This window comes from Bufo bufo, chromosome 3 (genome assembly GCF_905171765.1).
Source record: "Bufo bufo chromosome 3, aBufBuf1.1, whole genome shotgun sequence".
NCBI lineage: Eukaryota > Metazoa > Chordata > Amphibia > Anura > Bufonidae > Bufo > Bufo bufo.
Window position 1 is genome coordinate 250,710,321 of NC_053391.1, and position 72,089 is coordinate 250,782,409.

The 72,089-nt window shown below is 44.0% G+C and overlaps 1 protein-coding gene across 1 annotated transcript; it reads left to right on the forward strand.

Annotated features, from left to right (window-relative positions):
• Positions 1-5,167: 5,167 nt before the first annotated feature.
• Positions 5,168-54,615, forward strand: SLC6A17 (solute carrier family 6 member 17). Its single transcript, XM_040422197.1, has 11 exons — positions 5,168-5,447; positions 26,374-26,531; positions 36,103-36,229; positions 37,458-37,639; positions 39,689-39,799; positions 39,889-40,130; positions 43,201-43,393; positions 43,681-43,873; positions 47,594-47,753; positions 49,579-49,741; positions 54,247-54,615. The coding sequence occupies exons 1-11, from the start codon at positions 5,168-5,170 to the stop codon at positions 54,613-54,615; spliced, it is 2,178 nt and encodes a 725-aa protein (XP_040278131.1).
• Positions 54,616-72,089: the final 17,474 nt, after the last annotated feature.

Genomic DNA, 72,089 nt, shown 5'->3' on the forward strand with positions numbered 1-72,089 from the left:
CATGTGTGTGATGTATGTAGTGCAGCGTGTGATTGATGTATACATGTGTGTGATGTATGTAGTGCAGCGTGTGATTGATGTATACATGTGTGTGATGTATGTAGTGCAGCGTGTGATGATCACACACTGTACTACATACATCACACACATTGTTACGTTACACGCTGCTGTCACCCTGTTCTGAGTCTATCTTCATGTTCGGGCCCAGTCTTTTGCTTCACCGCCACCAGGGTACTTGTGAAGCGCGCCCGGCACTCCATATTCAAACATTCCCCAGGAGCAGGCCCCTCCTCCTTCCAGTGCCCGCCGTCTTCCCCTGATGCAGAACCTGTATCGCTCCTGCGCCTGCCTAAACTAACCAATAGAAAAGCTCCTTGCTGTCCGGAGCTTTGCTATTGGTTACTGCGGGCATAGGCAGCATGGCTGTGCTGCCTGTGCCGTTCACAGCCGCCATACGCTGATGAAAAGCAGTGAAAAGTCTAAGGCGTATTGGTAAGCCTTAGACTTTTTCCAGGGAGTAAAATGGCCTGAACAATCGTCTATGACGCTTTTACAGGCGTTATTGCGACCTCTGCTCCCTTTAGGGTAACTTCAATGGCAAGTCTGTGTCGTGGTTTTGCTGTGCAGTTTTTAGCTTCTCAGCTTCTACAGGTGAAAAAAGTTCTTCCGAATGCAATTTGTCACGTGTGAAATTACTCTAAGATCACTGTAGTGTTGCTGAAATTAATATCTCATTAGTGGAGTCTGTTAATAAGATAATCTCTAAGGAGTCTTCTTTCCAAGATGAACATGTCCAGTGACAGCACAAGTATTTGTATGTACTAGGCTCCAGAAAGTATATATCTCCTCCAGGAGAAGCTTGATGAGATATAAGAAACTCAGTAAAGCTGAGTATCCCTAGCAAAGAGTAATTTGCTAAGGAGTTTTGTAAGTCCTCTTTTGGGCCTTGATTTTTATGGAATGATGGGCAGGTCGGTAGTGGGACCTATATGAAAATGCAATGAAAGCTACAGGCAGCATGTTATAGAGCAGGAGTTGATTGATATATACTTTTTTGGCAAAAGATACAGCACAACTTGTATTTAATTTACTTAAATCCCTGCTCATTCTGGGCTTTGAAGTCAAGGAGGCGGTCCTATCAGTGATTGACAGCTATCTCTGTATACACAGCCAGAGAGGGAAGACTGTCAATCACTGATAGGACCGCCTCCTTGACTTCAAAGCCCAGAACAAGCAGAAATTAAATGAATGAAATACTAGTTATGCTGAATCTTTTCCCATAAATCTACATATCAGTCTGCTCAGCTCCTCCTGCTGAATAACATGCTGACTGAAGCTCAAATATCATATTTAATTAGACAGGTTCCCTTTAAGATGTGGCTTTAGAAGTCATTTATGGAAGCAGGAGTGTAGCTAAAAGCTCAAATGCCCTGGCCCCTGTTGCATAAGTACAGCTTAGCCCCCTCCCTCCAGGTACCCTTGACAATTTCTCTTCATAGAAACTGGCTGTAACTTTCAGCTGCATTGCTTTTTTTTTTTGAGCCTCTGTGTCCTTGGTGGACTAAGGCAGTGGAGGGGTTAATATTAGAATCACTAATGGTCTAGGGAAGTGAAGGGTTCAATGTCAGTGTACTTGGAGGGAATTAATTCAATGCTGCTCTTGGGCAGTAAAGGGGTTAATGTTGCCTACTTGGGTTCCAGCGGGTACTGGCTGTAACTTCCTCTTTCCTCCCAGCATTGACCATAGAAGTCAGTGCAGGGCAGGCATTCAGAGGACAGTGCAGCTGTACAGTTCTGTCTATGATGTGGTGCGGGAGGCCTGTGGGCTCCCCTCTACTTGGGGCAAGGATGAATTGCAATTGCAGTCCGTGTGACCTTTATACCTATGCCACTGTATTGGGGTGCTTTACCATATTTGAGTCACTGATTTTTCTCCTGTATACACCCTATTATACTTACTTTAGCAGCCGCTCCTTGGCATTTTTTACAGTCTACCAGTATCCCCGAGTTTCCCTCCCTCTTATCTCTAGTCGCATTCCATTTAATGTATAAGCAACCATTTCTGGGACCTAATCATGTAACTATTTAGCAACATTTTAAAAGGCATCTGTCAGCAGGTTTGTAGCTATAAAACTGGCTGACCTGTTACATGTGCACTTGGCAGCTGAAGGCATCTGTGTTGGTCCCATGTTTATCTGTGCCGCGTTGCTGAGAAAAATGATGTTTTCATATATGAAAATGAGCCTCTAAGAGAAATAGGGGCATTGCCGTTACTCCTAGAAACTCTGCTCTCTCTGCAACTGCCGCACCCTCTCCACTTTGATCGGCCAGGCAGTGAAAACATCATTAATGCCTGGCCCTGTCAAAGTGCAGAGGGCGTAGAAGTTGCAGAGAGAGCAGAGCCTCTAGCTGTAACAGCAACACCCCCATTGCTCCTAGAGGCATATAGTAACGATATTACAGTGTCTTTCTTTGTTACCAAGTATTTGGGGTAGGAATTTAGAGGGCCATAAGTGGGTTAGGCTACTTTCACACCAGCGTTTTCAATTCCACTATTGATATCCGTCATAGGATCTCAATAGCGGATGAAAACGCTTCAGTTTTGTCCCCATTCATTGTCAATGGGGACAAAACTGAACTGAACGAAATGGAATTCACCAGAATGCCTTTCTGCCCACAGGTTACAGGCTGCCCTCTACAGCAATCTGTAAATCATACATTTGTCTGCAGCAGGGTGGACTTGATTTAAATCAAAATGATTTAAATCATAGTTTTCTACATAAAGACTAACTCTTGCTGGTATAACTTATAATATGCAAGTAGATGAAGATTTTTAGAATAACAACTTTTCATATTAGTTTGATTAGGTTGATTCTGCATTCATAGGTTTGTAGAAGTTAGGATTAAGGTATTTTTCTCAACTCTGTTCATGTTATAACATTTTTGCTGTGAAGAAGAGGCATGTGATCTCTGCTGAGTCAAATTCAGTTTTGAGAACTGCAAAAGTAAAACAAGCATCTATGATAATATCTTGTAGGCAGAGAAACTGCCCAATAATCTTAAAAAAACCTCTGGAAGAGCATGACATTGTGAATGGATTAATGGAATTTATTTACCCAAAAAATTACACATATAGAAACATAGAAACATAGAATGTGTCGGCAGATAAGAACCATTTGGCCCATCTAGTCTGCCCAATATACTAAATACTATGAATAGCCCCTGGCCCTATCTTATATGAAGGATGGCCTTATGCCTATCCCATGCATGCTTAAACTCCTTCACTGTATTTGCAGCTACCACTTCTGCAGGAAGGCTATTCCATGCATCCACTACTCTCTCAGTAAAGTAATACTTCCTGATATTACTTTTAAACCTTTGCCCCTCTAATTTAAAACTGTCCTCTTGTAGCAGTTTTTCTTCTTTTAAATATTCTCTCCTCTTTTACCTTGTTGATTCCCTTTATGTATTTAAAAGTTTCTATCATATCCCCTCTGTCTCGTCTTTCTTCCAAGCTATACATGTTAAGGTCCTTTAATCTTTCCTGGTAAGTTTTATCCTGCAATCCATGTACCAGTTTAGTAGTTCTTCTCTGAACTCTCTCCAAAGTATCAATATCCTTCTGGAGATATGGCCTCCAGTACTGAGCACAATACTCCAAATGAGGTCTCACTAGTGCTCTGTAGAGCGGCATGAGCACCTCCCTCTTTCTACTGGTAATTCCTCTCCCTATACACCCAAGCATTCTGCTAGCATTTCCTGCTGCTCTATGACATTGTCTGCCTACCTTTAAGTCTTCTGAAATAATGACCCCTAAATCCCTTTTCTCAGATACTGAGGTTAGGACTGTATCACTGATTTTATATTCTGCTCTTGGGCTTTTACGCCCAAGGTGCATTATTTTGCACTTATCCACATTAAATTTTAGTTGCCAGATTTTTGACCATTCCTCTAGTTTTCCTAAATCCTTTTCCATTTGGTGTATCCCTCCAGGAACATCAACCCTGTTACAAATCTTTGTGTCATCAGCAAAAAGACACACCTTACCATCGAGGCCTTCTGCAATTTCGCTGATAATGATATTAAACAATATGGGTCCCAGAACAGATCCCTGAGGTACCCCACTGGTAACAAGACCTTGGTCTGAATATACTCCATTGACTACAACCCTCTGTTGTCTGTCCGTCAGCCACTGCCTAATCCATTCAACAATATGGGAGTCCACGTACAGCCTTATTGTACATAATTAAAAAACATCTATATTTCATGATGGAATAACCTTTGGATGGTAATATATTTTCCTCAAAAAGCATTTTATATAAAAAAAATCTGATTTAAATAAAAAAAATCCAATATTTTTTTTTAAAAAAATCATAGATTTTTATCCACCCTGGTCTGCAGCCTTTCCGATGGATCGTTTAGGAAGGCAAGAAGAGCTGCAGTAATGTAATTTCCCTTCTACAACTCTTGAGATTTAGCACAAGAATAAACTTCTGTAGGTTTTGATAATTGACGTTTTAAGCATGGTACACAGCATTCTGGGTAACTATTAGATTATCACTTATTTGGACACTGACAGGCATTTATTAATGTGTTTACACCATTATTGTGACTGTAAAAAGTTGCAAATTATGGCACATATTTGCACCATAATTTGGGACTTTTTGAGCTTCTGGCCACTTTTCTAAATTGGTGTGAAAAGGGGAAGTGCTTAGTGGGAGAGGCGGCAGGATTTACTATTATTTATGCTGGAAACTGGTGTTCGTTGTAGCTCAAGTCTACGCCATCCCCTGGCTCGCAAAACTTTGAGTTTTTGGCACACTGAGTGCCCGAAATGCGTCTAATTTATTAAGAGGCATCTTCCTCTTAATAAATTAGATGCATCTTTGTCCAGTGCATCGGGGATCAAGACTGGCGTACGTATGGGAAAGACTGCCTTGATTAATGCCCCCCTGTTTGTTTTAAGGTCAAAGAACTCATTAGTTATGTCAGACAGTATCATAGCTTTTTCCACAAAGTTTATTATCTACAGAATTTGTAAAGCCATTAATTGTGTCTTTATTTCAGGTCAATATTGCATGGAAACCAGTATTAAATAACTCCTTGGGCTGGATTACGTTCGTGCTCCAGCATCTCCCTTGGTCTTCTGGAACCTACATTTTTCCAAATGCCTAAAAGCAGTAAAGTGTCTCAGCGAGAGCATGGCAACCAACCTGTCACAGAATCTGTTGCTGACTTATTGGCCCATGAGGAACCAATTGATCACAAGGCGAGCGCTCTTAATGTTTCTGGTGAGGAGAGTAGAGCAAAAGAGCTGGAAGATACAGAATTAGAAGACAGACCAGCATGGAACAACAAGCTACAATACATATTAGCACAAATTGGATACTCTGTGGGTCTGGGGAACGTTTGGCGATTTCCATATCTGTGCCAGAAAAATGGTGGAGGTAGGTGCAGAGATTAAAAGCCAGTATGGTGCATTTACATTTAGAAGAATATATTAGACAATATGCAGTGTGTGTCAATTTACTGTTGTTGTAACACACACAAAGAAGAAAAAAGAAAAATAAATAATATATATATATATATATATATATATATATAATTAGGCAGGTGTGGAAAAAAGTAAGAATGCTTTTAAAACTAGAAATGTTAATTTGTTTTGTTTTTTTATCAATGAAATGCAAAGTGAATAAACAAAAGAGAAATCCAAATCAAATCAATATTTGGCATGATCATCCTTTGCCTTCAACAATTCTAGGTACACGTGTGCAGTTTTTGAAGGAACTCTGCAGAGAAGGTTTCCATACCTCTTGGAGAACTAACAACAGATCTTATGTGGATGTAGGCTTGCTCAAAAACTTCTGTCTTTCCAGGTAATCCCAGATAGACCCAATAATGTTGAGATCAGGGCTTTATGAGGACCATATCATGACTTCCAGGACTCCTTCTTCTTCTTCTTTACGCTGAAGATAGTTCTTAATCAGTGGCGTAACTACCGGAGAAGCAGGGGAAGCGGCTGCCAAGGGGCCCGGCAGCGTGTGTGACAGTTTATTTTCAAGTTAGTTAAATAGTTAATTATGATCGATTCTTGTCTTAATGTTCAGGGCCCCTTCACAGCAGCAGCGGCGGACCGGGCACCCCGATCCCCCCCCCCCCCTTACGTCCAATCCTCGCTGATGTGATCTAATCTTACTGTCTCCTGAAGTCTGTATTAGGCCCGCCCACATACTGATGATTCAGAGCAGGGAGCGGCAGGAGTACGTGACAGGAGGCGGGACAAAACAACCAGGAGGACAGGAGGAGCTGCAGGCAGGCGGCAGCACGTCAGGTCCAGCACCAGCGGTCCAGCGCCCAGTCCAGCGCAGAGTGTGGTACTGATAGCTAGTAACTACTTTGTGAGGTACTAATGGAAAATGTCTACTCTGTGGGGCAATAAAGGGGCATAACTAGTGTGTGGAGTGTGGACACTAATGGGGAATAATAACAGCATTTTACTGTGTGGGGGCAATAAGGGAGCATAACTACTGTGAAGGGGAAATAATGGAGCATAACTACTGTTTGGGGGCACTAAGGGGCATACCTACTGAGTGAGTGGGACGTCCAACGTTGTGTGGTGAGTGTAGGCGTCTTACAAGCCGCTGCTGAGGGAGGAGGGAGGGGTTGTGGGGAAGTTGCCTGGGCATTCATAAATTTGCTCTGGCTGAGGCCCATACATTTCTAGCCACTGTCTGCGCCTCCCTGGCCACTGTCTGTACCCCTGGGCCCTGGCCCTTATCTGTGCCCCCCTGCCTTTGTCTGCGCCCCTGGCCCCTGTGTGCACCTCCCTGGCCCTTATCTGCGCCCCTCTGTCCCGTGCCCCCGGCCCTTGTCTGTACCAAAGGAGTGGGGTTTACACAGGAGGAGGGAGGTGCGAAGCGCGCTGGGGGGCCCTTACAAAAATTTGCTGTGGGGCCCAGTCACTTCTAGTTACGCCCCTGTTCTTAATGACATTGGCTATATGTTTTGAGTTCTTGTTCTTCTCCAAAATAAATCAGACGCCTCCGTGATGGGTAAGTATCTGCCTGTACTTCTCAGCATTGAGGACACCATTAATCTTGACCAAATCCCCAACTCCATTTGCTGGTTACAAAAACACTGTGATGGTGCTGTAATCAAGATCAGAATTCGGATGGTGCATTAAATCTTTTTATTTATATTTTATTATCCAATAAAATATATATAAATAAAAAAGTAAAAGCAATGGACTGTGCATTTCAGTGCCTCAACCACCTCAGTTCCATTTAGGTCAGTATCTATGTATACTTCTAGTTGGACCCAGACCTGGGTGATGTCATACATGACAGGATCGGATATTCTTTTGAGTCTGCTGTGGATCATGTGCCCTGCTGCACAACATTATAAGCTGTGCAATGGCAATCCAACTGTATGCATAACCCCCTTCCCCCACACACACCTTTTTTTAATCTTCTTTTTGTATTTTCTGCTGCTTGGCAACTCCATTTGCTGAAACGCAGCCCCGAACTTGAAAGATACCATCAGCCCAGAACCGGCAGAAACCAGTGGGACCCAGGTATACCCATCTATTTTCAGAATAATACGGCGACAAGTGGTTTTCCTGGAGGATTTGCAGCCAAAAGGCTATAACTTTGATGTGAAAACAAGGCCAAGCAGCTCAACTGCGCATGAAAACATAGGAACTGGGGTGCAGAAAAATGGCAGCAGGTTCTCTGGACTGATGAGTCACAATTTTTTTAATATTTTTCTGCAACAGAAGGCAGTTTGTTAACAGAAGGGCTGGAGAGCTGTACAATATAAGGTGTCTGCGGGCAACAGTGAAGCATGATGGAGGTTCCTTGCAAGTTTGGGGCTGCATTTTAGCAAATGGAGTTGGGTATTTGGTCAGGATTAATGATGTCCTGAATGCTGAGAAATACAGGCAGATACTTACCCATAATACAGAACCATCATGGACAACCTCGTTTATTCTGCACAGGACTAACCCCCAAACATACAGCCAATGTCACTGAGAATTATCTTCAGTGTTAGGCCTCATGCACACGACTGTTTTTTTTTGCGGTCCGCAAAACGGATTTCCGTTGTTACGTGATCCGTGACCGTTTTTTCTTCCGTGGGTCTTCCTTGATTTTTGGAGGATCCACGGACATGAAGGAAAAAGTCATTTTGGTGTCCGCCTGGCCGTGCGGAGCCAAACGGATCCGTCCTGACTTACAATGCAAGTCAATGGGGACGGATCCGTTTGACGTTGACACAATATGGTGCAATTGCAAACGGATCCGTCCCCCATTGACTTTCAATGTAAAGTCAGGAGTCCCTATTATACCATCGGATCGGAGTTTTCTCCAATCCGATGGTATATTTTAACTTGAAGCGTCCCCATCACCATGGGAACGCCTCTATGTTAGAATATACCATCGGATTTGAGTTAGATTGTGAAACTCAGATCCGACAGTATATTCTAACACAGAGGCGTTCCCATGGTGATAGGGACGCTTCAAGTTAGAATATACAAAGAACTGTAGACATAACAGCCCCCTGCTGCCTGGCAGCACCCGATCTCTTACAGGGGGCTGTGATCTGCACAATTAACCCCTCAGGTGACGGACCTGAGGGGTTAATTGTGCGTATCATAGCCCCCTGTAAGAGATCAGGTGCTACCAGGCAGGAGGGGGCAGACCCCCTCCCTCCCCAGTTTTAAATTTTTTTGGTGGCCAGTGCGGCCCCCCCTCACTCCCCTGTATTTAACTCATTGGTGGCCAGTGCGGCTCCCCCTCCCTCCCCTGTATTTAACTCATTGGTGGCCAGTGCGGCCCCCCTCCCTCCCCAGTATTTAACTCATTGGTGGCCAGTGCGGCCTCCCCTCTTCCCCCCCCCCCTAATTAAAATCACCTTCCCCCATCATTGGTGGCCAGTGCGGCCTCTCCTCTCCCCCCCCCCTAATTAAAATCACCTTCCCCCATCATTGGTGGCAGCGGAGAATTCTGATCGGAGTCCCAGTTTAATCGCTGGGGCTCCGATCGGTTACCATGGCAGCCAAGACGCTACTGCAGTCCTGGCTGCCATGGTTACTTAGCAATAGAAGCATTATACTTACCTGCGATGTCTGTGACCGGCCGGGCGCTCCTCCTACTGGTAAGTGACACATCTGTGCGGCGCATTGCTTATAGCACAGACCTGTCACTTACCAGTAGGAGGAGCGCCCGGCCGGTCACAGACATCGCAGGTAAGTATAATGCTTCTATTGCTAAGTAACCATGGCAGCCAGGACTGCAGTAGCGTCTTGGCTGCCATGGTAACCGATCAGAGCCCCAGCGATTAAACTGGGACTCCGATCAGAACTCTCCGCTGCCACCAATGATGGGGGAAGGTGATTTTAATTAGGGGGGGGGGGAGAGGGGAGGCCGCACTGGCCACCAATGATGGGGGAAGGTGATTTTAATTAGGGGGGGGGAGGGGAGGCCGCACTGGCCACCAATGATGGGGGAAGGTGATTTTAATTGGGGGGGGAGAGGGGAGGCCGCATTGGCCACCAATGAATATAATACTGGGGAGGGAGAGAGGGGGGCCGCACTGGCCACCAATGAATTTAAAACTGGGGAGGGAGTGGGTCTGCCCCCTCCTGCCTGGCAGTACCTGATCTCTTACAGGGGGCTATGATATGCACAATTAACCCCTCAGGTGCGGCACCTGAGGGGTTAATTGTGCGGATCACAGCCCCCTGTAAGAGATCGGGTGCTGCCAGGCAGCAGGGGGCAGTCATGCACACAGTTCGTAGTATATTCTAACTTGAAGCGTCCCCATCACTATGGGAACGCCTCTGTGTTAGAATATACTGTCGGATCTGAGTTTTCACGAAGTGAAAACTCAGATCTAAAAAGCTTTTATGCAGACGGATCAGCGGATCCGTCTGTGTGAAAGTAGCCTACGGACACGGATGACGGACGCGGATGACAATCTTGTGTGCATCCGTGTTTTTTCACGGACCCATTGACTTGAATGGGTCCGTGAACCGTTGTCAGTCCAAAAAATAGGACAGGTCATATTTTTTTGACGGACAGGAAACACGGATCACGGACGCGGATGTACAACGGTGCATTTTCAGAGTTTTCAACGGACCCATTGAAAGTCAATGGGTCCGTAGAAAATCACGGAAAACGGAACAACGGACACGGATGCACACAACGGTCGTGTGCATGAGGCCTAAAGAAGAACAAGGAGTCCTGGAAGTAATGATATGGCCCCACAGAGCATTCATCTCAACATTGTCAAGTCTGCCTGGGATTACATGAAGAGACAGAAGGACTTTAGAAAGCCTACATCCATAGAAGATCTGTGTTTAGTTCTCCAAGATGTTTGGAAAATCCTCACTGCAAAAACTGTTCTACGAGAATAATAAATGCTGTTTTGCAAAGTGGTCACACCAAATATTGATTGGATTTAAATTTTGCTTTTGTTCATTCACTTTGCATTTTGTTAAATAAAAAAAATAATATATTAACGCTTCTATTTTTGAAAGCATTTTTACTATGCAGCCTTTTTTTACACTTAGTTACACTGGGAATTACATATATGCCAGGTTTGTCGGTACACGTCTGTGGACCCCATGTAAGCCAAAAGAGTTTTTTTATTTTTTTTTATTGTCAAGTATAGTCAGTTATATGTTGTTTTAACATATGTAATGTATGTATATATTATAGCATACACTTGTGTTTATTAGGCTTATACATCTAGCCTATATATTTTTACCATATGCTCTGAACATATACTGTACTAGAAGGTGGCATAAACAAAGTTTAACATGAAATATAGTGGCAAAGTAGTGGATTCTAAGGCTGAGTTCACACGGGCGTTGCGGGAAAAGGTGCGGGTGCGTTGCGGGAACACGCGCGATTTTTCCGCGCGAGTGCAAAACATTGTAATGCGTTTTGCACGCGCGTGAGAAAAATCGTGCATGTTTGGTACCCAAACCCGAACTTCTTCACAGAAGTTCGGGCTTGGGATCGGTGTTCTGTAGATTGTATTATTTTCCCTTATAACGTGGTTATAAGGGAAAATAATAGCATTCTGAATACAGAATGCATAGTAAAACAGCGCTGGAGGGGTTAAAAAAATAATAATAATAATTTAACTCACCTTAATCCACTTGATCGCGCAGCCGGCATCTCCTTCTGTCTTCATCTTAGCTGTGTGGAGGAACGTCCTGTGGTGACGTCACTTTGGTCATCACATGGTCCATCACCATGGTAAAAGATCATGTGATGACCGGAGTGACGTCACCACAGGTTCTGTTCCTCCACACAGCTAAGATGAAGACAGAAGGAGATGCCGGCTGCGCGATCAAGTGGATTAAGGTGAGTTAAATTATTTTTTAACCCCTCCAGCACTATTTTACTATGCATTCTGTATTCAGAATGCTATTATTTTTTCCTTATAACCATGTTATAAGGGAAAATAATAATGATCGGGTCTCCATCCCAATCGTCTCCTAGCAACCGTGCGTGAAAATCGCACCACATCCGCACTTGCTTGCCGATGCTTGCGATTTTCACGCAACCCCATTCACTTCTGTGGGGCCTGCGTTGCGTGAAAAACGCAGAATATAGAGCATGCTGCGATTTTTTACGCAATGCACAAGTGATGCGTGAAAATCACCGCTCATGTGAACAGCCCCATAGAAATGAATGGGTCGTGATTCAGTGGGGGTGCAATGTGTTCAACTCGCGCATCGCATCCTCGTGGAATACTCGCCCGTGTTAAACTCAGCCTAAGGGTCCATTCACACGTCCGTTGTTTCTTTCCTGATCTGTTCCGTTTTTTGCTGAACCGATCTGGACCAGATCTGGACCCATTCATTTTCAATGGGTCCTGAAAAAAAATCTGACATTGAGCTGTCCGTTTTTTTTCAGGACCCATTGAAAATGACTGGGTCCAGAGGGTCCATTCACACGTCCGTTGTTTCTTTCCTGATCTGTTCCGTTTTTTGCGGAACAGATCTGGACCAGATCTGGACCCATTCATTTTCAATGGGTCCTGAAAAAAAATCAGACATTGAGCTGTCCGTTTTTTTTCAGGACCCATTGAAAATGAATGGGTCCAGATCTGTTCCGCAAAAAACGGAACAGATCAGGAAAGAAACAACGGACGTGTGAATGGACCCTAAAGGTTTTTCTGAGATATTTGACCCAGGATATATCAGATCAGCGGGGGTCCGACACCTGTCAATACCGCTGAGAAGCTGGTTGAAGAGAAGGTCACGCGCCATGCCAGTGCAGCCTTCCCTTATTGTTTACCTGCTCACTGTCGATATTGTAATGGTTAGCAGGTGTAATTACAAGAAGCCGGCAATGAGCAGGGAGGCAGGGGGAAGCTCCTCTACTGTACCTAGGGACAGTAATAGCATTGCCTGTAGTGAGAGCTTACCGCTCACACAAGCATCACTCCCGGCGGCTGGTTAATCACACAGCAGACCGGGAGTACAGGAGAAGAGCTCACTGACAGCGATGGCCAGGTTGGTCAGGGAGCAGGAAGGAAGAATGTATATTTATATATATATATCTAATACTAGCTGAAGGACCCGGCTTCGCTCGGGTATATTTAATCTATTTCATTTAATGTTTGTGTGTCTCGTTAAAAGATATCAGTACTATCCATTATAACATCGACAGCACCCCGCTCCCAAAACAGTGACCCCCCCACAGTGCCCCGTCCCTTAAAATTGGACCTCCACAGCAGCCCACCCCCTTAACTTTGACCTTTACAGCATTACAGCAGCCTTCCCCTTTAACAGTGACTTTCACAGCATACCACTCCCTTGACAGTGACCTCCACAGGGGCACACCCTCCTTTACTGGATCGGGGGCGTGTCCTTTTGAACAGCTCACTCTAAGATCGCAGCACTGGAGAAAGTCACCCTCCCTCCCACCTCTGCAGCTGACAGAAGTTGATTTTTACCTTCATTTTTTCAATCCCTGTTGTCTGAGGAGTGGTAGGGGCGTGGCCTAACCAGTTCTGGGCGTGGCTTAGCGGGACCTAGGAGTTGATTCTTAAAGGGGTTATCCCATCATAATGATCACTGTTAAATCTGTTAATGATTTGACAGTGATCATTTTTGTAAATATATTTGATTAACCCATTCCCACCGTTTACGAGAAAATTCATCCCCACTTACCTCATTGTTGTCATTCGGTCTCCCCTGGTTATGGCCACCGCTCTTCTCCGAAATCCCGGTGGCTGCGCTTGCGCAGAAGACTCCTTCTTTTCTCCCGGCCGGGCCGCTCGCTGTCCTGAACGCGCACACCACCGCACATGCGCGATGGTGACTTCTTCCTGGCCAGAATAGTACAGAGCGTTCAGTCCAACGCGCGGCCCGGCCGGGAGAAGACTTCAATCAAGATGAAGCCCGCCCCCAGCCAGAATCCAGGAAGTGAACGGCACGCAGGCAGCAGGTAAGTATGAAAATGCAAAGTGGGATAACCCCTTTAACTTCATTTTTTCAATCTGTCGGCTGAGGAGTGGGAGGGGGCGTGGCCTAACCGAATTAGGGGCATGTCCTTTTGAACATCTCACTCTAAGACAGCAGCACTGTACTGTCTGAGTGTAATCTGCAGAGAGAGTCACCCTCCAGCCACCCCTGCAGCTGACAGAAGTTGGTTTTTACCTTCATTTTTTCAATCCGCGTCGGCTCAGGAGTGGGAGGGTGCGTGGCCTAACTGGATCAGGGGCGTGGCTTACCAAGACTTGGGGCGGGGTTTTAAGTCTTTTAAAGGTGGACACATTGTGGCAGGGTGGCGTGTCTGGGCTCCTTCCAGCAAGAGTGACGCCCCTCTGGGCACCTTACTGGCTCATTTGCATACCAAATAAACTGGATTTTCAGAGGATAAAAGCATCTATTGCTGGAACAAAGGCATACTTTAAAATAAGGTACTAAGTGCTTTTAGGCCATGGATTTACTTCAATAGCGATTATCCTGTGACAGATTTCCTTTAAAGCTCTTCTACAGCAGTGAAGATAAATGGCTGGGTTGTTATGGAAACCTGGAGTAAAACTGTGTATGTGGAGATTGGAGCACCTGCGAGCTTCTATTGGCTGATAAGGGTCATGTGACCAAGCTTCTATTGGCTAATGCATTTTTGGGGAATATCTTGGGAATGGTATGTCCTAGAGAGCTGAGAAACCTTCCCGGACACCTGATGTACCTGTGTGCCAAATTTTGTGATTGTAAATGCAACGGTGCAGATTCCTTTAGCAGACATACATACATACACATATATATATATATATATATATATATATATACATACCGTCAGCTTTATATATTAGATACACATTCCACACACATGAACATAGTTATTCACCTATTTATACACAGACACTTCCTGTGACAAATGTGATCTGCACCAGATCGATCTCAGAAGTGAAAAACAGGTCGCAATTGTTAACATTAAGGGCCTTCACAAACTTAGGCCTCGTTTACGTATTTTGCGTTCCGTATACGGGCCGTTTTCTGCGTTCCGTATACGGAACCATTCATTTCAATCGCTCTGTGTGCTGTCCGCATCCGTTGCTCCGTTCCGTGCCCCCGCAAAAATTATGAGGCATGTCCTATTCTTGTCCGTTTTGCAGACAAGAATAGCCACTTCTATAATGACCTCCTGTTCCGTTTCGCAAATTGCGGAAGGCACACGGGCGGCATCCATTTTTTGCGGATCCGCAATTTGCGGACCGCAAAAAAAAGGCACGGTCGAGTGAACGAGCCCTTACTGAAATCGTCCTTGGTGCCATTCCAAAATATGATCACATCATCTATATATCCAAGCCACAATATGATGAAAGGGGACCACACCGCAAACTCATCCCCAACCACCACCGTTCTCTCCCACCAGCCCATGTACAGATTGGTGTAAGACGGAGCACATGGACTCCCCATGGCAACGCCCCTGAGCTGGTGGTAAAAACGGCGATCAAATAGGAAAACATTATGGTGCAAAATGAATTCTAGGAGATGAAGAACAAAACGGTTGTGGTCATCAAATGCATTGCCTCGTTCTTTTAAAAAGAAATAGACAGCCTCAAACACTTCACTATGGGGAATGGAACTATAGAGGGCCTCCACGTCAAGACTGGCCAGCAAGGTATTTTCGTCTACGTAGAGGCTATCCAACTTGTTCTCCATAGAGTCCATAACGTAGGAGGGGAGGGACAGGACAAAAGGTCTGAGGATGATATCTACATAATTGCTGATCTGCTGGGTGAGACTATTGGTGCCGGACACAATCGGCCTACCCTTTAAGGGATGCAGCCCCTTATGGACTTTGAGCAGGCTATAAAAGCAAGCCAGCTGGGGGTGAGTGGGTAACAGCACCTGGAACTCAGTTTTATTAATTAGATTTGAGGACAATGCTGATGATAAAATGTCCCTCAATTCCTTAAGATATTCCCCCTTAGGATTAGCTGGCAGAATGCCATAACAATCCTGATCTTTCAGAATATCCAGGCACATCCTGAGGTACTGATCACACCCCAGGACCACTATATTGCCCCCTTTGTCGGCTGCCTTTATAACAATAGACGTGTCCTTCTCAAGTGACAGCAGACCATTTAGCTCATCCCTCGTGAGATTATTATTCCTGTATCACCTACCCTCCAACGATTTTAGTTAATCTACAACCACTTTTAAAAAGACGTCCATGGGTGTGGTGTCACTAATTGTCGGATTGAGGTGAGATCGTTTTTTGAGAGTGGTAAAGGGACCCTGCCCAGGAGTACGTTCACTCTCCTGCAGGAGGTCCACCAAATTCCTCACAGATTTATTTAACCAATCACTGGTAACAGGAGTCGTCCCAGAAGATTGGAAATGAGCAAATGTTGTGCTCATTCACAAGAAAGGTAGTAGGGAGGAATCGGGCAACTATAGGCCAGTAGGCCTGACATCAATAGTGGGGAAATTAATGGAAACCATACTTAAGGAGAAGATTGTGGAACATCTAAAATCCCATGGATTGAAAGATGAAAAACAGCAAATCTTATAGATTTTTTTTTGATTGGGTGACTAAAATAATAGATGGCGGAGGTGCAGTAGACATCGCTTATCTAGACTTTAGTAAGGCTTTTGATACTGTCCCACATCTTATCAAGGCTTATCAATAAATCACAGTCTTTGAGCTTGGACTCCCATATTGTTGAATAGATTACGCAGTGGCTGAGGGACAGACAACAGAGGGTTGTAGTCAATGGAGTATATTTAGACCAAGGTCTTGTTACCAGTGGTGTACCTCAGGGATCTGTTCTGGGACCCATATTGTTTAATATCTTTATCAGCGAAATTGCAGAAGGCCTCGATGGTAAGGTGTGTCTTTTTGCTGATGACACAAAGATTTGTAACAGGGTTGATGTTCCTGGAGGGATACAACAAATGGAAAAGGATTTAGGAAAACTAGAGGAATAGTCAAAAATTTGGCAACTAAAATGTAATGTTGATAAGTGCAAGATAATGCACCTGGGGCGTAAAAACCCAAGAGCAGAATATAAAATCAGTGATACAGTCCTAACCTCAGTATGTGAGGAAAGGGATTTAGGGGTCATTATTTCAGAAGACTTAAAGGTAGGCAGACAATTTCATAGAGCAGCAGGAAATGCGCATTAAACGCTCTGCTGCCTCTGCCCTAGTGGGTAATGGAGTGCACAGGCGCGAGGATTATGTTGAACCGCGCAGGCGCTGGATTTGTCAATGACGGGAGGATGGAATCTGAAGTACCTAGGGCATGCCAGAGGGGTGAAAGGGGAGGGGTTTGATTTGAACAGCGCCGTGGGGCATGGGCACCGGCCGCATAAACGCCTCCCCTGGGCACCTTCAGAACCTAATTAGCATATGGAATAAAAGCGTTTTTAAGAAAAAATAGGCGATGGACAGCAATATGAAAGGTAAGAATATAATATGGGGAATGTAATGGATATCATGATTGTGGTGTATGATGATCATTTTAGGTGAAAGACTCCCTATAAGGACATTCAATTCCGCACTCGTAAGAACCCTGTCAGATAAATTGATGATTTGTAGTTCATCTGAAGCACCATCACTAGGACAGGGAATGGGGGGGGGGGGGGGCACATTGCTACTGTTCCTTCCTTGCCCTCAAGGACCCTGATTTGTTTTGTTTTATAATCGAACAAACGCCCTTCTCTAAAATCAGCAGTATCACACAGATATTGGGAGTGTTTTCTGTCCTTCAGCTGTGCAGTATACCTTTGAATGGCCTGCTCTAGTGCTTGTTCCTTTTTAGGAAAATCGGCTTGTGTGGAAAACTTTTTGGCAGCTTCAATCTGCTCCTGCAAAATGGTCGTGTTCTTCTCAAAGAGGGACTTTTCACCCTCCAACATGAGAACCATCAGCCTGAGGGAAGACTCTATGGATTCAGCTTCCCACTTTTTGATGAATTCAGGCAATCTCAAGCGTGCAGCAGGGGTTAGTGGGATCCTAACACCTCTTGGAACGATTTTGTTGCTCAGATAGGTCTATAGGGTCTGGTTTTTCTACCAGCCCCCTTCATATTCTTTGAAAGCCCCCGTAACGGAGGTACTAGTGCTGGGTAACTGAGCTTCTGAAAAGACAAGCTTTGCCTCACTGTCCCATTCTTCCTTATCAATTCCGCCAGCAAGAATTTCAGCCATCCCTTGAGAAATCATATACAAAATAGCAATGAAGAGATATAAAAAAAAATCATGGGCTGAAAAAAATGTTTTTTTGTGTTTGCGTAACTACATAAAGTGTCTCACTGACAGTGGAGGAACGCTATACAAAAAATTAACCTTTATTAATTGTTTATTAAAACAGTGTGTAACACACTAGGGGGAAAGGATACCCCAAGCCTGAGTTTGAGGATTGAGGACCTATATCTGAGATATCCAGAGGACTGTAAACACAGAGGTCTTGGATAATCAGATCAGGTGCAAATATCCCAATGTGGGCAATTAGTTGGAAACTGAAGGGGATATCTCAGCAGTCCAGAAGACGAAAAGCGTGACATCCGGATGTTCAGTTCGAACATTCATAACCGGGTGTCACTGCCAGACTGCTGAATATCACCCCAAGAGCAGGGTGTACATGGCTCACTAGTTAAGGGGCAAGCAAAGTCCCAGGTTGCCTAATGTGAGCCAGTAACTTAGCAATGCATGTGCGGCGTACATACACCATAAATGCCCGGTGCAGTGCAGCACAGCATAACACTAGTAAAAACACCCTGAGGTGCCTATTAGGAACTAATAACCTACATCTAAAGCGTCATACTCGACGCGTTTCATTGGTAGCAAATCATCAGGAGTACATAGAATGCGCTGGTAGGTTAGGTAGCTAGTAGGTGCATCTGCCACACTGAAGGTGACAGCCCTCCGGCCGTGAAGCGGCCGCTCGACGCGCCGGTTTTTTAAAGGATATGCTCCGCCCCAAGGGGAGGGGTTAATGATGACACGTGAGCTAGCAGCGCTAAGCTCTGCCCCAAAAGGGAAGGGCCCAACGGTGACGCGCGAGCCAGCAGCACTGCTCAGGAGGCGCCATAACAGCAAAGAGCCCGCCCAGCAGCGCTGCCCCCATGCCTAGAAGTGTCACCTGCCCCATATAAATAGAAAGGGATGGCATTAATACAGGTACCTGCAAGGAAAGGAAGGGACCAATGAGTGGGGGATAAATAAATAAAAAAACACCCGATGACCTGTGGCTATAATCAAACGTGCCCTGATGACAGAGACCCTAATCAATGTAAACAGTAACATTGTATGTGCGCTAGACACTGAACCTGTCAGGAAAGCTGCAAAACAGCTACCGTATATGAAACCTGCAGGTGCTAAGTGCAACAATGTGACAAAATCAGAATAAAAAGAAGAAAGTAACACTCATAAATGATATAAAAAGTGCAGGGCACTGCACAATTAATCAAAATGACAAACCGAGTGTATACTTATACAGCAGGAGCAACCCCAAGAAAATTTCAAAACCGGGGTCAACTGCTGAAAACATTAGCAAAGTGCAAACAGAAGCTGACAAAAAGTATGCCAACAGGACAAATGTTAAGCAGGAACACGGTACAACATAGCTATATGAAAATGACCAGCCAGACCCCTTCAACCAAGAGATTCACTCTATTCAAAGAGAGAGCTGCATAATGGCTATTCAATAAAGCAGGTGAATGAAATGTGATCATTCAATCCCTGTGGTCGGACAGTGCCCAGCCTCAACGTCCACTGGGCCTCCTTTTGGAGAACCATCTGGTCGAGATCACCTCCTTTGGTTGATGGTCTAATCACTTCTACCCCATGGAAGGTAACCGCACGGACATCACCTGCATGTAGCGCATAGACATGATGTGCAATTGGGGTGTCCGCCTCCTTGTGTCATTAAGGTGTTCCCCAAAAATGTCATTAAGGTGTTCCCCAATCCTGCGTTTGGAATTTGCGGATGGTTTTAAACACGCATTTACAGGTGGCCAGATACACCAATCCAAACGACCTACAGTTCACAAAGGATCTGATACTGTAGGACTTGGATGTAACTGTGCTGACAAATACTTTCCTTGTTTTTATGGAGATGCATGCAATACAACTGCTGCAACGGACTGTGCCTGCTATTGAGCCCTCCAGCCAGCTGCCTCAACGTGGGGTTTGAAAAAGTCGGTCCTTCAAATTGCGGCCTCTACGAAACGTAAAAGGTGTCCCACATCCTTGTCCATCTGGAGAATGCCCCAATGTTTATGTAGAATGTCCATCACCGGGCCATTGGCAGCATCAAATGTCGCAATTAAGCGAGTCTGTTCTTCAGCATCCTCTCCCGTCCTAGGATTAAGAAGGAATTCCCGCGTACAAGATGCAGCATGCTGGTACGCCGAGGACACCAGCCTCTGGGAATAACCACGCCGGAGAAATCTCAACTCCAAATCAGTAGCTTTCTCCCTAAAATCCGAAAAGGAGGAGCAATTCCGACGGACACAAAAAAATTGCCCCCAGTTTTTCTGCATCGAGGATTCGTTTAAATCGCAAGACCACGGAGCGTGAGTGAAATGAAGCTTCTAACTCACCGCTCCGTGGCCTCCCGTCGGCACCGTGCTGCAGGACCTAGCGTTCACACATAGTCTGCGCGCTGGCTGACTCTGTGTGACATCAGGTCCCTAGTGCATGCTGGGATAAAGACGCGTCTTCTACAGACTCCGGTGAACTCTGCACTGAAAGGTAAGTATAAAGTTAGCAGAGGCAGCAGCGGGGGAGGGGGGCGGAAATGGTGGCACCTGTGATTTGGCATGGGATGGGGGAAATGGGGGCACCTGTGATTTGGCATAGGGAAATGGGGGCACCTTTGATTTGGCATGTATAAAGTTATTGGCAGGGGGGGCATCTGTGATTTGGCATGTATAACATTATTGGCGGGGGGAGAGGGGTTAATGGGGGCACCTGTGATTTGGCACATGGAGAGGCTAATCTGGGGGAGTGGGGGACATGGTGGATGGCATGGAGGCACTGGGGAAGGGGGACATCAATGCAATCTGGATGGAGGGACTGATGGCAGTGCCATCATGGGGGCACTGGGGGACATGGCATGAAGGCGCTGCTGCTGATCTGATGGCACTGGGGGACATGGTGTATGGCATAGGAGGCACTGGGGAAGGGGGACATCATGGCAATCTGGATGGCATGGAGGGGCTGAAGGCAGTGCCATCATAGGGGCACTGGGGGACATGGCATGGAGGGGCTGCTGATCTGATATCACTGGGGGAGTGAGGGACATGGTGGATGGCATAGGAGGCACTGGGAAAGGGGGACATTTTTATAAAGCAATACGTTATTTTAAGGGTACTTTCACACTAGCGTTTTTCTTTTCTGGCATAGAGTTCCGTCCTAGGGGCTCTATACCAGAAATGAACTGATCAGTTTTATCCTAATGCATTCTGAATGGAGAGCAATCCGTTCAGGATGTCTTCAGTTCAGTCTTTTTGACTGTTCAGGACGGAGATAATACCGCAGCATGCTACGGTTTTATCTCCGGCCAAAAATCCGGAACACTTGCATTTTTTTCCATAGGAATGTATTAGTGCCGGATCCGGCATTCAAAATACCGCAATGCTGGATCTGTCCATGCGCAGACTGGTAAAAATGTGAAAACAAATAGGAACGGATCTGTTTGTCTGTATGACAAACAGACAGACGGATCCGTACTTGCAATGCATTTGTGAGACCGATCCGGATCCGTCTACATATGCTGTCCGTTTGCATGCAGATTGCCTGATCTGGCAGGCAGTTCCGTCGACGGAACTGCTTGCCGGATCACTGCCGCAAGTGTGAAAGTAGCCTTAGAAGGTTTTCTTATTAGATTAATTGATTAATTGTAAAAAATAATCAATAGAATACTCAATTACTTAGGCTTTCTTGACGTCCACTAAGTAGAGCTGTAAAAATAGAACTCATAAAACCTTTACTTTACAAAAATGAAAAATAATGTGCAGACAATACCAAATGTGACAATGAACTCCTCTTTTACCATGTGGATATTCTTTGACCCAATTCTAAAGTATATCATAACCAACATGCTGCATGTATCAAAAACTTTTAACTTTAAGTACTTACATTCTCCTTCACCAACGAAACATACAGTACACAGCACATATTCTATTCATTCATGATTTACAACACACATCTATAACTTCAGAACATCTAGGGTTGTTTCGGGTATTGAACTTTCGATACCCAATCAATACTTTTAGCCCGGTATCGATACGATACCAGGATTTGTCTTTTATCGATACTAGGCTGTGCTACTGCACAGCCCAGTATTAGAGAATATGGATCGCGCTGCTCTCAGCGTGCGCCATGTTCCCTCAGTAGCACAGGGGAGACAGAAGCAGTCTCTCCCTCCCCCTGTGCTGCTGCTGCCTCCAATGAGATCGCGGAGGAGGGAAGGGGCTGTGGCCACTGCGCCACCATACATTTAATACATTACAAATGCAGGCGGCGGCAGAAACACATTGCCGACACCCTGCCTCTGACGGGGTGCTGCGATCCGCTGCAATTAACCCCTGAGGGGTTAACTGCCGCTGATCGCAGCGCCCTGTCAGAGGTCGGGTGCCGGCAATGTGTTTCTGCCGCCAGCTGTATTTGTATATTAAACATTAATTATCATTGGTGGTGCAGTGAGCATCCCCCCCCCCCCCGGTATTAAAAACATTGGTGGCATTAGAGTCCCCTCACCTCCTCTCATTGGTGGCAGTGGCAGCTTCTGATCTGCCATGGTCCGCTCCCTGCTGCTGTGTGTACTATGCACAGGGCAGCAGGGAGAGTGTGAAGTCCTAATCACCCTAACAGAGCTCTATTAGGGCGAATAGGACAAGGGATTTAAAGATCCCAGGTTCTAGCCTCTAAGGGGGGAAATAGCTATTAAATAAACTGTAAAAAAAACACACCAAAATATTAAGTATAATTCGCCCCCTTTCCCAATTTTACATATAAAATATATAAACAATAAATAAATAAAATATTACATATCGCCACGTCCAAAAAGTCCAAACTATTAAAACATTAAAAAACATCTCCTATGCGGTAAACGCCTATGCGGTATCCTATTTTTGTCCCCCCCAAAAATAGGATAGGACTGTTCTTTTATGGGCTGGACGTTCCATAAAATGCGAAATGCAAGTGGCTTTTTTGGTGTTTTATTTTATTTGTGTGGTGTCGAGTATCGCAATACTTTTTTATGGTATCGAAACCGAATCAAAATTTTGGGATGGAAACAACCCTAAGAACATCAACATCAGAGTTCCTGGGACAGAAGACAAGCATGGTAATTTATATGATCAGAAGTCTAAACTTCACAATCACCAATGGCCGCAGTACGCACTGACATCTCTAGGACTATAGCCACTGGGGTAGATGTCAGACAGAGATCGATCTTAATACTGCATTGTAGCTTGCAGTAGCTGCAGTATGTTCTTGGGGGAGATAGCATTAAATACGGGGGCAAGCTGCCGTGCTCTTCTAACATCAGGGATTAAACCACATGGCTGCCAAAGCAATATCTGGGACAGGGATCACTGCAATTCTACATTAGACTATATTCCTTTATACCGTAAGTGTCAAATGTGAAGATCCCTCACTGGATGAACTATATATATTGGGGGTTTGATTGACAAGCTGATCAAATGCCTTTAATAGCCTCGAAGGGCTGGTTACACAAAGCACTTTACACATTCTGAAGTATTTATTAATGTTACCCTGCATTGTCATGGGTCTCTCTAGATGAGTTTGCTTCTGTCCCTTCACCGAAGCAGAGTGCTGGGGGTGCACTAACATATGGAGGAGGATTAGGCAATCCACCAAGCGACATTGAAACTCTCTCTTTTGGTACATCTATGACTTGAGACAAAGGGGACCGAATCTCATTGAGCCTGCACCATGTTCTTCCTCTTTTTCTACCTCATGTTGTCAGTTTTTTTTCACAGGTTTCAATCCACTGCTTCTATTCTACCTTTGGAACTCTCTCCATCTTTCAAGATTTAAACAACCATCTTTTGGCATACCTGCTCTCCTAAAAATTCTGTTAATATCTCTCAATGCCCCTCCTCCACACCATCTCTCTATGATATCCACTGCAGTCATCTCCCTCCCTCTTTCAGAGCCTTTGACTGTCTGGTTCCCATTGAAGAAGAGTGGATCCGACCCTTCTTCCACCACACGCGAACACAATGATTCACGCCTCGCTGGCTGCTCGCACACAGCGTCCACTAACCAGCCCCAGTCACTTGCAGACAGCGTCCACAGACTGGGTCCCAGTCGCTCGCTTCCCGAGTCCACAGACTAGGCTCCAACCTGCTCGCACACAGCGTCCACAGACTGGGTCCCAGTCGCTCGCTTCCCGAGTCCACAGACTAGGCTCCAACCTGCTCGCACACAGCGTCCACAGACTGGGCCCCAGTCGCTCGCTTCCCGAGTCCACAGACTAGGCTCCAACCTGCTCGCACACAGCGTCCACAGACTGGGCCCCAGTCGCTCGCTTCCCGAGTCCACAGACTAGGCTCCAACCTGCTCGCACACAGCGTCCACAGACTGGGTCCCAGTCGCTCACTTCCCGAGTCCACAGACTAGGCTCCAACCTGCTCGCACACAGCGTCCACAGACTGGGCCCCAGTCGCTCGCTTCCCGAGTCCACAGACTAGGCTCCAACCTGCTCGCACACAGCGTCCACAGACTGGGTCCCAGTCGCTCACTTCCCGAGTCCACAGACTAGGCTCCAACCTGCTCGCACACAGCGTCCACAGGTTGAGTACCTTGGGTACCTATGGATATCACGGAGAGGTGGGCACTTTAATAGTTCACTGACTACGTGCAGGCACTGTTACTCAAATTTCTCTCGGTTTTCTCCCACTTCCTAGTTCCTACCACTAAATCCTGGACCCTTGATATCCTGCTTCCCATACGGTCTTTTCCAATTTATGCAGTATCTTTGAACACACAAACATGGACTACTCTTTAACTTACAGTTCTTTGTAATGTAATGAACACCACGTGGTATTGGTACACAGTATCTTGTTCTTTTACAGCCCCCACCTTCACACTTATCAGTCTCATTTACCACACAAGAATCGCATTACACCTAGGTTTCAAACAACCCGTTCATACATTGCTCCATAGACAAGGGTGTTCTTTGAATCCCCAGATTCAACAAAAGGACAATACCTGAACAATGGTCATGACAAGTGGGAAGGCACAGTAAGAACAAAATATCTTACCTGTGTAATTAAAGGTGCTCTTCCACCCTTTAACACCCTTATTTTTCTTTGTATTACTTTTTTGACTTTTAAAAGTACCTGATATATGTTCCAACACATGCAGCTGCCTTCATTGCTCAGTATCCGCTGCTTGACAAAAAAATAATTCTGTGGAGCAGTGACCAGTGTTCCCTCTAAGCCCTGGCAGCTGCTGAGCGGGGTCGGCTCAGAGCTGGGCACAGCGCCATCAAAAGTGGGTGAAAGGAAAACCTAAGATAATTGTCACATCAGAGAGCATACAGTGTAACCCCTGCACCATCCTGTACAATACAGTATAATCCCTGCACCATGCTGTGTAATATACAGTATAATCCCTACACCATGCAGTACAGAATGGATTATAATCCCTGCCCCATGCTGTGTAATATACAGTATAATCCCTACACCATGCAGTACAGAATGCATTATAATCCCTGCCCCATGCTGTGTAATATACAGTATAATCCCTACACCATGCAGTACAGAATGCATTATAATCCCTGCCCCATGCTGTGTAATATACAGTATAATCCATACACATACCATAAAATATACAGTATAATTCATACACCATGCTGTACAGTATACATTATAATCCCTGCATCATGCCGTACAATATACAGTATAGTTCATACACCATGCTGTACAATATACAGTATAATCCATACACTATGCCGTACAATTTACACAACCCCACAGTGTAGGTGTTATACTGTATATTGTACGGCATGGTGTCTGAACTATACTGTATATTGTACAGCATGGTGTATGAACTATACTGTCTATTGAAATGGACGGTGTATGGATTATACTGTATATTGTACAGCATGGTGCAAGGATTATACTGTATATTGTACGGCATGGTGCAGGGATTATAATGTATACTGTACAGCAAATGAATGGAGGTTACATTATGCCGGACAATATAACACCTGCGCCATGCTGTACAATAAACGGTATAACCCCTACACAGTGTAGAGGTATACTGTATATTGTGTGGCACAGTGTATGCTATATGTGTAAAATATAAACATATTCCTCATGAAAACTTACAATTACTTGGCTTGGCCCTTGGGGATCTCGGACGCCATTTCAACACTTCGGATGGGGGTCTAGGTCGAAGAACATGCCGTCCCCTCCTCTTTTCACATGTTCTCCTCTTCCTGTAGCAGCAGGGCATGAGGAAGAAGGCGGGGCCAGCTTGGAGCGCCGCACAGGAACTTCCTGACGCTGTATAATGTCAGGACGTTAAGGGAACTGTGGGCAGTATGGTGGGTGCCTGTTCCGAGTTCTAGGGTCATCTACTATAGCAATGCACACAGTGAAAGTTGTGTGCATTGCCAGGATGGGCTTCCCCAGAGTACAGAACAGGCATACACTATTACATGAAGTCCGGGCTGCGGCGGTGAGCGGGCCTGCAGAGGTCCTGAGTGAAGGCATAAAGGAAGCCGCTCGCCCGCGCAGCTTACAGGGAGCACTGGCAGTGGCCACTGAGGTAAGAATGCAGCTGCATTAGTTGGAACACGTCAGGTCTTCTTTAATCTGACCCTAATAATATTTCTGTTCATTACAACAGGAGCATACATGGTTCCCTACCTGATTTTACTCCTTTTGATTGGCATCCCTCTCTTCTTCCTTGAACTGGCTGTGGGGCAGAGAATCCGCAGAGGTAGCATCGGCGTATGGAATTACATATGTCCTCGGCTTGGAGGAATTGGCTATGCGAGCTGTCTTGTAAGTATTGCCTATAGTATTAGTACACTATGGGGGACATTTATCAAAGACATTTTACTCTGGTCTATGATATCCCCTGCTCTGCCAGAGGATTCATTTAATTTATGACAAGACGCAGGTCTCTGCATAAATTAGGAGCATCGTTTGGCAGTCCATGCGCCTATACTGAAATCTGCAGCAGCTCGGAGCTGCCGTAGATTTCAGTCTTTGACAGTAGAAAACTAGCATAAAGGAAGATATATTAAGTGGGCTCTTCTTTCCTAGGACCTTTTCCTGAGTATGCCTCTTTGAAAATCATTTCAGCAAAGACCATGTACCAAAAGCCAAATAGGTGTATTTCCCTTCTGAGCCCTGCTGTGTGCTCAAAAAGCTGTTTATGAGCACTTATGGTGTATAGCCATAAGGAGAAATTTTTTAACAATTTGCTTGGTGTTTTTCTCCTATTAATCCTTGTGAAGATTAAAGATTTTGAGGGGTTGAAATACTCACTATACCCCTAAATAAATTCCTTAAAGGTGTAATTTCCAAAATGGAGTCTTTTGGGTGTGTATATTTTTGGCACCTCAAGGCATCTGTAGACCTGAAAAGGTGCCAAAAAATCCACCAGTATTAGATTCAGGCAGGACACTAGGACCACATATGAGATACTTCTAAAAACTGAAGAATCGAATTACTAACTAATAATAATAATATTTATTTATATAGCACCATAATATCCCGCAGCACTTTAAAAATTCAGAGGGTTCATGTACAAAACAAAAGAGATCACAACGTAACTGGCTAATATACAACTGAAACACTAGGAGTCCAGGGCCCTGCTCGCAAGAGCTTACAATCTATGAGGAATTGGGGGTGACACATAGTTGATGTAGTTGTGATATGTATTGAAAGCAGTGGTGTAGGCCGATCTGCTTTGGGTGTGGGACTGTTAGAAGATCGAGTTCAGGTTTGAGGAGTTGGTGGGGGAGGAGTTTACTCAGAAAAATGTGATTTTAGGATGCTTGATAAACCTGCCTGAAAAGATGTGTTTTTAAGGCACGTTTGAAGGTAGGAAAGTTGTGAATTGACATAATATTCCAGGGCAGAGCATTCCAGAGAGTAGGGTGCAGCTCAAGAAAAGTCTTGAAGATAGGAGTGAGAGGTACGAATTATGGTGGATTTTAATCTTAGGTCACTAACAGAAAAGAGAGCATGAGTAGGGTGGTAGACGGAAATGAGGGAGGAGATGTATGGAGGTGCAGCACTGTGGAGAGCTTTGTGGGTGAGGGTGAGAAGTTTAAACTGTATTCTGTGGTGGATGGGCAACCCGTGAAGTGATTGGCACACGCTAGTAGCATCAGTATAGATGGATGGCTGCAGTATTTAGGACAGACTGAAGGGGGGGAGACTTTAGTGAGAAGGAGACCGATTAGTGATGAGTTGCAGTAGTCAAGAAGAGAATGATTCAAGGCAACAACAATAGTTTTTGCCGTTTCCATTGTAAGAAAAGGGCGGAATCCGGTAATATTCTTGAGGTGCAGATGACAAGAGCGTGCAAGTGATTTAGATATGGGGAACAAAGGAAAAATCTAAGTCAAATGTGGCCCCAAGACAGTGGGTGTGTTGCACAGGAGTTATTATAGTGCTGTAGACAGAAATTAAAATATCAAGTTCAGGTGGGTTAGTAGATGGGGGGGAAAGACAAGAAGTTCAGTTTTTGAGGGATTCAGTTTTAGATACAGAGAGGACATGATGTTAGAGACAGCTGCCAGACAATCACTGGTGTTTTGGAGTAAAGCAGGGGTGATGTCAGGGGATGAAGTGTATAGTTGGGTGTCGTCAGCAAAGAGATGGTACCGAAAGCCAAATCTACTGATAGTCTGTTCGATGGGGGCTGTGTAGAGGGAGAAGAGTAGAGGACCTAGTACTGAACCCTGAGGAATCCCAAAATCCTGAGGAATTGGAGAAGAAGTAAAATCAGTGAATGATACACTAAAAGAGCGGGCAGAAAGACAGGAAGAGAACTAGGAGAGAGCAGTGTCCAGTGGAGCATGGTGAGGAGGAGTTTATGGTCTACGGTATCAAACGCTGCAGAGAGATCCAGAAGAATCAATAGAGAATAATCGCCATTTCTTTTTGCTGTCAAGAGATCGTTAGACACTTTAGTAAAGGCATTTTCTGTATAGTGGAGAGGGCGAAAGGCAGATTGTAAGGGGTCAAGAAGAGAGTTTGCAAAGATATAGCTTATTAAGCAAGAGTAGTATGTTATTTTTTTTTGAGTATTGGATTGTGGTGATTAATATCACCTTGGTAGCCCTATTTCAACTTTTCACTGTGTATTCAATTACCCCTTAACCACTTGCCGTCACGGTAACGCTGATAGGCGTCCGGACGGCAGCGCTCTCAGGTCTCAGTGACGCCTATTGGCGTCATCTCGTGAGACCTGAGATTTCCTGTGAACACGCGCTCACAGGAGCGCGCGTTTACAGGATTGCCCAGTATTCGAGTTTAACTACAGCCTGCCAGCGCTGGTCATTGGCTGGCAGGCTGTAGATTTTTAAAATAACCAATGAAATAGGTATATCAGACGCTATTTTGTAAATAGCGTCTGATATACCTGCTCCTCTGGTGGTCCCTTTTGCTTGGATCGACCACCAGAGGACACAGGCAGCTCTGTAAGTAGCACCAAGCACCACACACACATTACACCCCCCCCTGTCACTTATTAACTCCTTATTAACCCCTGATCACACCCATATAGACTCCCTAATCACCCCCCTGTCATTGATCACTTCCCTGTAAGGGTCCCTTATCACCGCCAGTTAGTTAGCTACTTGTTAGGTACAAACCGGATTCCAAAAAAGTTGGGACACTAAACAAATTGTGAATAAAAACTGAATGCAATGATGTGGAGATGGCAAATGTCAATATTTTATTTGTAATAGAACGTAGATGACAGATCAAACGTTTAATCCGAGTAAATGTATCATTTTAAAGGAAAAATACGTTGATTCAAAATTTCACGGTGTCAACAAATCCCCAAAAAGTTGGGACAAGTAGCAATAAGAGGCTGGAAAAAGTAAATTTGAGCATAACGAAGAGCTGGAAGACCAAATAACACTAATTAGGTCAATTGGCAACATGATTGGGTATAAAAAGAGCTTCTCAGAGTGGCAGTGTCTCTCAGAAGCCAAGATGGGTAGAGGATCACCAATTCCCACAATGTTGCGCAGAAAGATAGTGGAGCAATATCAGAAAGGTGTTACCCAGCGAAAAATTGCAAAGACTTTGCATCTATCATCATCAACTGTGCATAACATCATCCGAAGATTCAGAGAATCTGGAACAATCTCTGTGCGTAAGGGTCAAGGCCGTAAAACCATACTGGATGCCCGTGATCTCCGGGCCCTTAAACGACACTGCACCACAAACAGGAATGCTACTGCAAAGGAAATCACAGAATGGGCTCAGGAATACTTCCAGAAACCATTGTCAGTGAACACAATCCACCGTGCCATCCGCCGTTGCCAGCTGAAACTCTACAGTGCAAAGAAGAAGCCATTTCTAAGCAAGATCCACAAGCTCAGGCGTTTTCACTGGGCCAGGGATCATTTAAAATGGAGTGTGGCAAAATGGAAGACTGTTCTGTGGTCAGACGAGTCACGATTCGAAGTTCTTTTTGGAAATCTGGGACGCCATGTCATCCGGACCAAAGAGGACAAGGACAACCCAAGTTGTTATCAACGCTCAGTTCAGAAGCCTGCATCTCTGATAGTATGGGGTTGCATGAGTGCGTGTGGCATGGGCAGCTTGCATGTCTGGAAAGGCACCATCAATGCAGAAAAATATATTCAGGTTCTAGAACAACATATGCTCCCATCCAGACGTCATCTCTTTCAGGGAAGACCCTGCATTTTTCAACAAGATAATGCCAGACCACATTCTGCATCAATCACAACATCATGGCTGCGTAGGAGAAGGATCCGGGTACTGAAATGGCCAGTCTGCAGTCCAGATCTTTCACCTATAGAGAACATTTGGCGCATCATAAAGAGGAAGGTGCAACAAAGAAGGCCCAAGACGATTGAACAGTTAGAGGCCTGTATTAGACAAGAATGGAAGAGCATTCCTATTTCTAAACTTGAGAAACTGGTCTCCTCGGTCCCCAGACGTCTGTTGAGTGTTGTAAGAAGAAGGGGAGATGCCACACAGTGGTGAAAATGGCCTTGTCCCAACTTTTTGGGGATTTGTTGACACCATGAAATTCTAATTCAACATATTTTTCCCTTAAAATGGTAAATTTTCTCAGTTTAAACTTTTGTTCCGTGATTTATGTTCTATTCTGAATAAAATATTAGAAGTTGGCACCTCCACATCATTGCATTCAGTTTTTATTCACGATTTGTATAGTGTCCCAACTTTTTTGGAATCCGGTTTGTAGTTAGCGCCCAGCCCACCGCACCGCAGTCACTGATTAGTTGCTGATTAGCGTCATCTCTGTCGCTAATCAGCACTAGTACTATATAGTATCTGTAAGTGATCAAGACTGATCGCAATCAGATCTATATAAGTACATTAGGGTCACCTTAGGCTCTACAAAAAACGCAGTGTTCGCCCGATCAGGCCTGATCTTGTGTGCACACTTGCGTTCAGTCCGCCGCACCGCAGTAACAGAATTATTTTTTTTCTGATCACTGCAAAACACCGTAAAATCGCTGCGGCGCTATAAAGATCACTTTTGAGCTTTTTGGATCTTTATTAGCGATCGCAGCTTTACTTCGCAAGCACTCCTTTTTACTAGGCAGGTGTGCTCTTTTTCCTGGGTAGTCTCAGAGGAATACCACCTAAATTTAGTTAGCCCAAAATGTCAAAAAAGGGGTATTCCGCTGAAGAGGCCTACAGGATTCTGGCCCTGATGGATGAAAGCGATGGGGACGCCTCACCCGCTGAATCCAGTGGTTCAGAATATGAACCTGTAGACAGCAGTGGCACTCTAACCGCTAGTGAAGATGACGAGGTAAAGGCCCCTGCTATGGTCAGGCGTACCCGACCCCATGTCAGTGTTCTGCATACCCCGCGTGATGAGCCTCATTTGCAGCAGAGTGGTGCTAGCGCTGAACTTTTTTATGGTGCGGCATACACCAGCAGCGCAGCACATCCTGGACCTTCTACCAGCACTGCCGTATTCCCTGGTGAAGTGGCGAGCACCAGAAGGGCAGTTCAAGCTGGTACGGTGGCACGTGCAGTAACTCCCCCGTCGCAGCCACCACGTTCACAGGCCCGTAGAGCCCTTAGTCTCCCAGAGGTGCTGGCAAACCCAAATTGGCAATCCCCTGCTTCCGCCGCACCCGTATTGCCCCCTTTCACCGCCTAGTCTGGAGTTCGCGTGGAGACAGCTCATTTAGGATCAGCCCTTGAGTTCTTCACCGCGGATCTCTATGACTTAGTTGTGGCAGAAACCAACCGCTACGCCACACAGTATATAACCGCCAATCCGGAAAGCTTCTATGCCCAGCCTTTCCGGTGGAAACCAGTCACAGTTTCTGAATTAAAAATATTTTTGGGCCTTATCCTCAGCATGGGTCTAACAAAAAAAAATGTATTGTGGTCCTACATTACATGCCCATGTTCTCTGCTGCTATGTCCAGGGCACGTTTTGAGGTCACCATGCGCTTTATGCATTTCACTGACAATAAAACCTGTCATCCAAGAGGCCACCCTGCTTATGAACGGCTCCACAAAATTCTGCCCCTCATAGACCATTTGTCATCCAGGTTTGCAGATGTGTATACCCCCAATCAGAACATCTGCATAGACGAGTCCCTTGTACATTTTACCGGGCGCCTTGGCATCAAACAGTACATCCCCAGCAAGCACGCCCGGTATGGGGTCAAACTGTATAAGCTCTGTGAAAGGGCCACAGGCTATACATATTGTTTTAGGGTCTATGAGAGAAAAGACTCAAAACTGGAGCCGGTCGGATGCCCTGACTACCTGGGGAGCAGTGGCAAGATTGTCTGGGACTTGGTGTCACCCTTACTCCAAAAGGGGTACCACTTGTACGTGGACAATTTTTACACAAGCGTGGCCCTCTTTCGGCACTTACATATAGTCGGAATTCAATGCTGTGGCACCGCGCGACCTAGTCGCCGGGGCTTCCCCCAACGGCTCGTTAATACCAGACTTGCACGGGGGGAGAGGGCTGCCTTGTGTGACCAAGAACTACTCGCGGTGAAGTGGAGGGACGTTTACCTTCTGTCCACCATTCACACAGACACGACTGTACAAATTGAAAGGGCAACTGGAGTCATTGAGAAACCCCTCTCTGTCCATGACTATAACCTTTACATGGGAGGGGTGGACTTCAATGACCAGATGTTGGCTCCCTATTTAGTGTCCTGCCGCACCAGACGCTGGTATAAGAAGGTGTCTGTTTATTTAATTTATTTGGCTGTGTATAATAGTTTTGTTCTCTACAGTAAGGCTGAGAGAACGGGATCCTTCCTAAAATTCCAGGAAGAGATCATTTCGGAACTCCTGTCCGTGCCCCAAGTCCCTGTTGTAGTTAGCCGGCTACATCACAGACACTTCCCGAGTGTCTATCCTGGTACCCCAACTCACCGTTCCCCAAGAAAAAGATGTCGTGTCTGTAGCAGGGCTGGAATAAGGCGTGACACCACCGTTTTTTGTCCTGACTGTCCTGACCAGCCTGCCAATGCATAGAAGAGTGTTTCCGCAAGTACCACACACAGGTACACTATTAGTGTAGGGATCGCGTGACACAGGACAAGCACACAGGGGTCTTAGGGCCCGTATGCTCAATATAAGGAGAATAGCAGAAACTCCTAATGCTGGCCATACATGTAATGATTGTGGAGACCCTCAAATGCCAGGGCAGTACAAACACCCCACAAATGACCCCATTTTGGAAAGAAGACACCACAAGGTATTCGCTGAGGGGCATATTGAGTCCATGAAAGATTGAACTTTTTGTCACAAGTTAGCGGAAAGGGAGACTTTGTGAAAAAAACTAAAAAAATTTCCGCTAACTTGTGCCAAAAAAAAAAATCTTCTATGAACTCGCCATGCCCCTCACGGAATACCTTGGGGTGTCTTCTTTCCAAAATGGGGTCACATGTGGGGTATTTATACTGCCCTGGCATTTTAGGGGCCCTAAAGCGTGAGAAGAAGTCTGGAATCCAAATGTCTCTAAAAATGCAGACGGATCCGTTCTGAACAGATCCAAACGTCTGCATTATAGGAGCGGATCCGTCTGTGCAGGCAGCAGACGGACCCGCTCTGAACGCAAGTGTGAAAGTAGCCTTAACCGTTATAAAATTAAAAATGAAAAACACCCAGAAAAAACAACAACAAAGAATTATATTGGTAGCTCTACAAATAAACAGTTGGGCCTGTTAAACACCACATGTGCAAAATTGCGTGCAAAAGTGTGTTTTTATTTAAGACCAAACACACAGTGGACATTACTGGGTTAGGCTACTTTCACACTTGCGTTCGGGGTTCCGCTTGTGAGCTCCGTTTGAAGGCTCTCACAAGCGGCCCCGAACGGATCCGTACAGCCCCAATGCATTCTGAGTGGATGCGGATCCGCTCAGAATGCATCAGTTTGGCACCGTTTGCCTCCGTTCCGCTCAGCAGGCGGACACCCGAACGCAGCTTGCAGCGTTTTTGTGTCCGCCTGGCCGTGCGGATCCAAACGGATCCGTCCAGACTTACAATGCAAGTCAATGGGGACGGATCCGTTTGACGTTGACACAATATGGTGCAATTTCAAACGGATCCGTCCCCCATTGACTTTCAATGTAAAGTCAGGAGTCCCCTATTAATATACCATCAGATCGGAATTTTCTCCAATCCGATGGTATATTTTAACTTAGAGGCGTTCCCATGGTGATGGGGACGCTTTATGTTAGAATATACCATCGGATTTGAGTTAGATCGTGAAACTCAAATCCGACAGTATATTCTAACACAGAGGCGTTCCCATAGTGATGGGGACGCTTCAAGTTAGAATATACTGAGAACTGTGTACATGACTGCCCCCTGCTGCCTGGCAGGTGCTGCCAGGCAGCAGGGGGCAGACCCCCCCCCCCCTCCCCCCCCTGTATTTAACTCATTGGTGGCCAGTGCAGCCCCCCTCCCTCCCTCCCCAGTATTAAATGTGACCAGTGCGGCCCCCCTCCCTTTATATTCATTGGTGGCCAGTGCGGCCCCCCTCCCTCCCCAGTATTAATTGTGACCAGTGCGGCCCGCCTCCCTCTATATTCATTGGTGGCCAGTGCGGATTCCCAGTATTAAATGTGACCAGTGCGGCCTCACAGACCTTTCACTTACCAGTAGGAGGAGCTCCCGGCCGGTATAATGCTTCTATTTATTGCTAAGTAACCATGGCAGCCAAGACTGCAATAGCATCTTGGCTGCCATGGTAACCGATCGGAGCCCCAGCGATTAAACTGGGACTCCGATCGGAACTCTCCGCTGCCACCAATGATGGGGGGGGGGGGGTGATTTTAATTAGGGGGGCGAAGAGGGGAGGCCGCACTGGTCACATTTAATACTGGGAATCCGCACTGGCCACCAATGAATATAGAGGGAGGGGGGCCGCACTGGTCATATTTAATACTAGGAATCCGCACTGGCCACCAATGAATATAGAGGGAGGGGGCCGCACTGGTCATATAATACTGGGAATCCGCACTGGCCACCGAAGAATATAGAGGGAGGGGGCCGCACTGGTCACAATTAATACTGGGGAGGGAGGGAGGGGGGGCCGCACTGGTCACATTTAATACTGGGGAGGGAGGGGGGCCGCACTGGCCACCAATGAATATAGAGGGAGGGGGGCCGCACTGGTCACATTTAATACAGGGGAGGGAGGGGGTCTGCCCCCTCCTGCCTGGCAGCACCTGATCTCTTACAGGGGGCTATGATTCGCACAATAATTGTGCGGATCACAGCCCCCTGTAAGAGATCGGGTGCTGCCAGGCAGCAGGGGGCAGTCATGTACACAGTTCTTTTAGTATATTCTAACTTGAAGCGTCCCCATCACCATGGGTAACGCCTCTGTGTTAGAATATACTGTCGGATCAGAGTTTTCACGAAGTGAAAAATCTGATCTGTAAAAACCAGTTATGCAGACGGATCCGTTCTGATTGGATGCAAGCGTTTGCATTATAGGAGCGGATCCGTCTGTGCAGACACCAGACGGATTTGCTCCAAACGCAAGTGTGAAAGTAGCCTTAATTAGTATATTCTTATTATACCATTTTTATGTTAATTTACTTGTTTGAAACTGTTAAAAATGTAGATAACTTAATCAAATAGTTAAAAAGAGTGACTGCTGTCTGAAACTACTAAATGGGGAGATATCCATATGAGGCCTTTTATCTTGTTTAAACATAGAAATTGCTTGTCCTTTTAAAAAAAGAATTTGGATTTATTTTGATTGCTGAGTAATGACATGCATTCATTAGGGTAATTACACAATATGAGTTGGGAGTAAATGTAATTACATTTCAGAGATGTTTCAATGATATGGCTGTAATATGGATTATTTTCACATTTTCCTTAGGTCTGCTTCTTTGTTGGGCTCTACTATAATGTTATCATTGGTTGGAGCATATTCTACTTCTTCCAGTCCTTCCAGTATCCTTTGCCATGGAGTGAATGTCCAAGTGTGAAAAATGGTTCAGTTATCTGTAAGTTGTTAATAACTAGAAGACTGATATTGCATGGTTATTTATGATAATGTTCAGTAGGAAACCTCTGTTCTATTCTTCCATGGTGCAGTGGATGGAGCTTGCAACTGCAGTGTTGCTCCCATTCACTTCAGTAGGAACATCGCTGAAGTAAACAGCTCTGTCCACTGCACAATGGTAGTGACTCTTTAACAGTTGGACCCCTGCTGATCAAATAGGACCTTCCTACCAGAATTCCAGAGGAGCATTGCCTGGCCTATAAGGCTCCTGGAACCATTTAAGGTGTTCTCCATAAGGAAATACTATATTCCCCAAATCCTGACCTAGGCCTCTCACCCAGTTAATCCAGTACTCTCTACTCTACACTGATAAGGGACAATCACCCTAAAACTGCTGTCTGCAGATAAGATTTCATTTTAATTTTTATCCAAGTCTTGTCTCAAAGCTTCTTAAAAGGTCAAACGTTGACTTTTAGGATAGCTACCTTACATCTGGTGGCATTAGAGGCAGAGCTTGTTAAGAGCTCATTTGCATGCCTTCTTCCCAGAATTCAAAAGACTCCTCACGCCATTTAAGGCTCTCTCAATAAGGAGATATTGCATTCCCCAAATATAGTTTCTAGGAAAAGAACGAGTATTACCAGTCATTTATTGATCTGCTGTAACTCTGCTCATACTAGGCTTAGGAGTCCAGTGGGATGTTCTAAGCAGTGATTGACAGTTATTTCTGTATGCACAAACAGGGAAGACTGCATGTCACTGAATAGTACCGCCTACAGGACTCCGAAACCCAGAATGTTCCACTGGATCTTTCCCCATAAAAGTACATATTAATCTGCTCAAGTCCTCGTTTTGTATAACATGCGGCCTACTGATTACACTGCATTTTCAGTGTGACAGGTTCTCTTTAAACAAGCTTACGTTAGGAAGCTTATTAGGTGCAATAAATATTTTAGGTATGCTTAAAAGAACAGCAACATATGAAGATAGCTGACACTAAGGTCTCAAGCGCATGGTCGTATTATAGCTCCATGTATGAGCCAAATATTTAGGATCAGTTCCCATCCTGTGAGCTTAGAAAATAAATTTCTAACCAGGGCTCATGGACTAAACCATAATACTGTTGTGTGCCTTCTGAAAAAAGGTGTCTAGAAAATGAGAACTTTCGTATTACTAATTGAGTTGTAAATCAATATAATGCTGTAACCAACTATTGTTATGTTTTCCAGTAGTGGAAGCGGAATGTGACAAAAGTTCAGCTACAACGTACTTCTGGTATCGGGAAACTTTGGATATCTCAAACTCTATATCAGAAGGAGGAGGTCTTAACTGGAAGATGACCATATGTCTGTTCAGTGCTTGGTGTATTGTGGGATTGGCTATGATAAAAGGCATACAGTCATCAGGCAAGGTGAGGTAATACAGGCACAGGAAAAGAGAGACCATGTCTTGCGATCACTTATCTAGTGTATATTAGTCAGTAGATTAGTTATAGTAATTACATAAAGGGGACCTTTCACCAAGGTTTAGAACCCCACTGTCACCAACCTGATATCCATTATGGTGCCAGTTTACCATGATATTCTTAATTCGGTCAGTTTCTGCAAAATAACTTTGACAGATACATTCTTATGCTAGCAAGGAGTCATGTTTTTTTTTGGAGCCGCTCTCCCAAGGAGAGTTGGGCTGGTTGACCCCCCTTCTGGCTTGCTTGACATCTCAAAGAAACGGTAGATCAAAACTAATCCTGTTGATGAGTCCCCTTAAAGTGGTTGGCCCATGACCAAAATTTAAGAGCTATCCCCAAGATAGGTGATACAAATCGGATTGCTGGGGGTCCAACCACTGGGACCCTGAGCAATCAAGAGAACAGTGGCCCCTAAGATCTCTTCTATTCACTGCCAGAGAAAGACGAGCAGTGTCCTATAAGCAATGAATGGAGCAGGGAACACACATACGCACTACTGCTCCATTGACAAGTCCCTATAAGTCTATGTACATAGACAATTAGTAAATACATATGGAAAAGGAGGATAGCTTTCTGTTCCAAATATAGATTAAAGAGTTCCATCTTCTCCACTAGCATAAATATACCTCAATAAATGTTCTTAGGTCCAGATGCCAAATAGTCAGCTGCTTTTCTTTCTTTCAGTGCAGAAGTACAGATCAAACAGTAGTAATCTGCAAATTATTTATGCCAAGCCAGACGTGTATCACTGCATAAAATTGCAGCTGTGAAATTGTAAAAAACTAAGGCACATTGTAGTAAAAACAAGCATATGCAGGCACACTTACTCCCCCCCCACTTTTGGGGGGAAAGGTGCGTCATGTAAAGCAAAAGAATACGGTAATTGATCTGCCCCTGCTGTGAAGGAAATCATCTCTTTATGCACTGGCTTCCTGGTAAGCCTGTGATAGACTCGTGTTTAAAGGGGTTGTCTTATTTTGAACAATATTGTTGGATATGCCCTATATCTCTGATAGGTGCACCTGTCAATAGAACAAAGTGCAGGAGGTGGCACCGCACATGAGCGGCTGCCCTCCTGTCATTTATATGGGACTGCCAAAAATAGCTGAGCACTGGCTATTTCCATAAGCCCTATAGAAGTGAATGGAGTGGTAGCCACTCTTGCGTGGTGCTCTTCTCATTAATTTCAACGATTTTAACTTCCGAAAATAGCCGACCGCGCCTTTTGCCTATTTTCAGCAGTCCCATGTAAATGAATGGAGGGTGGCCGCACATGCGCGGTGTGTCTTCCTGCACTTTTTGGGGTCTGTTCTAAGACTAGGTGCAGGTCCCAAAGGTGGGACCCACTCCTATCAGACAATGGTGGCATATCCTAGTGATATGCCGTCAATGACCAAGATGGGACAACCCCTTTAAGCCCAGCAGTCTGGAGAGACAGACCTGCAGGAGGAGGCAGAGAGAGAGATCAGCCACCTGAACCCATGTTGAGGCAGTGGCATGTCTTAGACTTCCCGTAAGCACTGTGGGTTTTAGTCACTTCCATAACGTGCTGAACTAAAAGCCAGCCGAGCAGCAAGCTACAAAGAAAATAAATTGCAGATAAACATCACCTAAGCACCTATCGCTACCACCTTATTATGCTGCCCTCCCTGATTTCAGCGCTTTGTTACCTACGATGCGTTCTAATGTGCACTACTTTTTGAGAACCTACATTGAGAACCACGTGGCCAGCTTTGTCAGTGAGGATGATGTATTAAATTGTTCAAGCTCTCCCTATCCTCTAGCTGCTGAGTGACAGTTTACTCCCTATTAATGTGCATAGGGAAAAATCTGTCAGTTGGTGGAAGGTACATGTTGGGGGAGCCTGCATATCATGATTACATCGGACTCCTTTCTCAGAAAGGGGAAGTATAAAGGAGCTGATGGGTTCCTTTTAAATGTGACTTCCCATGCTCTAACGGGTTACTCAACCCATCTGTTCTCTCACCGCAGGTAATGTACTTCAGCTCCCTCTTTCCTTATGTGGTTCTGATATGCTTCCTCGTCCGAGGATTATTACTCAGAGGATCTGTTGATGGTATCCTTCATATGTTAACTCCAAAGGTAATGTTCTTCATTGTTTCCAGTAACACAACTACCACGATTTAGTTGTCGGACAAGGAGACTAATTGTTTATTTGCTATCAATCCTAGGTTGAGAAGATGCTGGATCCACAAGTGTGGAGGGAGGCAGCAACTCAAGTTTTCTTTGCTCTAGGTCTTGGGTTTGGTGGTGTCATTGCTTTTTCAAGTTACAATAAGCAAGATAATAACTGCCAGTTTGATGCAGCGCTTGTCTCTTTCATCAACTTCTTCACTTCTGTACTGGCTACTTTGGTTGTATTTGCTGTCCTTGGCTTCAAAGCCAATATGATGAATGAGAAATGTGTAGTACAGTAAGTACTCAGACTATATAACGCACTTTGTGAAAGGTTGTTATGAACATGTAGAACTACCGTACATCTCCAAACCTCAGGTTCATCTGACAGTAATTTACAAAATTACCTTTTTTATCTGTCTAAGTAAATACATTTTCATGTTATGTATGTTTTTATTCATGGCAGTAGAAGGCTTGATAATGTTGGACTTTACACTTTCTTTTACATAAAAATTGTGTGAAAAGAATTGTGTGCCACATCTCAGCATTTGCCCTTGTATCACTCAACACAAGTGACCTCTTTATAACAAGACAAGCTAATGGGTAGCTTGGCATTTTTTGCAGTCTCACATCTACATCATTCCTTCTGTTATATATAAAACTAACATGCGAAACCCATAGTTCCTTCACATGTTTTACGGATACAGCACTGGTCTCATCCAGGAACTGTGTCTGGTTCTGCAGCGTAGCCCCAATTAATTTTATAATGTAACTTTTAAATTTCAACCAGAACGACGATCTTCCCTCAGGATTTTTGGCAGTAAGAAATAAAGGATATTTCAATTAAGTCCAGGACTTGAAACAGCAAACAGACCCACACCATCAGACCATCATCATTGATTAGCAGCATAATATTGTTATACTACTTTCTGAAAGTTCTGTTTTCAGCTCATCATTCCACAGAACCTTACCCCTAAAGTGTTTCTGACAAATGTCAGACAAGCCTTTTCTGTTCCTCTTGGTTAGCAGCGGTTTTTGCCTTTCAACTCATTCACAAGGATCAAAGATTTTGGCAGGCTGACCACTTCTGTGAAGATTCACCACTGTTCTAATTTTAACTATTTACTAATGGCTTTCACTATGGTTCATTGGAGTCTCAAGGTGCCCATAGACCTTCAGTAGCTGTCTGCATAATGTTCTTTTGGCCAACTGCTATTGCTCTCAACTAGCATGTACCGTATTCTTCGCCTTATAAGACGCACATAGGTTTTAGAGGGGGACAATAAGAAAAATTATATTTTTCATGAGACCTCAGGTCAGACCACCAGTCAGACCCCTAATGTTAATCAGACCTCAGATGACAGCCTCAATCAGACCCCCAATGTTAATAAGACCTCAGATTAGACTCCCAATCAGACCTCAGCTCAGACCCCAATGTGAATGACCCCCAATCAGACATCAGATAAGAGCCCAATGCCTCTCATGAGCCCCCATTCCTCTCATCAGCCCCCATATCAGCCACCATTGCCATATTTCAGCCACTATGGCCATATTTCAGCCCCCATTAGAATATTTCAACCCCCCTTGCCATATTTCAGCCCCCATTTGCATATTTCAGCCCTTATATCAGCACCCATGGCCAGATTAAAGGCCCCATATCAGCCTCCATTGCCATGTTTGCCATATTTCAGCCATTATATCAGACCCCATGGCCATATTTAAGCCCCTATATCAGCTTCCATTTCCATGTTTTCCATATTTCAGCCTTTATATCAGCCCCCATATCAGCCTCCATTGCCATGTTTGCCATATTTCAGCCCCCATGCCTCTCTTCAGTCACAGAACACAAAACAAAAAACCCACTTACCTTTCCTGCTCCTGGACGCCGCCACTCCTCACCGCCTGCGATCTTCTTTCTCCTGCTATCGGCTGTGCTGTGAACTGGTGCGCACAGTGTGAGGTTACAGAGTGCTCTCACGCTGTGCGCAGCCTTCACAGCGACAGCCAAGGACCAGGAAGAGGTGAGTACTGAGCCTTCACCCCTTCCTGGTCCTCCGGTACTATTGAGTGCTTCCATAATGGAAGCGCTCTTTAGTATTCACATCATAAGACGCAGGGACATTTCCCCCCACTTTTGGGGGACGGGGATGCGTCTTATGGTGCGAAAAATACGGGTATGTGTTTTCATTGGCAAGAAAGGCTTTCCCGACACTCCCCCCCCCCTTCCCCGAACATTATCTGTCAGGAGGCCCCCCATAAACAGAGAGTTCAATGGCCCATCCAAAACTGACAAGTTCATCTGACAATTGTCTAATGTGTATGGGGGCCTTGAGAGCTGTTAAAATAACTTAAAAAGTTGGATGAAATTATAAAGGGACATATATTCACAAGAGAAATATATACGCACAGGAGAATTATAGTTCCAACACAAACATGAATAAAAGATGCAAGCTGTATGAAGATGTTGCCCTAGATGGATTTGTACCCATAGCCATAGTGATGCAGGACAACGGTGCTAAGCACTGGGCCTTAGTGATACATGGGCGATTTATGCCATATTTTATGCCCAAACACTATTTGGGGCTGCTAATGTTTTTTCAGTCCCCATATTTTTCATGACCCCATAGACATTACTTGTGTTTCATGAGTGAAAAAAGAACACATTTATGGCCCAGTTTGATCTGTGCAACCAGGAATTTTCCTTTTACCTCATCCATTGCAGCAGTTCTGGCTTAAGAATGTAAAATGAGCAAGCTAGTGAAATATTCATCGTGTATCACCTGATTGAGGAGATAATGGAATGAAGAGAAAGGCATACCACAAGCCTGCTCCTTATGTCAGGTTGCCATCATGAGCCACCTCATGGCACCATATTTAAAAACTTCCATGGTAGTTGAAAAAAGTGACAATAACTGAAACTGTTTGCCTTGTTTTGGTTGAGCAAAGGTCCCGGATAGTTCACTAGTTTTTCACAATTGGACAGGACTGCATATTAACAGACGTTTTTCATTTTGAAGTAAATAAAGCTTAAAGGGTTGTCCCAAGATATAAATGTATCTTGTATCCACAGGATAGGGGATAAGTATTTACTGGTGGGGTTCAGCCAGATGAATGGTCATTGTGTAATACAAGGATGTCTTGAGTCTACCAGAATGGGAGCCACTTCTATGGAGTTGCTCACCATTCTGGCTCATAGAGGAGGATCCCCGGTAAGGGACTTCGCTCTTTGATGTCCTTATACCCTAATAGGCCATATGGATAGGGGTTGCCTTCTTGAGACAACCCCTTTAAGCTTAATTTACATAAAACTAGAAACCTTCGATAATGTGTCATTGGTCGGTTTCATGCAATATTTTTTTGCTTCTTAGAAATGCAGAAAAGATTCTTGGCTACTTGAATTCTGGCATTCTGAGCCATTTCCTTATACCACAGCATGTGAACTTTTCTCACTTGACAACTGCAGATTATGCAGACATGTATGAAGTCATTAAAAAGGTAAAAGAAGATGGTTTTCAAGATCTCCATCTGGACGCCTGTTTACTAGAGGATGAACTAGATCAGGTATTTATATATTACATGTGACTCGATGATGTTTTATGGAATGGTGAGGCAACATGGCATTTTTTCATATGTTTGGACCATACAGTCAAAATTTTTATGTGGAATTGAGAATGTCAAGTTAGAGTTTGCTGCATCTGTAGAGGAGGGGACCACACTGTGGTCTTCACTCCATGACAATTATATAACCTAATAGGGCATATGGGACATTAAGATAGAAATGTGTTTTGTCAAATTAGTAAAGAATGTCGACCCTGAGCAACCTAAATTGTGATTTTATGCGTTTGCAGGCAGTACAAGGAACCGGATTGGCTTTCATTGCATTCACAGAGGCAATGACTCACTTTCCAGCTTCTCCTTTTTGGTCCGTCATGTTTTTCTTAATGCTAATTAACCTTGGTCTAGGAAGTATGATTGGCACTATGTCTGGTATTACTACTCCTCTTATTGACACTTTTAAAGTCCGAAAAGAAGTTTTGACAGGTAAGTGATATTGAGTCAGCTCATTTTCTCTATCTGTGCATAGAAAAGACTTACTGAAAAACAAGTGTGTCTAAAATATCTAAAGGATCTGATAGAGAATTAACTACATCATTAAATATGTAAGAGTGTCCTTTAAAGGGTTTCTGTCACCAGAATAAACCCTATTAAACTAGCTGACATTAGCGATGTGCTAATGTCAGCTGAACCTAACTAGTCTATTCCTACTTTTATCTATGCCCCCCCCCCTACTCCAGAAATATAACTTTTATAATATGCTAATTAGCCTCTAGGAGCAGGCGGGGCGTTGCACACCCAGAGGTGTTTCAAGAGATCTGCCTCAGGTGGGGTCAACCAGAGGTGGACTTGATGGCTTCCGGACTCAACCACAAGCTCCCTGTCTTCTTCTCTCGAACAAGAGATCCAAGGGCACACGCAGTAGACGCACTGGTGGCACCATGGGACGGGTTCTCTCTGGTGTACGTGTTTCCGCCTCTCCCCCTCCTGCCCCGAGTCTTATGCAGGATCAAGATGGAGGGCATCCAGACGGTCATCATCGCTCCGGACTTGCCCCGTCGTGCGTGTGGCATTCCTTTCCTTCTGCGCCCTGCCGTGTGCCCGTACAGCAGTTTACGACCACATATGGGGTGTTTCTGTAAATACAGAATCAGGGCCATAAATAATGAGTTTTGTTTGGCTGTTAACCCTTGCTTTGTAACTGGAAAAAATATATTAAAATGGAAAATCTGCCCAAAAAGTGAAATTTTTAAATTGTATCTCTATTTTCCATTAATTCTTGTGGAACACCTAAAGGGTTAACAAAGTTTGTAAAATCAGTTTTGAATACCTTGAGGGGTGTAGTTTCTTAGATGGAGTCACTTTTATGGAGTTTCTACTCTAGGGGTGCATCAGGGGGGCTTCAAATGGGACATGGTTTCAAAAAAAACAGTCCAGCAAAATCTGCCTTCCAAAAACCATAAGGCGCACCTTTCCCTCTACGCCCTACTGTGTGCCTGTACAGTAGTTTACGGCCACATATGGGGTGTTTCTGCAAACTACAGAATCGGGCAATAAATATAGCATTTTGTTTGGCTGTTAACCCTTGCTTTGTTACTGGAGAAAATGGATTAAAATGGAAAATTTGCCAAAAAATTTACATTCTCAAATTTAATCTCCATTTGCCAATAACTCTTGTGCAACACCTAAAGGGTTATCAAAGTTTGTAAAATCAGTTTTGAATACCTTGAGGGGTGTAGTTTCTAGAATGGGGTCATTTTTGGGTGGTTTCTATTATGTAAGCCTCACAAAGTGACTTCAGACCTGAACTGGTCCCTAAAAAGTGGGTTTTTGAAAATTTCTAGATTTTCTTCTAAACTTCTAAGCCTTGTAACATCCCCCAAAAATAAAATATCATTCCCAAATTGATCCAAACATGAAGTAGACATATGGGGAATGTGAAGTAATAACTATTTTTGGAGGTATTACTATGTATTATAAAAGTAGAGAAATTGAAACTTGTAAATTTGCAATTTTTTTACACATTTTTGGTAAATTTGCAATTTTTTTTATAAATAAAAATTATTTTTTTTTACTTCATTTTGCCAGTGTCATGAAGTACAATATGTGACGAAAAAACAATCTCAGAATGGCCTGGATAAGTCAAAGCGTTTTAAAGTTATCTGCACTTAAAGTGACACTGGTCAGATTTGCAAAAAATGGCCAAGTCCTTAAGGTGAAATAGGGCTGAGTCCTTAAGGGGTTAATCGTGCTGTATGCATAGCAGATAACCTAGTCCATTTCTGATAAAATAACAATATCCTCTAAATTTACCCCAGGAAAGTGGACAAATTACATTTATTTCCAGAGTGAACTGCTGTGGTAGAATGTTCAGTATTTTATGGTTCCAACCAGCAGAAGTTGCCTACATGTTTTTCAGTGAATGGTCTCATACACAGATGGGAATGACCAGGACATAGCAAGCAGTTACATAGTTGATCTATCAAGTCTGACCTATAATCCTACTTTGTTGATCCAGAAGAAGGCAAAAACACCCATAAGTAGTTGCCAATTACCCATATTAAAGAAAATTCTTCCCAGCTCTAAATATGGGAATCCAAATAATTCCCTGGATCAATGTCCCATCACAGAAGTGTAGTACCAATAAATTGTCGATATTACTGCATTTCTTTTAAGAAAGTCAGCCAGGCCCTTCTTGGATGCCATTTAATGTGACATTGAAACACAGATGACCAATAATAAAATGGTGTTAAAGAATAATAAAAAATATGTAATATTCCTCAGAACATGAACAGGAGGAATAGAATTTTAAGAAAAGTACTTTAAATAAAAGAGTGGCAACAACCTATACAGCACTCTCCTGTCTTCAATTCAGTGGAATTTATTTCACCAGCAAAAAAATGCGACGTTTCGACCTTTACGGTCGAAACGTCGCATTTTTTTGCTGGTGAAATAAATTCCACTGAATTGAAGACAGGAGAGTGCTGCGGTTTCTTCTATATGACGCATCCAAGGGGGAACTTCTGACTGGCTCCCAACACGGCTGGCACCACCACAAGATAAGACTTTAATTTTTCGTTGTGCTGCTATACGCATTTTTTCCTACCAACAACCTATACAGGGTATGTGTCTACTGTATCTAGAGCCCCCATGTGTGATATCCCTCCTGGAATTTGTACATTATGACTGGTTCCTTATGGTGAACACAATGCAGGGTTCCCTGAACAGTCCAGATTTTTATCCAGCTAGAAAGCTGTATTTCTAAAAGCTGTGTGATGTGATTTATTTATTTTTTATTACCTTTGCACTATCCCCGACCCCCATGGGTACCCTGTCTTGGAGAACCTTTTTAACATTGACTTAAAATGCAGTACTAGATGTGATATTGGTCTTACATTTTTAAGGTCCTTCAGGTATATAAATGTATAATTTATTTAATCTTATATAGAAATAATAAATTTGTCTAGAAATTTTATTAAAATAGGCATATCTGTTTGTTTGCTATCATTGTAAGTGGTAATGTTTTTCTCATAGGGCAGTTATTGTTACTTTTACAATATATTATTATATCAATGTATTCTTTTCTAGATTTTTAATTCCTTTCCTGTGTGGTAGAATTACAGCTAAGCAGACTCGTATTAACACTGAAACACTAAACAACCAGTAGAGATGAACCAGTACTAATGGGAGGTGATGACCACCTACTGTACCTTATTTCAAACAGACGTGTGTACCAAGTTTCCCTCTTTAGACAATGCCTGTGTGACTGCCATATCAGCATGTTCACCAACCAGACCATAAAATATATTTCTGTATACGAGGAGGGACAGAATCATTGACTGCCAATACAGAGTTCCTTGATGCACATTTATAATAATAGATATTACAGTCATATGATCCCGAATTTCAGTTCATCTGCTGGTGTATTTAGTCATGGCAAAGCTTCTCCGCTATCTAGAGGAATATGTATATGCTTCAGTCTGTGGAGTGCAGACCTTTGGCTTAGCATGTTTACGAATGTCAGACTAAGTTGATTTACTTTTACAGAAAAACCATGTGGATCCAGAATGAGGAAGTTCTGCTGACAACTGAACTGTCCCGATCCACTGTGGGTTGCATGTGTGACTTGCATGTTGATACTGTTACTTTCATGTTCCATGCACATCATTTCACTGTATATTTTTTTCTTTCTGCTAATAATTGTAGTCAGCTGTTGCATCCTTGCCTTCCTGCTGGGCTTGATCTTTGTTCAGCGTTCTGGAAATTATTTCGTCAACATGTTTGATGATTACTCTGCCACACTACCACTCACCATTGTGGTTATCCTGGAAAACATTGCAGTAGCTTGGGTGTATGGCACAAAGAAGTAAGAATCCTCCCACTCCCTGTCTGTCAAACACCTCTAACCTAAACCTTCTCTCTTCAAGTAGGTTCTTTATGACCTGTCTTCCTCTTGCAGGACCTATTGTATGTATACAAAAAGCAACGAATGCAAAAATGCTTTGTTCTTAGCACTGTCCTCACTATAAAATATGAAAACTGTAACAGTGCTCAATTCTGCTTCATGAATACATTTTTAGACTAAAGGACTTGTGTGAATACTATCTTACGTGGAAAGCAATTAGTGAAAAAACAGAACTGTCTTGAAGACCAATTCAACAATGTGTTATACCCCTGTCTGTCTCCATTTAACTGTTAATCTTGTGCTAAAAATGTATTCTTATTTCAGTTTTACAACCTGTAGTTGACTGTATGGATTGCACACACTGGGTGTATTTTTAAAAACTAGTGGAAAGGAAAATAGGTGCATTGCCTGTGGTAACCTAGAATCGGGATCACATGTTCTAGTTCATTAAGAGCATGGGTGCACAGCGTTATTTGGTCCAAGGACCACATTGCCCGGTTGTAGCATTTTTAATAACTGCAATAAAATTTTAAAGGGGTTATCCAAGAGAAAGAAAGACCTCCCAGAGTGGCCGACCCGTGATGGAGATCATACTTACCTGATTCCTGCCACTGGGTTCGGTGTCTGAAAGTCCCAGACCAGCTCTTCCTCTCCCTGCAACGCTAAAAATCAACATCCGTTGATGGGGGGGATATGTGACCGCTGTAGCCAGTCACAGGTCACAGCTGCGGGCTTTGATTGTCTGCAGCAGTCAAATGTCCCTTTGTTGATGGATGTTGATTTCAGTGCGTCAGGGAGAGGAACAGTCTTTTGGAGCATCAGACACCAAACCCAGCCCCAGGGACCATATAAGTATAATCTCCACCGCGGGTCGGCCACTCGGGGAGGTCTGTCTTATTCTTGGATAACCCATATAAATTAGTATATCATTCTGTGATACTTTTATGGCCAGGGGCATAGTGATTACAGTTGCAGGGTACAGTATGTGACTAGACCTGCTTAATTTATCATGAGGCATAAATCTTGTCATAAATTAGGTGTATCCTCTGGCAGTCTGAGCACTTAGCCTGAGATCTACTCCACCTCCTAGCTGGAGTAGATTTTAGTCACCATTTACAGCAGTAAACTGCCCACCACCACTCTACTTTTTCAAAAAGTGCTAAGGGTCGGCGTACAAACGTCACATGAACCTGAATTTAGGAGCAATGAGGTTCAAAAAGTTGCAGACCCACGGGTCTGTGACTTTGTTATACTAGTTTCTGGCATAGGGGTCATAATAAATAATGGGAGGTTGCACAGCAGAGCATCATGGGCCACATGCTATGAATAAAATAATCAGATTTTCCTTTGCAGTAGTTTTTGAAAGTATACCTTCATATGCTTTGTGTTCTAAATCTTTAACAATATCCCCTAGTTCTGGAACCACCCACAGTGTGCAAACCACCAACCTCTCATACTGGTTGTTATTTGCTGTGTTTTGTGTTGTGTGGATTTAGCTGACTTTAGACTGTTACTGTACCTGGTTCTTTATAATCTAAATATGAACATTATCATTTGTGCATATCCATGTTAAAAAGGATTGACCAAGATTACAAAAAAGGTTTTATTTTTATTTGAATAAGTCCAAGCTGGAAAATATACATCACCCATAGACGAGTTTTGCTGGTTCTGAAAAAAAAATGCACATCCTTTTCTCTAATCCTGGACAGTCCCTCGTATTCATTTTGCTATGTTCAGGAGTGAGACTTACTTTGTTTGGTCACACCATTTCTCTGTGCATTTCCAGATTCATGCAGGAGCTTACAGAGATGCTTGGATTTCGTCCATACTCCTACTACTTTTATACATGGAAGTATGTTTCCCCAATTTTTATGGCAATTCTGCTTTTGGTTAGTGTAATTCAACTAGCATTCAGCCCGCCGGGATACAGTGCTTGGATCAGACAACTGGTAAGTTAAGTATATCCACCATATAAGTCCAAAAGTAGAAAAATACTGCGGCACTCACTACTGTAAAACATCCATATATAACGGCCATTTTGCGACAATGCACCTTTATGAGCCTATGAACTCAGAGGTATGAGGATTACTAAAATACACCCACATATCTGATGTCAAACATCAATTAACATCACATGTGTAAACATATAATCACAGAAAAACACTTAGAGGACCTTTCATCGGTCCAAACATTGTGAACTAAGTATCATGACTTATACAGCGGCGCCCAGGGATCTCACTGCACTTACTATTATCCCTGTGAGCCGCTCCGTTCTCCTGTTATTTCCTCCGGTATGTTCGGGGACTTGGTTATAGTAGGCGGAGACTTAGGGGACTTGGTTATAATAGGCGGCGTCTGCCCTTGTTCTGCTGGGCGTCTCCTTCTCCTAGGCTGTAGCGCTGGCCAATCGCATTGCAGAGCTCACAGCCTGGGAGAAAAAAACCTCCCAGGCTGTGAGCTCTGCACTGCGATTGGCCAGCGCTACAGCCTAGGAGAAGGAGACGCCCAGCAGAACAAGGGCAGACTCCACCTACTATAACCAAGTCCCCTAAGTCTCCGCCTACTATAACCCAGTGACTGAACATACCGGCGCCCAGGGATAATAGTAAGTGCAGTGAGATCCCTGGGCGCCGCTGTATATGTCATGATACTTAGTTCACATGTTTGGACCGATGAAAGGTCCTCTTTAAGTCATTTTTGTCACTTAGCCATAGTGCTCCTAAAGTATTGGAACAAATAATCCAACCAGCTTCTCTTTGAAGTAAAGTTTTGTGACGATCACCCCTTCAACACAAAGTATGAACAACTTATGTTCCTTGAAACCACAACACAGCGGGGGCAGCTCCATTTGCCTGTCTTATATGTTCAATCAGGCTGGGTCATCCTTTTCCAATCCTGACTGAATTAAAATGTTCCCATATGCGCTCAAAAAGACATCTAATTGTTTTGACTAGGTAAAAACGTCCACATGGGCAAGTTATCATGTCCACAACAAACTTGCGGCAGTGAAAAAACCGTCGCCCCCTATGCTGTATCCCTCCAAGGGTTTCGGTTGGTTCTGCGCAGGTTATAAGAACAAAATGAACAATTCCCATACTTATAACTAACCCTAGGAATCACATAGGAGAGCCAGTCTTTATTCTTAGTTTCCATATAGTTACTCCTGCCTAGGGTGACTTTAAGTGTGCAAGAAGTCCCAAGATTAAGGAGGATGAATAAAAGAGATGAGGATTATAATAGACAAGCCCTTGTTTTAAAGTTACACTTGGTACAACATGGTTACCCTGATAAATTAATAATGGGATTAATTTGTCCTGTACTGAATTGATAAACAAATCAAGCACACTTTAAACGAAAAAAGATTTGCTTTTTCCTTTAAATATACACGGATGAGCTAAAGTTTCAATGTTTTGAACTTTTGACTTTGACTACAGCTTATGAGACTCCTATCATGTTATAGACAATCATCTTGGCTATCTTATACATAAATTGAACTTGCAGCTATTTAGCATATGATCAGTTATGCAGATTCTTGTCATGTAACTACAATGTTACTGTTTTGCTCCTGGTGGTGGAACAGTGTTTCTAATTGTTCCAACTTTTTTCTGACATTCCCTAATAGTCAGTGTGTTATTAAGTTGATTCACAAGTAAAAGGTCACTGGTTCTAATCACAGAGCAGTCATGAAGAAAATTTCCCAAGAAAAAAGAAACTGCATCATCTAGATCATCGGTAGCAGTATCTCAGCCAAGAAAATTCCCTAACTGCATTATGTGAGCGCCATGACAGTTGGAAGAATACAAAATGAAGTCTGTCCATTGATTCCAAAGCCAATAGGAGGACACCCAGGAAAAAATATCAAGTCAGCTCATCGCAACGTCTGTCAGTTCTGGCGCGACATGGCAGTGGAGGTGGCTTGTATGCTTCGTGATAGTGAGATCACAGATGTCTATGCAAGCACCGTGTGACCCGCATTACACAAGTCTGGATTGGTGGCCGGAAAAAGAAGCCTTGAATTCAATATCGTCATAATAGTGCGGGCAGTAGAAAATCGGAAATGGGCGATTTCGAGCGATGAGACGAAAGTCAGTAGACCGGGCTCTGATGAGTGCAAATGGGTCTGGAAGAAACAAGGGAAAAGGGGGCTAATGGAACGAGAAATTGAAGAAACTGTCAAGTTCGTTGGAGAAAGTCTGATAAGTGGTTGTTTCACAGCCAAAGATGTTGGATACTTGACCAGGATCGATGGTGGTCTCAATGTTGATCTTTATGTGAGTACAAGACTAATTACTTTTGTACACTCGAGTACTATGGGCATGAAAAGGATGACATAGTGTTCCAGCAGGACAATGACCCGAAGCATACGTTGAGATTGGCGAAGAAATGGTTCAATGAAAATGAAGTAGAGATGCTGTATTGGCCCCCACAGTCCCAGACCTCAGCGCAATCGAACACTTGTAGATAGAGTTGGAAAAAGAACTCTATTCGTACCCAAGTAGGTCAGCCAGTGTGCACCAACATTGCACATTGGGAACGTGTAGCAGAGACCTGGGAACATATTTTGGTCGAGACATACTTGAATCTGATCGAGAGCATGTCCAGAAGGATTCAGGCAGTGTTGAAAGCCAAAGATGGATTAACAAAAGATAAAAATTAAAATGTAGAATTTTAGGAGCAAAACAATAACAATGCAGTTGCAGACAAGAATCTGCTTAACTAATCATATGCTAAAAAGCTGCGATGCCAATTTATGTATGATTGTGGATCCGTCTGACAAATGCATTGAAATACCGGATCCGTCTCTCCGGTGTCATCCGGAAAAACGGATCCGGTATAAAAATGATTTGCATTTTTAAAGGTCTGCGCATGCGCATGGCGGAACACTTAATGCTGGATCCGGCACTAATACGCTTCAATGTAAATTAATGCCGGATCCAGAAATCTGGCAAGTGTTCAGTATTTTTGGCCGGAGAGAAAACTGCAGCATGCTGCGCTATTTCCTCCATCCAAAAAACGTAAGAGGGACTGAACTGATGCATCCTGAACGGAATGCTCTCCATTCAGAATGCATTAGGATAAAACTGATCAGTTTTTTTCCGGTATTGAGCTCCTGTGACGGAACTCAATACCGGAAAACAAAAACGCTAGTGTGAAAGTACCCTAAGCCAGGTTCACTTCACTGTTTAGCTTTGCCTTCTTCTGATCCGCCAGAACAGAAGAAAAAAAAACGGATCCTTTATTTTGAGCATTAGTTGTGCTCAGTTAGCATCAGTTTGTAGTTAAAAATAACTGATCCGTTTTTTTTAGCATGAGTTATGATCAGTTTGTGTCAGTTCCGTTAGAGATCATGTTATTTTTGCCAGAAGAAAAAGTAATAAATGCCTACAATAACCCTCCAATAACCACCCACTTATGCTGGGTAAAATTATTACACTGCACCAAAAAGACATACAAAACACAAAATCAAGTGAATCATGTACTGGATAGTCACCCAGATTGTAGCAAAACCATGAGGTATCACAGGGCCCATTAAATACAATAGAGAGAGAGAAAAATTTGAATGATCTCACCAATCTAGACGCCTGGTGGGATTCAAAGGATGTAGGTCAAACAACAAATTCCAATGACTGTTGGAGAGATTCTCGAAGTTCATATGGTGCCCCGATGTGCTTCCATGGATATGATGCAGGCATACAAACGGGTGGCTCTTATACTCTTGGCTACGGAACAGGTATACAGGCGGGTGGCTCTTGTCTTATGTAGAAAATACAGAAATTGGTGAGATCATTCTAATTTTTCTCTCTCTATTGTATTTATTGGGCCCTGTGATACCTCCTGGTTTTGCTACAATCTGGGTGACTATCCAGTACATGATTCGCTTGATTTTGTGTTTTGTATGTCTTTTTGTGCAGTGTAATCATTTTACCCAGCATAAGTAAAAGTTACGTTTTATCTCCCTTTTGCCCTTTTTTGGGGGTTATTGTTGGCATTTATTGATTTTTGGGAGTTTGTACAATAGGTTACATATACTTCTCTATTAGTGTTTATTCAGAAGAAAAAGTATCAGCATGCAGGACCTTTTTCCCCTTTAAAAATAACTGATCTCTGACGGAACAGACACAAACTGATCATAACTGATGCTGACGGATCAGAAGAATGGAAAGCTAAACAGCGATGTGAACTCAGCCTTAATTAAAAGATTTCAGCACAAATCTAATTAACCAGTCATCTGGATAAAAGCGTTCTATGTTTGTGTCATTAAAGGCATGAGACAGGCAGAAAACAGACGAGTATGCTATAATATATATTTACTGCGCAGGATTCAGTCAAGTTAGATTTTTGGCTGGAGGCACATTAAGCAATGATTGCTGCTTGCCTGGTTATTATGGTAGGTTTTTCTACTGCAATGGATTGGCTCTGGGGTATAATATCACCATACTATTTTTCTTTCCAGGCTGAAGAACAATATCTGTTGTATCCCCCATGGGCTTTGTCATTATTGATTTGTCTCATAATATTAGCAATCCTTCCAGTGCCTCTCGTCTTCATTCTCTGGCAATTTCAACTGATACCCGATGGCTCCAATAGATTGTTAGTGTCCTACAAGAAAGGTCGTATGATGAAAGATATCTCCAATTTGGAAGATAATGACGAAACTCGCTTTATCCTGAGTAAAGTGCCTAGTGAGGCCCCATCTCCAATGCCAACCCATCGCTCGTACTTGGGCCCAGAAAATGCTTCTCCTTTGGATTTGGGTGGAGCATCAAATGGACGGTATGGAAGTGGATATCTAATGGCAACCACTCCTGAATCCGAATCGTGATCCTTCTCTGTGGCTTATCCCACCATATTGTCCAATGCAATTAACATTATGTTTTGTAAATTATAGCACTTTCTTAAACACTTCCCTGCAAAATTCGAACAAAGTAATGGATTGCTTGTGTCTAAAAAGCAGATATGGGTGTTTCACCTCGACACAACTTAAGCTTTTCAACTACATCAAAAATTGTTATCTGTATTGAAGTGTTCTTCAAATCATGGACTTCAGACAAATTTGCTTCTGCTTTGTGAATTTCTACATCCCGCCACAATAGAGGGTGTACAGCACTGCATACATTCCATTAATACACAGGTATGATACCTTATCAGCTATAACTTATGTTTTACCCGCAGCTAAATTATTGGAAATATTTGCACATTCCTACCAAGCACACTCGCAGGATCCGATAACCTGTATAATTTATGAGCACAACCTGAGTAAAAGGTCTGAATAGCTGAAGGCTGAAAATATAACACAAAGAAAATATATTATTTTTATACTTTGGAGTTTTTAAAATGATAACAATAATGCATAAAATGAAATGATCTCAATCATATTCCTATTGATTTTGATTTATCGCTACTGGTCAATATTTGATATTTGTAATTTCCTCATAAATTTAGATACTTCCATTTTTAATAATGTTTAAAAAGCAAATTATACAAAGTATAAGGATACAAAGTGAGGTTAAACACTTTTTAAAATATAGAAATATCAAATTAAAAGGTGGTACGTCTAACAGAAAGAAGAGTTACTATAAGGCCTCATGCACATATACTGTAGCAGAGCGTATAGTGGTATAAACAAAGCCATAATAGAAAACCCATAATCTAACTCTATGGGCTTACTGTTCCCCCTGTTTACACCTCCGTATAAGTGTTTTCTGTCAGAATCCAACAGAAAAATATTGGTCCACATTCTATCTGATGACAGTTTTACTGAAAATGAAAATCAGACATCATATAGTACATGGCAGTCTCTTTCTAACAAAGCTAGAACCAGCGCTGTACCTCACATGGATCCATAGATCGCCCAATTCATTGCTCCAATTGCTCTGCTAGATTTATTTCAAGCTGCCAGCTCAGGGAGTGTGTTCTTTCTGAGGGGACATGTCCTGTCTGCTGCAGCTGGTGGCATTTAAAGGATGGAACTGAGCGTGTGCATCCATCTCAGCAAGGTGGACAGAGAAATTAGGAAAAAAGCAAACAGCAGGTGGCGCTATACAGATAGATTTAATTGAATAACTCAGCAGCCATACCATATTTTTCATTGCACACTGTTACAAATGTATTCAGATGCAGGTGCTGTTTTGAAAACTTTTTTTAATGATGACCTATTCTCCAGATAGGTTATCAGTATCTATATGGTTGGGGTCTAACACCTGGGACCCCCACTGATCAGCTGTTTGAGAAGGCAGCGGTGCTTGCTGTAGTGCTGCGGCTTTCTCACAGCTTTCCCTAGACCATGTGACGTCATGTTCATCAGCCACATGGCCCTAGGCACAGCTCGGCCCCATAGAAGTGAATGGGGCTGAGCATGATACCAAGCACAGATGCGATACAATGTATCCCACTGCTGTCCTTGGTGAGCCGAGAGAAGGCTGTGGTGATACTGTGGGCACTAGTGCCATTTGAAACCAGTGGTCAGCGGGGGTTCCAGGTGTTGGACGCCCATCCTGAGGATAGGTCATCAGTAGAAAAGTCTTAGAAAACCCCTTTAAATAATTATTTTCATCTCTCACATTCAGGCATTAGTGGCAATCCCAGGATATTCCATAAATATCTGGTAAATGTGAGTTCTACTACTGGGACCTGCACCTATCTCTAAAGCTAGGCTTTCTTCCAACCCCTGTTCTGTCTGGATGCAGCCTGTGCTTATACTTCTGCAGATGAGGTGCTGGCTTATTTAATATCCAAGTCATGTCTCAAGGCTTATTTAAAGGGTCAAACATTGACTTATAGGATAGCTGCCTTACATCTGGTGGCATTAGAGGCAGAGCTTGTTAAGAGCTCATTTGCATCCCTTTCTTCCCAGAATTCCAGAGGAGTCTGTATGGCCTATATGTCTCCTCACGTCGATTAAGGCGCTCTCCCCAAGGAGAGATAGTACCCCCCAAATACTGTTTCAGTGATAGGTAGAAACAGTGTAGGACAGCCCACTCACCTACCTGGCCACGGCATTCAAGCGGGATGGGGACAGGGGGTTGACATGGTTCCCACTTCTTGGACCTGAAACTAACAAATGTCATGGGGATGCCATAAATGTCTGAGATGTGAATACCCCTTTTGGGCTCATGCACACAACAATATTTTTCTTCAATGTGGGATCCGTTTTTAAAAAAAGAGATAGCACAGCGACCCATATAGTTCAATGGAACTATGCACACTTTGGTGTTTTTTCACTGATCCATGTGCGCGATCGGAGAATCTCACAATAGGTCCTATTCTTGTCAGTTTTTGTGGATAAGAAAAGCCTTTTCTATTGAAGCGAAATGGACACAAGAATTGACGATTTTTCAAGGACTTTTCTTGGAGGAACAAAAGTCTGATATGTCTGTGTGCATGAGGCCTTAACAAGAGTCTAGACACACACGTGAATGTTACCAAACCTAGAAAAACTTTTTGCTTGATTTTAAAGCTAATATTTTATGAATTATTGCAATAATTTATAGTGCTGGCCCAAACTGAGCTCGCTGTCCAATAATTATAATGAATACTGGAAGAATGTGATTGGAATATAAGCTATCTTTTGTCAACTAACTACTCTGTGTCTGTATGTTCTAGGATTACTGGTAGGACATCACAGGAATATATCTAAATACTGTACGTCTGTTTTAAGGCAGTAATGTTTTTTTCTTTGTTTTTATTGAGTTCGGTTTAAACATCTCAGCACATAATCCATGCTCTTATATATTTGCTGTTTCAGAGTTTTCGTATGAATAGCTATTTCTAAATGTATAAAATTGTCCTAATTTAACATATTAGAATACTGTATGGCAATCATGGCACAATGTTTACAAGTACTTATTGGCTTATGCAAAAATCAACTAGAATTTCATATTTAAGGATATGAAATGTATTTCTCTTCTAATGCAGAATAGTGATTAAAGTAGTATAGCAGCAGTAGATACTTAATGACCCTTTGAAGCCAGTACGCTCCTTTGGTGTACGTATACCAGTTGAACCTGTCCTAAAAGACACATTTTATCCGAGGTTGCACTGTAATTCTGCTTCTTCTGCGCCATGAGACGACATGGTCCCTATAATATTCCAGAGGCTTGTGATAAGCACAGTGGGCATCTGTTTTGTAAACTATGGGGACATCTTCCAGCTTCTTCACATAGTGGTGGAAAGAGGATCACCTAAATAGTTAGAAGTTTTTTCCCCAACTACAAGCAGTTTGAATTTATCACCCTGTTGAAAAATGTGTTGTCCAAATATGAAAAAAATAATTAGTGGAGATCTTTCAAAGAACTTTCCCATAACGTCATATTTATCCTTGCATGTCAATTCCATCCAGAACTGATACACCGTGTCCTGCATAGTGCAGGCCCTTAGGGGGTGGTTCATGACACAATGATTAATAAAATGTCACTGAGAATCATCCCTGTGTGATGCACCACCCCTGATGTCCTGCAGTAAGGAGCATAGAAGGTATCAGTCTCGCCCACATTTTTTATTTAAAGGGGTTGTCCGGTTTCCTATATTGATGACCTCAGGAGTCGGACCCCCACTGATCTGATATTTATGACCTATCCTGAGGATATGTCAACAATATAGGAAACTGGACAACCACTTTAAAGATATAAAATGACTAAATTAGCATAAAAGCTAAATTGGTTCAATTGGACAATCCTTGCCTAATATGCATTTTATTGTTTTCCTTGTCTTTTTTATTGTCTGGTACATATGCACTTTAACTAGCATGGAAATATTTTAACTCAGGGTCCCTACTTTTTTAGTAGCCCATATAAATTACGCACTGTGGAATGCAGAACTATTACATTTTAAGGGAAACCTGTCAGCAGGAAAATGGTTCCAGATTCTGAGGACATTGTTTAATAGCTCTGGAGACACTGATTGTATGGATGTAAAGGTATAATGATTTTAAACCTTATCTCCAACAAGGTTACATAATCATCTGCCCACACTGTATTTTGTGCTGGCAATCATCCCTATGCCACCCCTGACTGTGATTGACAGATTTCTTCTTATATAGCTGTTGGAGAGAAATTGTCAATCACAGAAAGGGGCTTGTGTAAGGGGACTTTACCTTTGATTCAACAGTTTCTGTCAGCTCAATAGGGAGAAATCTGTCAATAACAGAAAGGGGCTGGTATAAGGGGACTTTACCTGGGATTCGAACAGTTTCTGTCAGCTCAATAGGGAGAAATCTGTCAATCACAGGCAGGGACTGGTGTAAGGGGCCTGCACTTGGGATTCTACAGTTTCTCTCTGTCAGCTCGATAGGGAGAAATCTGTCAATCACAGGCAGGGGCTGGTGTAAGGGGACTTTACCTGGGATTCAACAGTTTCTGTCAGCTCAATAGGGAGAAATCTGTCAATCACAGAAAGGGGCTGGTGTAAGGGGACTTTACCTGGGATTTAAACAGTTTCTGTCAGCTCAATAGGGAGAAATCTGTCAATCACAGAAAGGGGCTGGTGTAAGGGGACTGTACTTGGGATTCAACAGTTTCTCTCTGTCAGCTCGATAGGGGGAAATCTGTCAATCACAGGCAGGGGCTGGTGTAAGGGGACTTTACCTGGGATTCAGCAGTTTCTGTCAACTCAATAGGGAGAAATCTGTCAATCACAGGCAGGGGCTGGTGTAAGGGGACTTTACCTGGGATTTAAACAGTTTGTCACCTCAATAGGGAGAAATCTGTCAATCACAGGCAGGGACTGGTGTAAGGGGCCTGTACTTGGGATTCTACAGTTTCTCTCTGTCAGCTCGATAGGGAGAAATCTGTCAATCACAGGCAGGGGCTGGTGTAAGGGGACTTTACCTGGGATTCAACAGTTTCTGTCAGCGTGATAGGGAGAAATCTGTCAATCACAGGCATGGTCTTGTGTAAGGGGGGTTTACCTGGGATTTAACAGTTTCTGTCAGCTCGATAGGGAGAAATCTGTCAATCAGAGGAAGGGGTGGTGTTGGAGGTTGCCTGTGATTGAGTTTTTCTCTATGAGATCTCTAAGGAGAAATCTGTGAATCACATGCAGGGAGTGGTTTGAGGGAGAAGTAGCCTATGCATCTCGGGAATAAATAGGACTCGTACTCGCCAGCACAAAGTGCAGTGCTGCAATTTAATGAAACTGCGTTCTTACAAAGAAAAGACTAAAGTCATTACATTTTTACATCCCCGCACTCAGGATCTCTAGCGCAATTTAACTGTGTCTTCAGTTCGGGCACCATTTTCCTGACAGGCCCCTTTAATCAGTATTTAAAATACTTTTTGTTACTTCTTTTAGAGAGACTCTATCAGTTCTCCTGGTATATATGTTTTAGTAAAAACGCGTATTTCCCACGATAAAATGTTATAACACTGCGCTGAGCCATCCCTCTGTTATTTCTCCTGGAAATGTATGAATAAATTGACCACTGGCTACTACCATTTTCGTTTTTAAACAGGTCATGTCTGTACACAGTCTGGCACTGTCAATGTATAGAAACACCTCCCATTGACAAGGGGAATGTTAACGGGTTGATTCCTGCAGTTTCCAAGGGAATGACACTGCTTAGACTTCTAAGAAAAGATGCTCCAGACCAGGCATCCTCAAACTGCGGCCCTCCAGCTGTTGTAAAGCTACAACTCCCACAATGCCCTGCTGTAGGCTGATACCTGTAGGCTGTTCGGGCACGCTGGGAGTTGTAGTTTTGCAACAGCTGGAGGGCCGCAGTTTGAGGATGCCTGCTCTAGATTTTCTTTATGCAGAATATGGGTATTTACTAAAACAGACATGTAAGAAGAGCTGAAAGGTCATTTTTAAAGTCACTTTAGTCAGCTTACAGCAAGCAGTGGCAACATTTTGTGCCATTCAGTATGTATTGTTTTTAGTGATGTTGCATGCAGGGTCAGGTTAGATACCCTGGCAGCTTTGCATCGCGAAGCTTACGTGCTGTCTACAGTACGCACATAATGTATATTTATTTACAAGCAGAAGAAATGACTTTCCATCGACTGTCAACCTTGAGATTGGTACCAAATGTTAATATCTGTAAACAGAATATTTTCCTATTATAATTAATATACCCACTAGGACATTACATTAGTAGGACCGCATACTCAAAATTAAATGTATAATTAATATATATTGTTATATTGTATATTATATTGTACGTCTGTAAATTTTGTCTCCAGTAACTCGTGAGTTAATTCATATATGTTGTATATATTGCTGTATACTGTAAATTACTTATCTTTATTTTTTCAGTGACTTGGGTGTGACCGTAGCTTCTACAGAACTGCTTGTTGCCTTGTGTCACTTACTATGTGTATCCAGTTCTAAGCTAGCGATAGGGCTAGTTAACACTGTGTGTTATGGTTAGAATAATCTCTGTGCCTGTATATTTTAGAGCCATGTAGAATGTATCCCTCTTTGAAAGCAAAAGAGAGGCAGAACGCAGATATCAATTGAATAAAGCCTGCTCCAAACCTTATTGAAAGATAATACTCCTTGCCACATCCTTGCCACCTGATCTCCTGCAAACGCATGCAGCTAATAGCCCGGGAGAGAGCCAGTCCTATGTAATGGGCCAATTAGAAGCATTTCCAGAGCTCAGTATAATGCCTCATCAGTCTCTCGGGGCAGCTCAGACGATATCTAATCTGCCCTAAAAATACATAGCTTTAAAATAGCACATCAAAAGAAAACTAGAAGCACAAATGAAACTGGATAAGAAGTTATTGTTCTCATCTAAGAGAACATTTGTGATCCCCACTATAAACTCCCTACTAAACAACTATATACCCCCACTGTGCCCAGCTGTAAGGAAAGGCAGAAAAGACTGGGTGTTTGTAACATAATAATAGTATAACGTATATAATATGATAGAATTGTACATAAAGGGAAGCAAAAACCACATAGCAATAAATAAAATAGATGGAAAGAAGTACAATTTACTGATTTAGCTCTGTGATAATAAGTGATATGTAATAATAATATAAATGAGAGCACATATTCACCAGCACTGTAGACTGCTATATACCAGCAGTATGATAATTATATTGCAGTACATTGAAGTCACTCTGGATGACAGTAAGGCTTCTGTTAAAGCAGTGGAGCTGTGGACAAGCAATAATAGGAGAAGCCTAAAATGATCAAGGGCACTATTACACGTGTGGCCGAGCTGCGGATACCACACGTGGATTACTGCTGATTGGCATGCTTCACCTCTGCTTGCAACTTGAAACTACGGCAAGTACAGGTGCAGGGTGGCAGTTATCTGTAATCCACCTACAGTACCCACGGCTTGTCTGCGAGCATGTAAGGGCACCCTAAAGGCTCTTTCACACGTGAGTTTTCCGCCCAGATGTGATGTGTGTAACGAACGCATAGTATCAGGACTGAATCCATTGCAAAGGGTGAAATCTGCACCAAAAAGCACAAACATAATTGACAAGCTGTGGCTTTCTAAATCCGCTTGCCGCTTTGTCTATTTCATACGCTTTGCTGGTACTGTATTACACAGTGTTTTTTCTGCACGAGAATCCGCACAGAAAAATCATGCGTTTGCATGCAGATTAAATGCGGTTTTTCATGCGGAAAATCTGCAACGTAATATGGTACCAGCAAAGTGTATGAGATTAGACAAATCTTATGTACACTATTCCTTCTTCTTCCATGAGGAAATTGACCTGCTGTGCAGATTTTGAAATCCGTACCATGTCCATTGTTTGCGCTGTGTGGAAACGCACGGAAAACCGCAGGGAAATCTGTGCGCATTTTCTGTTTGTAAACCAGCACCATGTGCAGGTAACCTAAGGGCACATTTAGATGTGGTGTATATGCTGCAGATTTGCTGTTGCGGATTTGTGTGCGGTAAATCCACAGCATATGAGAGCACCAGCACAGTTAATAAGATTTTAGCACATGCTGCTAAAAAAATCTATTCCCGTGAAAAATCCAAATCCACACCAAAATACGTTCCATGTAGAAGTACCCTAAGGGCGACTTCACACACTGCAGATTTTGTTGCAGAATTTTTCACGACTGAAAATCAGTTCCATTCACCTCAATAAGGTTTGCAGAAATCCATGTGCTTGCCAACCCATTCAAATGAATGGAACTGATTTTCAGTCAACAAAATCCACATCGTGTGAAGGCCCCATGACATTTCTGGTCCATTTCAACAATTGGTGATAATGGGTTCATGCTGGGTACCATTGATGATGACCATGTTCTGTATCCCCTATACCAGTGGTCGGCAAGCCGCGGCTCGCGAGCCACATGCGGCTCTTTACACACTTTAATGCGGCTCTTCTGCAGGGCTCCAGATGCCATTAGCGACTAGACCCGCCGCCGCAGCTCTGCTCAATACAGCGGCGGGCACAGGAGATGATCGTTCTCAGCAGCGCAGGAGGAGTCTCTCCCTCCCCCCTGTGCTGCTGCTGTCCCCGCCGCTGCCAATAAGAAGAGGCAGGAGGAGGAGGGGAGGGGCTGTGGCCACTGCGCCACCAATGAAGAAAACTGACCTGTTAATACAAATACAGGAGGCGGGTGCCGGAATCAAATAGCCGGCACCCGACCTCTGTGACAGGGAGCTGCGATCCGCTGCAGTTGAGTTAACCCTTCAGGTGCGGTACCTGAGGGGTTAACTGCCGCTGATCGCAGCTCCCTGTCACAAAGGTCGGGTGCCGGCTATTTGATTCCGGCACCCGCCTCCTGTATTTGTATAAGAAACGTTGGTGGCACAGTGCCCCCCCCCCCCAGTATAATAAACGTTGGTGGCACAGTGCCCCCCCCCCCAGTATAATAAACGTTGGTGGCACAGTGCGCCACCCCCCCCCCCAGTATAATAAACGTTGGTGGCACAGTGCGCCCCCCCCCCCCCCAGTATAATAAACGTTGGTGGCACAGTGCGCCCCCCCTCCCCCAGTATAATAAACGTTGGTGGCACAGTGGGAAGTGCCAATGAGGGTTAAAAATAATAAAAGAAAATTAACTCACCTCCTCCAGTTGATCAGGTAGCTGCCGGTCTCCTGTTCTTACTTCTTTCTAGTTTCTTCAGGACCTGTGGTGACGTCACTGAGCTCATCACATGGCCCATTACCATGGTGATGGATCATGTGATGAGCACAGTGATGTCACCACAGGTCCTGCGTCCTGAAGAAACTAGAAAGAAGTAAGAACAGGAGACGATCAATTGGAGGAGGTGAGTTAATTATTTTTTTATTTTTTAACCCTCATTGGCACTGCCCACTGCGCCACCAATGTTTATTATATTGAGGGGGGGCGCACTGCGCCACCAATGTTTATTATATTGGGGTGATGGGGGGGGCGCACTGCGCCACCAATGTTTATTATACTGGGGTGTTGGGGGGGCGCACTGCGCCACCAATGTTTATTATATTGGGGTGATGGGGGGGGCGCACTGCGCCACCAATGTTTATTATACTGGGGTGATGGGGGGGGCGCACTGCGCCACCAATGTTTATTATATTGAGGGGGGGCGCACTGCGCCACCAATGTTTATTATATTGGGGTGATGGGGGGGCGCACTGCGCCACCAATGTTTATTATATTGAGGGGGGGCGCACTGCGCCACCAATGTTTATTATATTGGGGTGATGGGGGGGGGCGCACTGCGCCACCAATGTTTATTATATTGAGGGGGGCGCACTGCACCACCAATGTTTATTATATTGGGGTGATGGGGGGGCGCACTGCGCCACCAATGTTTATTATATTGACCTTGTACTAAGCATTCTGTATTCAGAATGCTATTATTTTCCCTTATAACCATGTTATAAGGGAAAATAATACAGTGAATAGACTTTCATCCTAGGAACCATGCGTGAAAATCGCACTTGCTTGCGATTTTCACACAGCCCCATTAACTTCTATGGGGCCTGCGTTGCGCGAAAAACGCACAACAGAGCATGCTGCGATTTTCACGCAACGCACAAGTGATGTGTGAAAATCACCGCTCATGTGCACAGCCCCATAGAAGTGAATGGGTCCGGATTTAGTGCGGGTGCATTCCGGTATTTTGAATGCCGGATCCAGCACTAATACATTCCTATGGGGAAAAATGCCGGAGCCGGCATTCAGGCAAATCTTCATTTTTTTTCGCCGGAGATAAAACCGTAGCATGCTACGGTTTTATCTTTTGCCTGATCAGTCAAAATGACTGAACTGAAGACATCCTGATGCATCCTGAACGGATTACTCTCCATTCAGAATGCATGGGGATAAAACTGATCAGTTATTTTCCGGTATAGAGCCCCTGTGACGGAACTCAGTGCCGGAAATGAAAAACGCTAATGTGAAAGTACTTTAAAATATTAAGTTTAAATCCCCCCTTTCCCAATTTTACATATAAAATATATAAACAATAAATAAATAAACATATTACATAGCCTTTTTAGTCACCTTGTCACCCCAAAAAATAGCATAGGACTGTTCTATTATGGGCCGAATGTTTCATAAAATGCGAAATGCACACAGCTTTTTTTGTTGTTTTTTTTTTTTTGCACGGTATTGAGTATCACAATACTTTTTTATGGTGACGAAAGCGAATCAAAATTTTGGTTTCAAAACAACCCTACGCCGATCTGATCGGCGTAGCGTTGTCACGATACCAAAATTTTGATTCAGTTTCGATTTGGCAACTAAAAATTTGATTTGGCTCCTAAATTTTTCAGTTCAGGAGCCAATGGCTACTTGGAATTTTTTTTTAGTCTGGAGCACTGTTCTGTGTGCCCGGCGCCCGCTCCCCTCCCTCCTCTCGGGGGCGGCAGCCTGCGGCTGTCCTGCCTACATGTGTGCCGTGCGGCGCTCAGGCCAAAGGAGGCGTCACTGACTGTCAGTGGGGCCGCGGCGGAGGGAGGCGAGGAGGCGGAGCTGCTCTGTCTGCTATGACCTGTAAAAGCTGCCCCTCCAGGCTGGCAGCAGAAGAACACAGTCACAGAGTAACACTGAGGCACGACTTGTTGGAACTTGGCCGACCCTGCTGGACTCTAGTCTGGACTCTGGAGAAGACACCTTAAGGCAGAGCCAGCTGAGATTGGAGCCAGGACCAGACCGACCCCACTCCAGCCAGACCCCAGTGATATATCAGGTACCGACTTCAACATTGTCCCTCATCATGTCACCCCCCCGATGGTGCAGACTCCAACATTGTCCCCCATTAGGGAGCATAATGGATGGGGGCTGACGGCTGTCATGGGGGGCATGATGGCTGACATGGGAGTAATGATGGATGGGTGCTGACGGCTGACATGGGCATGATGGATGGGGTGCTGACGGCTGACATGGGCATGATGGATGGGGTGCTGACATGGGGGGCTGACGGCTGACATAAGGTCATGATGGCTGACATGGGGGGCATGATGGATGGGGGCTGACGGCTGACATGGACATGATGGATGGAGTGCTGACATGGGGGGCTGATGGCTGACGGCTGACATGGGGTGCTGACGGCTGACATAGGGGCATGACGGCTGACATGGGGGGCATGATGGATGGGGGCTGACAGCTGACATGGGCATGATGGATGGGGTGCTGACGGCTGACATGGGGGGCATGATGGCTGACATGGGGGGCTGATGGCTGACATGGGGGGTAATGATGGATGGGGGCTGACATGGGCATGATGGGGTGCTGATGGCTGACATGGGCATGATAGATGGGGTGCTGACGGCTGACATGGGCATGATGGATGGGGTGCTGACATTGGGTGCTGACGGCTGACATAAGGTCATGATGGCTGACATGGGGGGCATGATGGATGGGGGCTGACGGCTGACATGGACATGATGGATGGAGTGCTGACATGGGGGGCTGATGGCTGACGGCTGACATGGGGTGCTGACGGCTGACATAGGGGCATGACGGCTGACATGGGGGGCATGATGGATGGGGGCTGACAGCTGACATGGGCATGATGGATGGGGTGCTGACGGCTGACATGGGGGGCATGATGGCTGACATGGGGGGCTGATGGCTGACATGGGGGGTAATGATGGATGGGGGCTGACATGGGCATGATGGGGTGCTGACGGCTGACATGGGCATGATGGATGGGGTGCTGACGGCTGACATGGGCATGATGGATGGGGTGCTGACGGCTGACATGGGCATGATGGATGGGGTGCTGACGGCTGACATGGGCATGATAGATGGGGTGCTGACATGGGGGGCTGACGGCTGACATAGGGGCATGACGGCTGACATGGGGGCATGATGGATGGGGGCTGACATGGGCATGATGGATGTGGTGCTGACTGCTGATATAGGGGGCTGATCTGAGGTATGATTAACATTGGGGGTCTGATTGGTGGTCTGACCTGAGGTATAATGGAAAATATTGTTTCTGATTATACTCCTCTAAAACCTATGTGCATCTTATAGGGCGAAAAGTACAGTCCTCAAACCAGATCGAAGATATCAGGACCACACAGAGGAGAAGCCAGCTGCTGCAGACAGAACCAGGACCAGGTGAGCTGCGGGCGGGGCGGTGGGAGAAGGGGGTCACCGAGATGTAGCTTCGCTTGTGTTGCCAAAAAATCCTTGCACAGGCTCTGGTCACGTCCACGTGACAGGGCCGGTGCAAAGAGTCCCACAGTACCCGACCTATGTGGATACTTGCATGCACAATATTCTCAATAAAAACTTATTGAAACTAAAAACAGTGTACCATCCTATGTATTTTCGGTTTTAAAAATGTGGCTCTCAAAATAAATTTCAATCGTGGTTTTGGCGAGATTTGGCTCAGTTGAAAAAAAAGGTTGCCCACCACTGCCCTATACTAACTTCTCATTAGAAGCATACACAAGTGCAAAGTCAGCCCTTCCTGACCGTATACGATGAGTAGTAGATTGGTTTCATGCAATTAAGAAGCTTTTCTAATTGTACAGATGGAGGTAAAATATTGATGGTAAGTACCGTAGACTGGGGTTATCCTAATAGTCTCCTGAAAAACTCTTACTTCCATTCCTGAGTTCATTATATTAGGCTACTTTCACACTTGCGGCAGAGTGATCCGGCAAGCAGTTCCGTCGCAGAATGCACACGGACGTCATCCGTATTTTCTGTGGATCCATTTTTTGCAGACCTCAAACGTGTGCATGAGGCCTAAGGATCCGCCTTAGGCCTCATGCACACGGCCATATTTATTTTGCGGTCCGCAAAAAACGGGTTCGCAAAAAATACGGATGACGTCTGTGTGCATTCCGTATTTTGCGGAACGGAACAGCTGGCCCCTAATGGAACAGTACTATCCTTGTCCGTAATGCGGACAATAATAGGACATGTTCTATTACTTTGCGGAACAGACATACGAAACGGTATGCACACGCAGTTAGACCTCTTGCACATGACCGTATGGCTTTTTCAGTATTTTGCGGTCTGCAAAAAATACGGATGACGTCCGTGTGCATTCCTTATTTTGCGGAACAGAACAGCTGGCTCCTAAGAGAACAGTACTATCCTTGTCCGTAATGCAGACAATAATAGGACATGTTCTATTTTTTTGCGGAATGGAAATACGGACAAATGGAATGCATACGGAGTACCTTCCTTTTTTTTTTTTTTTTGCGAACCCATTGAAATGAATGGTTCCGCATACGGACCTAAAAAAAACCTGAACGGACACGGAAAGAAAATACGTTTGTGTGCATGAGGCCTAAGTGTCGAATATTTCAGTCGCATGATACATTTACCAAGGATTCTACCTGCCTTAAGGCTACATGAACACGACTGTATGTGTTTTGCGGTCCGCAAAAAAAAAAACAACGGATGACATCCGTATGCCATCCGTTTTTTTTGTGGATCCATTGTAACAATGCCTAAAACGGACAAGAATAGGACATGTTCTATTTTTTTTGCGGGGCTACAGAACGGAAACAAACAATGTTCGTGTGCATGTAGCCTAAGGCCCCTTTCACACGGGCGAGTATTCCGCGTGGATGCGATGCGTGAGTTCAATGCATTGCACCCGCACTGAATCCTGACCCATTCATTTCTATGGGGCTGTGCACACGAGCGGTGATTTTCACGCATCACTTGTGCGTTGCGTGAAAATCGCAGCATGCTCCTCTTTGTGCGTTTTTCACGTAACGCAGGCCCCATAGAAATGAATGGGGTTGCGTAAAAATCTCAAGCAAGTGCGGATGCGGTGCGATTTTCACACACGGTTGCTAGGTGACGATCGGGATGGGGACCCGATCATTATTATTTCCCCTTATAACATAGTTATAAGGGAAAATAATTGCATTCTGAATACAGAATGCATAGTAAAATTAGGCTGGAGGGGTTAAAAAAATATATTAAAAAATTTAACTCACCTTAATCCACTTGTTCGCACAGCCCGGCATCTGTCTTCATCTGTGAGCAATAGGACCTTTGATGATGTCACTACGCTCATCACATGATCCATCAGGACCTTTGATGACGTCACTACGCTCATCACACCATGGTGATGGACCATGTGATGAACGCAGTGACATCATCAAAGGTCCTATTGCTCACAGATGAAGACAGAAGAGATGCCGGCTGCGCGAACAAGTGGATTAAGGGGAGTTAAATATTTTTGTTTTATTTTTTTAACCCCTCCAGCCCTATTGTACTATGCATTCTGTATTCAGAATGCTATTATTTCCCCTTATAACCATGTTATAAGGGGAAATAATACAATCTACACTACAACTAACCCAAACCTGAACTTCTGTAAAGAAGTTCGGGTCTGGGTACCACAGTCGGTTTTTTATCACGCGCGTGCAAAACACATTGCACCCGCGCAATAAAAACAACATCGGAACGCAATCGCAGTCAAAACTGACTCCAATTGCGTTCCTACTCGCGCAGGTTTGCCGCAATGCACCGGGACGCATCCGGACCTAATCCGGACACGCCCGTGTGAAAGAGGCCTAAGGCTAATCCTGCTTAGATACCGTGGGTTACATTTGTCACCTCCTTTGGATTGCATTGGTTGGGGCACCACCTTATGATCCTAGGATATGGACACATATTGGGTGTGCCAGGCTGCTGTAGTGCGGCTGAAAACCACGCCGATGTGCAGTTTTTAAATTGTTAATGGACCATTGTTTTGCAGTTAAACCTGCTCTACATGGGAAATTCTGTCTAATTAAGCCTTTATATAATGATATTTGTATATGAAGGGAGGTTGCATTATTATTATTTTTTTTTCCTTTAGTAGTTTTAAAAACTTCATTCAACTGCAGTCCATTTAGAGTATATTATAAGTATTGTAATAGTTGTGATTTCTTTCTGGCTGTATACAGATATCTATATCATGAAATTACTATTATTATTTAGGTGCAGAGAAGGGAAGACTAACATAGCCATGCCTGCCAGCCTGAGCTAATTTTCCAGCCTAAAAATCCTCTATAAATGTAACTATTGATATGAAATGGTGTCTAGAAGAATTGGGATGAAGTGGCGCAGTAGCAATAATTTGAGATTTTTTTTGTTTTTTGGATTAATATCGGTAAATATATGCCCAAGAGAAACTGTAACGGATGCACAGTATATAATGCTTAGCACAATGAAAGCACGTTTATATGTAATTTCTGTAGATTAGAAGCACATACCCCTAGAAAGTGTTGTATCATTATATTATATGATGGGAGACTCGTGTTCTCTTAATTCATGCTGGTCACACATTACCTACCTCTAATAACGTGAGGAACATTGTAGACGCTGACTAGGTTTTAAGACGAAAAGAAAATATTGCTTGAAAATGTTTAAGCATGTATGTGGAGTCATCGACAGGTCCTACAAGTTGCAGTAATAAAAATTGTACTAAATGAAGTTTCTTGAAATGTATGGATTTTCTACTTCAGTTGTAACTTGGCAATAGAGGTCACTGGTTTCAATGTAATGAAATGGCAGGCTCAGTTTCAATAAGATGGAAATTTGCTTCATACTGTATGTGTACATTATGCAGAATCTTAACCCCCATGTGGTATTTTTAGTAGGCCTCCTACACTAAGAAATAGCTCCACCTTGTGGCAGAGACATATCGTGATCCTTAAGGAGTGTATTTGACATGTATCACTCCCTAATGCAGCATATTACATGTATCTGTTGTCAGATACAATTTCAGCTCATTGTGTGTAATCAATACCTTCTATGAGTGTTCTCCAGTGCTTTGTTAGTGTAGACATAGGTGTGTAACAGATCAGATAGTCCTCATGTACATGAAATAAACTCTGTTCTTACAAGAATGCCTCTTGTTTCCTTGTGTTGTTATTGTGTCTGTCAGTAGTATACCTAGTTTATGAGCAGGCCATGCCGCTGCTATGGAGAAACATCCTGCAACCACTAAAGCTGGCCACTTACTGTACATCAGATTACTTATAGGTTTTTGACTTGGGCCCCATGTACACGACCATATCCATTTTACAGTCCACAAGTTGTGGATCTGCAAAATACAGATGCAGTCCATGTACCGCCAGTGTTTTACTTGCAGACACATTGTTTTGAATGGGTCCATGGTCTGCAGTTTGCAGAAATAATGTAACTTTGAGTGAACATATGGACGTGGAAAGCGCACAGATGATGTGTTCTTTCCACATCCATATGTCTGTACCACAAAAAACTACAACTTGTTCACAAAATGCCTACTGTGGACCCATTGAAGTAAAATAAACAGATACGGTCATTTACATGAGGCCTTAAAGGGGTTGTCCGGCTTCAGAGCTGAACCCGGACATACCCACATTTTCACCCAGGCAGCCCCCATGATATGAACATCGGAGAATTTCATGCTCCGATGCTCTGCCTTGACCTGCGCTGTATTGCTCCGATGCTCTTATCAGGCAGTCTGTCTGGGTGAAAATGAGGATATGTCCGGGTTCAACTCTGAACCTGGACAACCCCTTTAAAGACAGTCCAACATGTGCCAAATTCATTAAGAGGCATGTGCTTCTTAATAAATTTGGTGCACTGTACTCCAGTGCACATTAGTTTAAAGGGGTTTTGCCATCAAAGACAATGTGGGCATATCGCCAGGATATGCCCCCATTATCTGATAGGTGCGGGTCCCACCTTTGGGACCTGCATCTACAAGGAGAACTGGCTCGGCTTTTGCCAGCGGCCCCTTAGAAATGAATGGGAGCGGGGGCCGTGCATGCACAGTGCACTCCCACCTGTATGGGAGCAGTGCTTGGTGGTGGCCGGACCGCGGGAAACCCTGGGTCGTCCAGCCACAACTCCCCCTGCTCCGTTCTTGTTGTCCATCTCCGTCCTCTGGGACCCGCACCTATCAGACAATGGGGGCATATCCTAGCGATA

Bases quoted from the DNA above. Each gene is read 5' to 3' on its own strand.
- SLC6A17 (XM_040422197.1), top strand. From the start codon at position 5,168: ATGCCTAAAAGCAGTAAAGTGTCTCAGCGAGAGCATGGCAACCAACCT. The intron at 43,874-47,593 runs GTAAGTGATATT...TAATAATTGTAG, and splicing joins CCGAAAAGAAGTTTTGACAG to TCAGCTGTTGCATCCTTGCC. The intron at 49,742-54,246 runs GTAAGTTAAGTA...TTTTCTTTCCAG, and splicing joins GTGCTTGGATCAGACAACTG to GCTGAAGAACAATATCTGTT.